Source organism: Zea mays, chromosome 6 (assembly GCF_902167145.1).
Source record: "Zea mays cultivar B73 chromosome 6, Zm-B73-REFERENCE-NAM-5.0, whole genome shotgun sequence".
Classification (NCBI taxonomy): Eukaryota; Viridiplantae; Streptophyta; class Magnoliopsida; order Poales; family Poaceae; genus Zea; species Zea mays.
Window position 1 is genome coordinate 178,051,884 of NC_050101.1, and position 69,421 is coordinate 178,121,304.

At 51.7% G+C, this 69,421-nt stretch overlaps 3 protein-coding genes, 3 long non-coding RNA genes and 1 other non-coding gene across 14 annotated transcripts; 6 read left to right on the top strand and 1 right to left on the bottom strand.

The window, feature by feature from the left end:
- The first annotated feature begins 357 nt into the window (after positions 1-357).
- Positions 358-5,918, top strand: LOC542737 (ADP-glucose pyrophosphorylase). 2 transcript variants are annotated; one of them, XM_020539203.3, is made up of 17 exons: positions 358-655; positions 1,967-2,074; positions 2,181-2,403; positions 2,520-2,639; positions 3,030-3,200; positions 3,345-3,434; positions 3,527-3,613; positions 3,704-3,759; positions 3,849-3,942; positions 4,058-4,170; positions 4,243-4,315; positions 4,456-4,536; positions 4,668-4,754; positions 4,851-4,955; positions 5,044-5,150; positions 5,254-5,314; positions 5,447-5,918. In XM_020539203.3, exons 3-17 carry the CDS (start codon positions 2,194-2,196, stop codon positions 5,546-5,548), a joined length of 1,557 nt encoding a protein of 518 aa, XP_020394792.1. In that variant the 5' UTR covers positions 358-655; positions 1,967-2,074; positions 2,181-2,193; the 3' UTR covers positions 5,549-5,918. The 2 variants fall into 2 exon arrangements, with proteins under 2 accessions (XP_020394792.1, NP_001105717.2); NM_001112247.2 differs by lacking the exon at positions 1,967-2,074 and having other exon boundaries at positions 382-655; positions 5,447-5,915.
- A 2,405-nt stretch (positions 5,919-8,323) lies between these two features.
- LOC732730 (absence of first division 1) lies at positions 8,324-40,040 on the top strand. Of its 7 annotated transcripts, none has more exons than XR_553999.3 (20): positions 8,324-8,564; positions 8,748-8,816; positions 8,924-8,982; positions 9,090-9,134; positions 9,240-9,259; positions 9,366-9,442; positions 15,497-15,587; positions 15,744-15,825; positions 15,904-15,982; positions 16,096-16,259; positions 36,327-36,361; positions 36,451-36,603; positions 36,692-36,854; positions 36,964-37,016; positions 37,115-37,262; positions 37,334-37,430; positions 37,709-37,952; positions 38,071-38,155; positions 38,230-38,342; positions 39,570-40,037. XR_553999.3 is itself a non-coding variant. In XM_008650105.3 (20 exons), exons 1-20 carry the CDS (start codon positions 8,512-8,514, stop codon positions 39,665-39,667), a joined length of 1,815 nt encoding a protein of 604 aa, XP_008648327.1. In that variant the 5' UTR covers positions 8,324-8,511; the 3' UTR covers positions 39,668-40,037. The 7 variants fall into 7 exon arrangements, 4 of the variants coding, with proteins under 4 accessions (XP_008648327.1, XP_008648329.1, XP_008648328.1 ...); XR_004850022.1 differs by having other exon boundaries at positions 37,337-37,430; XR_002262641.2 differs by having other exon boundaries at positions 36,454-36,603; positions 37,337-37,430.
- Positions 40,041-41,258: 1,218 nt separating this feature from the next.
- LOC118472277 (uncharacterized) lies at positions 41,259-41,779 on the top strand. The gene is made up of 3 exons (XR_004850423.1): positions 41,259-41,346; positions 41,453-41,553; positions 41,687-41,779. It is a non-coding gene; the product is annotated as an uncharacterized lncRNA (long non-coding RNA).
- Positions 41,780-41,855: 76 nt separating this feature from the next.
- On the bottom strand, positions 41,856-42,873 carry LOC103630781 (uncharacterized). The gene is made up of 2 exons (XR_555226.3): positions 42,611-42,873; positions 41,856-42,481 (listed from the first exon to the last, which is right to left on the bottom strand). It is a non-coding gene; the product is annotated as an uncharacterized lncRNA (long non-coding RNA).
- A 355-nt stretch (positions 42,874-43,228) lies between these two features.
- Positions 43,229-43,301, top strand: TRNAR-CCU (transfer RNA arginine (anticodon CCU)). Its single transcript has one exon. It is a non-coding gene; the product is annotated as a tRNA-Arg (tRNA).
- Positions 43,302-52,986: 9,685 nt separating this feature from the next.
- On the top strand, positions 52,987-53,452 carry LOC103630783 (uncharacterized). Its single transcript, XR_555228.2, has 2 exons — positions 52,987-53,019; positions 53,115-53,452. It is a non-coding gene; the product is annotated as an uncharacterized lncRNA (long non-coding RNA).
- A 2,050-nt stretch (positions 53,453-55,502) lies between these two features.
- Positions 55,503-56,819, top strand: LOC103630784 (predicted GPI-anchored protein 58). The gene has a single exon (XM_008651847.4). It carries the CDS (start codon positions 55,669-55,671, stop codon positions 56,485-56,487), a length of 819 nt encoding a protein of 272 aa, XP_008650069.2. The 5' UTR covers positions 55,503-55,668; the 3' UTR covers positions 56,488-56,819.
- The last annotated feature ends 12,602 nt before the right edge of the window (positions 56,820-69,421 follow it).

Consider the following 69,421-nt stretch of genomic DNA (forward strand, 5'->3'; position numbering starts at 1 on the left):
CGTCAAAATTGTATTTCAGTGCAGCGCTCCAAGACTTTAAAAAGATGACACGGCATTCTAAGGAGTGGCCACAGCCATTTTTTATTTTCATTTTCCGTTTTGTTGTCAATGAAACCGCCAAAAAATATTTCCTTTTTTCTTTCTCCTTAAGGAGGAGGGCAAAAAAAAATCTCCATCTCAAGTCACGTCACGTCAGATGGAGCCAATAATGCAAGCGACGACGAGGCGTTTTGATCCGGGAAAACACAGAAACGGACGGGACCGACCGGCGAGCGGTGGCGCGGTGGAAGGAGGAGATAGAGTGGCGTCTGTTACTCTTACACTCGTGGTTGTTTACCGTGCGCCGGGCTCCTCCCCCACATGGGCAAGCGCAGGCGCGGCACGGGGAGCAGGGCACACGCGGCGTAGTAGCGCCAAGCGAGGCCGCGGCCACGCCTTCTCCACCGTTCGTCCGTCCATTCCCATTCTCATTTCCATTTGCCTCGCTCGCCTTCCTCCTCCCCACTCCACTCCATTCCAACGCAACGGCCTCGCCCCGCTTTATAGGCCGCCGCCCGCGCCACATCGCCACCGTCTCGCACCGTCGCGGCCACCCATTCTCTCTCGTCCATCGCATCGCTCCGGCTCCCAGCGCAATCGATCCATCCGTCCCTAGGTAATCCAACCCATCCATCTTCGTTACTCTTGTCTCCTTCGTTGGCGTGCCGTCGATTGCTGCCTGCGCGTCGTCTCCGCATTTCTGCGTCCAAGGCGAGAGAGGCCTCTGACTGAGCGGCGCCCGGGTGCGCTCGTCGTTCCTGGAACGCATGGGCGGTCCGATGGACGCGTTCTGCCTGCGACGCTGCCCCTCAGCGAATGCTGCTGCTGCGGGCGCGCGTTCGGTTCCCTGGAACATTTCCTTCGTTCGTTGGGTTTTGCCGCGGGTGTATGCGCGCGATGTTATTAGTTGTGCATGTGACCTGTGTAGGAGTTTGGCGCCGGCGGCAGGAGGGGCGGTGGATCAGGTGGGTGGGTGCCGGGTAGTGTGTGGCCGTGAATAAGGGCTCAGCCCTCGGGCGAGGCGAGGGAGGAGGGGGAGATCCGTTACAAACTCTCCAGAGCACGGAGACGTCGGCTAGGATCGTAATCCTGCTCCTGCATGGATTTCTCTCGATTTTTTTTCTGTTTCCAGTTATATTTTGCCTGAATTGATGGTGCAGCAAATAGTACTTTGAGTTCTTATACAGTCTCCGGCTCTCCGCAAGATTTCGTTCTTGGTTGCCGTTCCCGAGACGGTTGTAGTACGTCTCTTGGTCCTCGCGGGTGGAACGGGAAGTCGACGTGTTCTTCGACCTATCTCTTATTCTCTTTTCGTGTGTTCGTCTCCCAACCCAACAACAAAAATGGGTCCTCCGTTTCGTTCTTGGATCCTGCGCTCTTGGTTTTATTACTTGTATTTGACTTGTGGACATCCCCGTTTCATCATTGTTGTCCTTAAACAACTCCAAAAGTGCTGCCTTTTCCCCCCCTCCTCGCGTCGAGTGGCTCCACGCTTCCACTTGATTCCGAGCACTTTCTGCAATCTCCTCCCATTTCTGGTATGAATCTGTCCTGCATACGTTTTGGTTAGCTGCACTTGATTTTAGGTGGGCCGGGTTGCTAATTTGGGGTTGTGACTATTCGTTATTCAACCTCATGTTCTTCTCCTGGTTGCTTTTCATCCTTGGATCGTGGAGTAATTTTCTATCGCAAAGTTTTCCTAGTACACTTTGCTTCTATATGGGTTCAGAGTGTACAAGGAAGAAAAGATCCAACCCAACTGGGACTGAGCTGTTGTGATTCACATGTCTAACTCCCGAAAAGAAGGCAGAAGGTCCTTTTTATAGCTTTCCTCAGTCTGATGTGTGCTTCCATCCTTCGCTTTCGAAATCTCCCTTGTGTTTGTGTACACCATTGCACCACCACCCTTTAATCCTTTATTATCCAGTCCGTTATTCCGCGAGTACGTTGATGATCCCTCCTTACGGCAGTAAGGATTCCGCAAAAGTATGGCTCCCTTTTCCCTTGATTGATGCGGGGATTTGTCAGGAACTAGGCAAGAAAATCAGTTTTTTTATATAGTCTTGCCCTGCATCTTGATTCAGTACATAGTGAAATAGATTTCCAGGACTGCCTGGTGGTTAATGGTTGTGATCGTGCAGGTGTGCTTCAGCTATGCAGTTCAGCAGCGTGCTTCCCCTAGAGGGAAAAGCGTGTATGAGCCCAGTGAGGAGAGGCAGTGGAGGTTATGGGAGTGAGAGGATGAGGATCAACTGCTGCAGCATCAGGCGCAACAAGGCACTGAGGAGGATGTGTTTCAGTGCAAGGGGTGCTGTGAGCAGCACGCAGTGTGTGCTCACATCAGATGCTGGCCCAGACACTCTTGTAAGTCTCATCCTGTCGATAATAGTGTCGGTGTTTCATCACAGCCCTTTGTATTTTTTTATTTGACTTGATGTTAGCTGCTATAATTATCAATTTCTGGATGCAAAAACTTACAGGTCGTCCGAACATCCTTTCGGAGGAATTATGCTGATCCTAATGAAGTCGCTGCCGTCATTTTGGGTGGTGGTACCGGGACTCAGCTTTTCCCTCTCACAAGCACAAGGGCCACCCCTGCTGTAAGATGGCACACTTTGACTTTATTGGCTTCATGTTGCAAGAAGTACCGATTTAATAATCATCTTCGGTCTTATTAAGTAGACAGGATCTAGAGATCTCTAGCAATCTCCAGCTTTATTTTATTTCAAGTAGATACACCTCTACTGCAGAAGGCACCAAAAGTCTGTGGCTTTGCTAGAAATATTCACATGGTAATTGATTTGTATAAAGGTAGTTAAACCATAATTCCTGCAGTAGCGAGGTTTCCGTATGTTTAAATTATTAATTATTAATTATTAGCAGGGCCCCACCGCACATGATGCCTTCCACTACTTTGTCCATCTCCATCCTTTTGTTGCATTGAATCAGTGGTCTGAATCTTGTTTCTTTCCTTTTGTTGCATTACTTAGGTTCCTATTGGAGGATGTTACAGGCTTATTGATATCCCCATGAGCAACTGTTTCAACAGTGGCATAAACAAGATATTTGTTATGACTCAGTTCAACTCAGCTTCTCTTAACCGTCACATTCATCGTACCTATCTTGGTGGGGGGATCAACTTCACTGATGGATCTGTTGAGGTAAGTCACCTCAAGTTTGATTGCTTTACTCAGAGAGCTTGCAAATATTATTCTCACGATTCCCATCTCGGAGCTTGGTTAAATTTCTTTATCTCATTAAAGCGTAGAACATGCATTTACTGATATAAATTTGGCAACAAATAGGTGCTGGCTGCAACACAAATGCCTGGGGAGGCTGCTGGTTGGTTCCAGGGCACAGCAGACGCCGTTAGAAAATTTATCTGGGTACTTGAGGTAATAATTATGTCTAGTGGCTGATGGTACATGTTGCCTGACTTATTTTGATTCCTGGAACAATGCATCTTATGTTGTGTGTACTTTTTCAGGATTATTACAAGCATAAAGCTATAGAACACATTTTGATTTTGTCAGGAGATCAACTCTATCGTATGGATTACATGGAGCTTGTGCAGGTTGGTGATCCGCTCCTGTATATTGTATTGTATGTGTATATGTTCTTTAGTTTAACTGTCTGATGATGCCCTGACATCTACTATTTTCAGAAACATGTCGATGACAATGCAGACATAACTTTATCATGCGCTCCTGTTGGAGAGAGGTATGTCATTACATCAGGTTTCTGATTTTTTTTCAGCACTTGTCATCAGAAAACCGGTGCACATGCTGATTTTTTCTTTGTTTTGGAAGTCGAGCATCTGACTATGGATTAGTTAAGTTCGATAGTTCAGGCCGTGTAATTCAGTTCTCTGAGAAACCAAAGGGTGCTGCCTTGGAAGAAATGGTTAGCCATCATCTTACCTCAGGGACTCAGATATATATTGGAACCTTCCAAGAATAACTTACTTTACAAAACTAGCACTATCTGAAATGTACGTTGTTGCTTCTGCTTGTTGCAGAAAGTGGATACCAGCTTCCTCAATTTCGCCATTGATTCCCCAGCTGAATATCCCTATATCGCTTCAATGGGAGTTTACGTTTTTAAGAGAGATGTTTTGTTAGACCTTCTAAAGTAAGAGTTTTTTTTTCTTTGTGGTCCATACAGTTCCCCATAGTCTGCATTCTAACTGGAGCATTCTTATAGGTCACGGTATGCTGAACTGCATGACTTTGGTTCTGAAATTCTGCCCAAGGCTTTGCATGAGCACAATGTACAGGTAAAACAGTTTCCTTTGTGATTCACTTCCATTATTCGGTAAATCACGGGCCCAGTCAGCTTTGCACGAGTCCAATCTCTATTAGGGTAGAGCAGTATCGCACCAAATGCACAGGCAGTTCATGTGACTTCGTTTGTCAGGCATATGTTTTCACTGACTACTGGGAGGACATTGGAACAATCAGATCTTTCTTTGATGCAAACATGGCCCTCTGCGAGCAGGTATATTCTGTTTTCTCTTTCCAAGGTCTAATGTGCTCTTAACTGTCCAGTGCATTTAGACTGAAAATATCTTGAAATGATAGATTTCCATCCAGACTAATACAGTTTTCATCTCGTATGCCCCGTCGCAGCCTCCAAAGTTCGAGTTTTACGATCCGAAAACACCATTCTTCACTTCCCCTCGGTACTTGCCACCAACGAAGTCGGATAAGTGCAGGGTACGCGCTTCCTATGCATGGAATGAATGGTGCCTGTGACCTGTAAACTGTAGTATGAGCTTGTGCCTATTTGACCTTTGGATTCAACGTGTGCAGATTAAAGACGCGATCATTTCACACGGCTGCTTCTTGCGTGAGTGTGCCATCGAGCACTCTATTGTTGGTGTTCGCTCACGCCTAAACTCTGGATGCGAGCTCAAGGTTCGCTTGCTTGTTCATCGTCGATGACTGCTCAGTCTTGTATCTGTATTGAGCGCCCGCAGACACTGACGCGAACGGTGCTTTGCAGAATACCATGATGATGGGTGCGGATTTGTATGAGACCGAAGACGAGATCTCAAGGCTACTGGCAGAGGGCAAGGTGCCCATTGGCGTAGGGGAGAACACGAAGATAAGGTGAGCGCTTGGCTTGAACCTTGATGGAAGAAGGAACAAAAAAGAAAAGTATTGTGTGTCATAACACGATGGTTTAATAAGCCCTTCTATTGATGCGTTGCAGCAACTGCATCATCGACATGAATGCCAGGGTTGGAAGGAACGTCTCCATAACAAACAAAGAGGTGAGCAAGTGGGGGAGGAACATATTAAGTTTCTGAGGAGCCGAAATATTTCTATCTCCCAAAAGAAGAAATGACCACCACCAAGAACACCGCTCCTAATTGACTCTACTTGCATCGTGTGTTCTCTGCCAGGGCGTCCAAGAAGCCGACCGGCCGGACGAAGGATACTACATCCGGTCTGGGATCGTGGTAGTCCTGAAGAACGCAACCATCAAGGACGGCACCGTCATATAGAGACTAACTTTGGCCTTACGCATGGCGTGCAAGGTTACAGGTTAGTCATCGTCTTGAGAGTTGAGACTTAGTTTGAGGCGCGCGCCCGACCTTGACTTGAGCCGTCGGAGGGACAAGAACATGAGGAAGAAGGGCTGGTGGTGCCGGATGTTGCCATGGACGACGAGAAATGGTTTGGTGCGGTCGCATCGGTTCCAGTAGCTAGCTCTTCCGATGTTATTAATATATGTATCTAGTGGAGTAGTGCGAACAGTGCAATAAGCTGGGCGAGCAAAGCCGCGGCAACTCTTGGCTTGGGGATTGTTGGTGCATCTTGTAAATAATAAACTCGGACGCAGCAAATGAAACATGCCCCTCATCTTCTTCCATATCTTCGCACCGTATGCCTTGCCCTGTCTTTATATGAGACGATGGTGTAGGCATGATGACACGTCTGGTTGGTTGCCAGCGCTGCCAGGTTGTCCGAGGCCAGCCATGATGAGTAAGTAGCACCGGATTGAGCTCATATAAGACATTTGTTTGGTTGCTTATATAGACTAAGGGGGTGTTTGGTTTCTAGGGTGTTTAGTCCCTAGATTTTATTCCATTTTAGTTCCAAAATTACCAAATATAGAAACTAAAATTTTATTTTAGTTTCTATATTTAGCAATTTATACACAAAAAAGGAATAAAATAAAGGGACTAAACATTAGTCCCTAGAAACTAAACACCCCCTAAATAAATCTTCTAGCAAGTGGTCTAGTTTTTTTAACAAAAACCTTATAAACACGAATATAAAAATGGTTTGATGTTAAATATCTTTTAATTAGAAGATACAATAAAAACACACACCAGAACTAGAAAGGTTTATTGTGTTTTGTGCAGCTGCATTTTCCTAACAAATAGTGTAGTGGCAATTTGATCTTGAAAGTTATTCATATCTCCCTCCTAGTCTTCCAAATGTTCTTCAGCATCGTGATGACCGGGAGGAATCGACAATGTAGTTCTCGTCTTGTGATTTGAACACAGTGATCAAACTCATCATCGATCATTATACTACCTCGAATGAAATTATTTAGAGCCATGCATGCGTGTAACACCCCACCTACTTTCGGTGGTAATTACTTTTGTTAGCACTATAAGACCATAGACCATTCTACAGACCAACACGAGAATTTTGTGCGTACTTTGTCCTCACTCATACGCACCAGAGAATACTTTTCGATCGATCACTCATCCTAAGGTTGCTTTAGGCCAAACACGTTTAACCTAAAGGTTCTTTCGCAGCAGGCTTCCGAAAAAAAGATACACCTTGTTGATATGGATATTCTATTAATTTTATTAAGTCTTAGCGAGGATGTCACAATCCAACCAGGCTAGGATATCACAATCCTCCCTCTTAGAAGACCGACGTCCTCATCGGTCAACCCCAAGCCAAAAACCTCCCTCTTACCCGTGACTGTATGTCTAGTGTCGTCATATTCCATGCCATTTGACCACTCTGAGCCTACATACGTCGTGCAACATATACCCAAAACCCTAGCCTACACACGTCCGTGAAACCACGAGGGTCGTCTCTGATACCATTTGTAACATCTCATCCACTGTCGGACCAGTGATACTTACTCCTGACAACCCTCTAGAACCATAAACCATCCTTACAAACCAACACGAGTCTTTTGTGCGCACTTTATCCTCACTCATACGAACTAGGGAGGATTTGTCGGTCGGGCACACATCCTAAGATTGCTCTAGACCAAGCACACTTAACCTAGATGGTTCTTTTAAGACATACTTCATAATGTAGTTATTTGTTTTGATTTATTTCTATTATTCCAACAAATTATGTAACATTTACATCCTTGCAGTGACCATAACTATAGATGCAATACAATGAACTATGGAGTTCAATGTATCTATAGGTGTTGTTCTGCTAGTGCTAAACTCTAGGGAGGTTGCGCTGTGTCCAATGTCGCTGGCCATGTCGCGTGACGTGCCTCGCGACAGGCTACTGGTAGTTCTGCGCCGAACATTGGTTGATCCACGCCTAAGACCACGCACTAAGCCGGTCTATCCGTGTTCAACATCGTAGTTCTGCACCTCTGGGATACACAACCGCCTTGTCCAACGCCATGCCCCAAGCCACCGCATACGTCGGGGCTATCAGTGTCTCCTTTCTCAGCGTGCTAACATGATACATGTTACAATCGAAGACGAGCTCGCATCGTGGCAACAAATTTTGGTGCTCCAAAGCTTTGGAAAGGTTATCCTCAACATTGTTGGGATCCATGGCGGTCTAGAATCAACCATATGAAACACTAGCGGCTAGGGTTCGGAGGAGATCATTAGGGAGGAGAAGGAGAGGTCAAGTCTAAGTTGGGCTAGGTGAGAACGATCATGGGTAGATGGATGGCAGTACCGGGTAATTTTCATCAACTTACGATTAATAGTGGGTCTTTTATTAAAAATAAGCTGATATAAGCATCTTTTGAGAAGCTTATAGGGTTATCATAATCTCAAGTACTAGATTATATAATTTTATCACATAAGTTGCTTCATACTTAGTTTGTCTATCACTAGCTTATTTACATAGAATTTAGATTATATAATACCAAACCCTAAATGACCTGAACCAAAGATACCCAGATTGCTTCACATCATTTGTGTGGCACTGTGGCTACATGAGGACGTGGGAATGGGCGAATGGCGCGGAACGACCCCCGATAGGTTTCCGATATTGCCCTCCCCACGCGCACGATTTAACCGATCCGCCCCCGTTTCTTTCTTTTTCTCCACGAGAACGAGATTACGAGACAAGAGACAAGTAGACAACCCAGCTCTCCAGCGGTCCAGCGGTCCAGCCTCTCCTAGCCGAGGCCAAAACCCCCATACCAACACACACTTCGCTTCTCGCTGCCTCCGCGGCGGCGCGCCGCTCCGCTCCGAGCCCTCTTCCTCCTCCTCCTCTGCCCGTTCGGTCGAGAATGTTCTACTCGCATCAGCTTCTCGCGCGGAAGGCGCCGCTCGGCCAGATATGGCGCGTCTGCTCCCTTGATCGCACCTCCTATGCCTCTCGTTGCGGGCTCTAATCGCGCTCGTTTCCCTTCCTTGTTCCTTGCAATGCGTTTGGTTCTATGCCTTATCCTGGCATCGACCCACAGTGATGGCCACGCTCGCGCCGATTTGGCGGTCACTAACTGCGTTTGCATTGTGGTTTCAGGATGGCGGCGACGCTCCACTCGAAGATCAACCGCAAACGGCTCGACAAGCTCGACATCATCAAAATCTGGTGGGGAAACTGGTCCCAGGGATTCGAGTTCCGCACGGTTTTGACTGCTATTTTTGTGTTTTTTTTATTTGTTTTTGCTGACTTTTGTTTGTGTGTTTCACTTTTAGTGAGGAAATTTTGAACCCCTCGGTGCCCATGGCTCTGAGGCTCTCTGGAATCCTCATGGGTGAGTTCGATTTTGCTTGCGCCACCCAAAACTGTTCCTCCCATTTTTTGGATAGTTTTTTTTTACGTTCCAATTTCCATGGTCGAAAATTCGAAATGCGTGAGCAGGTGGCGTGGTGATCGTGTACGAGAGGAAGGTGAAGCTTCTCTACAGTAAGTTTCTTCCTCCCTACATCCTACTTGATGTTGATTTTGTTTGAATTCCCAGTGTTTCATCATCCCAATTCTAAAATCGATCATGTGTTCTCTTTCTCGCAGCTGATGTCTCTCGGCTTCTGGTAAGAACTAGTTCAGGATCTGCCCGAGTGTTTTCTGTGTCCTGGTCAGTCGATTTGAATATCCTTGCGAATTCAGTTCGAGTTATACCACTAACTTCTCGTGCAGACTGAGATCAACGAGGCATGGCGGATCAAACCGGTCACAGACCCCACCGTCCTCCCCAAGGGTAAAACTCAAGCCAAGTAAGTGTGCTACCGGTCTCCTCCCTTTCTAAGCGTTTATAGATGTTACATGCTGGGGTTGAGGGGGTTCGGTTTGAGTAAGGTTGCACTGCATTCATGCTGTTGATGTTGTTATTGATGAGACTTGGTGTTTGCTTCTTAGCTTTCTTAAAACAGAGATTGTTGTGTGTGCGTTTAGGCTGTGATGTGTTCATCTGGTTGTTTGGATTGGCGAATGTTGTGATCTGGCTGAGATGTTCATGGAAGTTCTTAGGAGATAGATATGTGTTAGTTTGCTTGAACTGAATTGGTATCTGGTGCAATTTGTGTGCCGTGGGAAACGAAAATGGGATTCACAGCTACATGTTGGCGATTCCCGTGGTAGTTTGTTGTGCCTTACTCACTGGGCCCTTGTGCTTGCTGAAGCACTCACATCCACTGTCTGATACTCTGATATCTGATGTATGAGTCCCAATGATCTTCTGTCAACTGGCCTAATCACTTGCTGTTTTATTTTTTTATTTATATTTATAATTTTGACTTTTGAGATATCAGAATAGGAGGTGGATGGATTTGCATTTAGCATATTTTGGTGCAACAGTTACTTTCTCCTTCCAATATGTGAGCATCTTCGTGTCGTTGGAGTATCTTTTGGCATATTCTTTAGCGTGTCCATTTGCTAGCTATACAATACTGTACTTGAGAAATAATGCTATCTTAAAAGGGTTTTCATTACCTTTGAGAACTGGAAATGAACATCCACGGCCTTGATTAATTCTTTTGGCATTACCATTCCTATGGCTGTAGTATAACCCTTGGAAATTTACTTGAGAAATGTAATCTTTTCTTGATATAGCACATTTCGGGTTAAACTTCTATAGATAAATTTGACCTCATTACTACTAGCTCTTTCATAGCCAAACACCTAAGTCTCTCCCCTTGTGTAAATAGCATGGAGTGGATATGAACCGGTGATATGTTATGTGGGGCGCCACTTACAGGCGCAGGCCTAAGGATAAGAGACCTAGTTGAGTTTATCTAGAGATATTAGTCAAGAATATCTAGGGGTAATAGCAGATTAGAAGTTGTTGAGATTTTTTAGGAGAAGTTTAAGGAGATAGAGTCAAGCAGATAGGAGGTTGCGGCCATGCAACTGGCCTATATATGTAATGGAAAGTTATGAAATAAAGGAGGAATGAATTATCTCCAAACTGTCTTTCTTCCCTCCTAATCCGGTCTCCCTCCTTGCTGCCCAACATAGATCAGCACCCAACCGATCGTCCACGCCACATGCGAAGTCAGGGGCCGGCGCCTGCGCCCTTGCCACTTCCCCCATACCGTCGGCCACATAACATCTTGGTTTCAGGAGACCAGCCACGCACCTACCCACCACCATGTCCTCCATCCCAAGCGATCCAGTGGCTCAGGCCTTGGACGCCATCAACCAAAGGCTGGCAACCCTGGACACCCTGCACACCACTATACAGCGCCTAGAACGGCAGCAACAGGAAAGCTAGGCTGCCATTGATCGCCTTGATTAGCGCCAGCAGGAGATCATCCCTCACGGGAACCAACGTCCACGAGGCGGGCCCAATGCCAACCATGAAGACCGCCCAACCAGATTCCATCATCTGGATTTCCCACAATATGACGAGAAGACGGATCCGCTACTCTTCACCAACAAATGCGAGTCATTCTTCTTCCAGCAGCGAGTCGTTCTAGAGGACAGGTATGGATGGTATCATACCACCTGGAAAACGCTGCACAACAGTGGTACATGCAATTGCACCAGGAAGAAGGGACGCCCCCCTTGGCAACGTTTTGCCGAGCTGCTGAACCTTAGCTTCGGGCCCCCGTCCGAGCCTGCCCCCTCGGCGAACTAGCGAGTTGCCGGCGCACAGGAACGGTGGACGCCTACACCGAGCACTTCCTAGAGCTGCTACCCAGGGCTGGGCCGTTGAGCATGAATCAAAAGATCCAGCTGTTCACCCTGGGATTACAGGAACCACTCTCCATCGACGTCGAACTCCAACACCCGGTCACACTGGAGGTGGCCATGAGCCTCGCCAGAGCCTACAAACGCCGGGAACAGGCAGTTGCAGCAGCACAGGCGTCGACCAACAGGCCACCCCGATCTAGTCGTGGCTTGCTTCCAACGCTGTCGACACCCCAGCTGCCACCACTCGCTGGCTCAGACTCGTCATCACCATTATGCGCCCGGCCTTCCAGCAGCAGCGGACAGGCCATCCGTCGGCTCTCACCGGAGGAGATGGACGAACGCCGACGTTTGGGACTTTGCTTCAACTATGATGAGAAATTTGCCAGAGGCCACAACCGCGTCTGCAAACATCTCTTCCTCAAACTCCACGAAGGCGAGAGCGACGACGGCAACACAGAAGAACCGGCCAGCAACAACCCCGTCATCTCCCTCCATGCCATCGCCGGGGTCACGGCCAACAAGACCATGCAGGTTCCGGTCAGTCTGGGCACAGTCAGCATCGTCGCCCTCATCGACTCTAGATCTACACAACTCCATCTCCAAAGCCACCGCCACACGAACAGGTCTCCCGGTCGCGTAACGGGGGAACATGTGCATCATCGTGGCTAACGGCGAGAAGCTGCCATGCCTGGGAGTCTTCAGATCAGGGCCCTTCGTCATCCACAACACCACCTTCTCGGCTGATCTCATCGTCCTGCCCCTGGCCGGGTTCGACATGGTACTCGGTACCTAGTGGCTCGCCACGCTGGGGCCGATCCTCTGGGACTTCGCCAAGTTGTCCATGGCGTTCTGGCGTGAAGGACGACAGATGGAGTGGCGAGGACTCGCAGAGACACCACGACCGCGCCTGCTCGCAGCAACAGGCCAGGACGTCCTCGACGCTATGCTCACCTCCTTCGACGACCTGTTCCGCGAGCCTCGTGGCCTACCGCCGCAGCGACCCTGCGACCACCGGATCCATCTACTACCGACCACGGCGCCCATCGCCGTCCAGCCGTACCGATACCCAGCACTGCAAAAGGATGAATTGGAGCGCCAGTGCCACGACATGCAGCAGCATGGATTGATCTGCCATAGCACCTCGACTTTCTGTCTCCGGTTCTCTTGGTCAAGAAATCGGACGAGACCTGGCGTTTCTGCGTCGACTACAGAGCCCTCAACGAACGCAACATCAAGGACTCCTTCCCCATTCCAGTCGTCGACGAGCTGCTTGATGAACTTCGCGGCGCCAAGTTCTTCACCAAGCTCGACCTCCGCTCCGGCTATCACCAAGTGCGCATGGCCACCGACGACAGCCACAAGACGGCGTTCCGAACACACGAAGGCCTGTACGAGTTCCTCGTAATGCCGTTTGGCCTCTCCAACGCGTCGGCGACATTCCAGACGCTCATGAACACGGTCCTTCATCCGTTCCTTCGGCGCTTCGTCTTGGTCGACATCCTCATCTACAGCAGCACCTGGTCCGAACATCTGCATCACCTGAGGACCGTCTTCACCGCGCTCAGCGACCACTCCCTGGTGCTCAAAAGATACAAGTGCTCCTTCGGCGCAGCGTCGACCTCCTACCTTGGCCACCTCATCTCGGCGGAAGGCGTGGCCATGGACGTTGCCAAAGTTCAAGCAGTGGTTGATTGGCTGCCACCACGATCGGTCCGAGCACTACGCGAGTTCCTGGGACTTGTGGGCTACTACCGCAAGTTCATAAAGTCATATGGTGAAATAGCAGCACCCCTCACTGCGCTACTCAAGAAGAATGGCTTCTCCTGGACCGATCAGACCACAACAACATTCCTCCACCTGAAGAAGGCACTCAACACAGCTCCTGTGCTCACCCTTCCAGACTTAGGACAAGATTTCACCATAGAGTGCGACGCCTCTGGAGCCGGATTTGGCGTCGTGCTGCACCAGGGAGCAGGGCTGGTTGCCTTCTTCAGCCGAGCACTGGCACCTCGGCACCGCGACCTCACTGCCTATGAGCGGGAGCTCATTGGGTTGGTACATGCGGTACGACACTGACGCCCATACCTTTGGGGTCAGCCATTCTCCATTCGGACAGACCACTACAGTTTGAAGTACCTGCTAGATCAGCGATTGTCACATCCCCCAACACCACTGGGTAAGCAAACTGCTTGGGTTTGATTTCAGGGTGGAATACCGATCAGGGCGCAACAACATTGTTGCAGACGCCCTGTCGCGCCGCGACATGGAAGACGCTGCAATCTTCTCCCTGTCAGGACCAACATTCCAGGTGTTTGATCAACTCCGCCAGGCAGCAGCATCTCAGTCGGCCCTTGTCGCATTGCGCGACGAGATCCTGGTCGACACACGCAAAACACCTTGGGCGTTTGTCGATGGACTCGTGTTGTTCAATGGTCATGCATATCTCCCTCCCGAGTCTAGCATCCTCCAAGACATACTCGTGTCGACTCACGACGTGGGGCATGAAGGCACAGAGAAGACACTGCACCGGTTTCGACGGGATTTTCACACTCCAAGGGCAAGGGCTATCATTAAGGACCTGGTTCGGCACTGCATCACCTGCTAGTGAAACAAGACTGAACATCTTCATCCAGCAGGCCTCCTTGCCCCTCTACCAATACCAACGTCAGTCTGGTCAGATATATCAATGGACTTCATCGAAGGCCTTCCCAAGGTTGGGGGCAAGTCTGTCATCCTGTCAATTTATTCAGCAGAAACAATAGCATCAATCTTCTTCTCGGAGGTAGTCAGACTCCATGGCCTCCCATCAACCATAGTGTCAGATCGTGATCCAGTGTTCACATCCACATTTTGGACAACACTCTTCAAGTTGATGGGCACCAAGCTACACATGAGTTCCGCATTCCACCCCCAGTCGGATGGTCAAACAGAAACAATCAACAAGACCATTGGCATGTACCTCTGGTGTTTGACAGGTGACCGTCCCCGACAATGGCTGCGATGGCTCCCTTGGGCAGAATATGTCTATAACACCTCCTTCCGCACTGCCCTCAAGGAGACTCCCTTCCGCATCATATATGGTAGGGATCCACCAGCATTACGAGAGTATGACCTGGGAGAGTGCCGAGTACCAGCAGTTACCCAGTCCATGACAGAAAGAGAAGAATTCTTGAGTGATGTACGCGCCCGACTGGAGCAGGCACAGGCCGTAGCCAAACGTGCCTACGACCGTGGTCACAGGGCAGTGAGCTTCTCTCCAGGTGATTGGGTATGGTTGCGAGTTCGTCATCGCTCTCCAGCAACGCTCTCAGCGGTGATGCGCGGCAAGCTGAGGCCGCGCTACTTTGGGCCATACAAGGTGGCGGCCATGATCAATGAGGTGGCTTATCGCCTCGAACTGCCATCCACGGCTCGGATTCACAACGTGTTCCACATTGGGTTACTAAAGAAATTTCTGGGCACTCCAGATTCTCCACCACCACTCCCGCCGATTCATGACGGTGCTGCACAGCTGCAACCAGCACAGGCTGAAGATTCGTCAAGCCAGAGGACTTTGCTAGATCCTTATTCAGTGGGATTCATTGCCTAGCTCAGCAGCAACTTGGGAAGACCTGGACGACTTCAGGAGGCAATATCCTCATTTTCAGCTCGAGGACGAGCTGATACTCGATGGGGGAAGAGATGTTATGTGGGGCGCCACTTACAGGCGCAGGGCTAAGGATAAGAGGCCTAGTTGAGTTTATCTAGAGATATTAGTTGAGAATATCTAGGGGTAATAGCAGATTAGAAGCTGTTGAGATTTTTTAGGAGAAGTTTAAGGAGATAGAGTCAAGCAGATAGGAGGCTGCGGCCAGGCAGCTGGCCTATATATGTAATTGAAAGTTATGAAATAAAGGAGGAATGAGTTATCTCCAAACTGTCTTTCTTCCCTGCTAATCCGGTCTCCCTCCTTGCTGCCCAACATAGATCGGCACCCAGCCGATCGTCCACGCCACCTGCGAAGTCAGGGGCCGGCGCCTGCGCCCTTGCCACTTCCCCCCTACCGCCGGCCACATAACATGATATAGGAAAGATTTTCTTTTCGAAGAGTAAGAAAGTGATGTGGCATGCTTATCTGACAGCCGAACTTCATGCAGGTATGAAGCAGTAACACTGCCAGAGATCAATATGGTGGTGGAACAGCCCATGTTTTTCTCAGAGCCTGATGGTGCCAAGTTCCGACGAATGGTAATCCTTGTCACCTGTGTATTTCAGAAAAAAAAACTTTATATGCATACAGTATGGTGCTTATTTAGAATAACCATCGCATGAACACCTCACTTTTTTCTGACTTTGGCCTGATTGTATCCACTCTTCTGACTGAAATGTATCATGCATGCTTAGGGATTGGAAGATCTGGATGAACAGTATGTTCAAGTCAATCTTGATGATGATGACTTCTCTCATGCTGATGATCGTCATCAAGGTTGGTCTTTCTCATCTTGCGGATTACTCTGTGTTTGTATAGGGGTGAATATTTTCAAACTCTACAATATTTTCTCAGCTAAAGCAGTGAATATAACCCTGGTCGATAATTTTGAGTCTGGGCTTGCAGAAACTGATTTATTCAATCACTTTGAGAGGTAAAGAAAAGCTGCATATTTATTTAAATTTACCACTCTTTTATCATCGCTGCTGCATGTTTCTTTTTCTTATTTTGCTTATAGTACAAATATAAATAGTGCCTTGTATACAGATTTGACATAGCAGATGATGAGACCACAGTCAATATCACTCCTGATGAGTACCCACAAGTTCCAAGTACGCTGATTCCGTCACCACCTAGGCAGGAAGACATTCCTCAACAAGAAGAACCGTACTACGCTGCCCCCTCCCCTGTTCATGGAGAACCTCAACAAGGTGAAACCAAACACATGATTTACTCTCTGCCATATGGAAACAAGGCCGTAACTTAAAAAAATATAGAATTTCCTTTTCCCCCCAAAGGACAATGATTTTTATGTCAATTGTGCATTGACATGTAATTTCGCAAGAGGAACTTGCATCCAAAAGTTCTCCAGATGATGGTTCTTACTGGCAGCTAATGGTCATTTGCAGACTCTATTGGAGTATTCCAAAAACAATTCACACTTTATCTCTCATTGCCTTTGTACATACTCAAATGGCTACAGTAGGACTTTTTTAGGATTAAAGGCTAGGGAGAGCATCTTTCTTTTGACGAGTTGGGGAGGCGGGGGGTATAGTTTCTGTCGGAGGGGAGAATCCTTCGGCCGAGTGGTGGATTGCACCTGCCCTGATCCTCAGATGAGGAGTAGGCTTAGGTGATTGCCTGGCCTTCTAGATGAACACAAGGGTTTAGAGTGGTTCAGGTCGTCGGAGCGTATTACCCTACATCCACTGTGAGTTGTATTGCTTGAGAACTGGGGAGTCGAAGGTCTGAGTGTGAATTGGCCTCCCCTGCTACGGAACAAGTACTCTCCCTTTTATAGTCTAAGGCAGACACATTACAAGGGAGTTCAGGCCTTGACAGGTGGACCTAGGAGAGTTTACAATATGGAGCGGTAAACAACTGGATAGCGCTGACAACGCTAGATCTTCTTGAGCTCGTATCCCTTCTTGGGTACTACTCCAGCTTCTGGCGTCCTTATCTTGCCACCTTGTCATGTCTAATCGGAACATAGGCCTTGATGTAGGTTGCGACGTAGTCTGATACGTTGTTGTGCGTAGGGTGTGATGAATGGTGTCGTCCAGTCTTCTCCGTCCGTCCCTTCATGCCTCGGTAACACACGAGGCACAATGGAAGTCATAATGAAGGACGCCTAAACGACGCATTAGGTCAATGCCCTTGCCTCGGTAACATGCGGGTAACAGTAAAATCCACACGTTACAGGCCTGAGATGTAGCGTGCATTAAATGCCAGGGACACGTGTTGGGGCGAAGGCTCAACGCCCCCTCGCTCGGGAAACCACAATAACGAAGGGTCAAGGACTGGAGGGTGCGAAGGCCTGAAGAGCGACCACGCTTCGAAGAACACGAAGAGTCCGAAGACTCGGGCACCCCTTTCACCAGGACGGGCCAGAGCGAAGACCATCGAGAATTCCGTCGGCGGAGGATATGGACTGCGAAGACCATGCGCTGTGATCTACCGCCAATTGTAATAGGGGGGCCCATGTGTAGTCGGCCCACGCTGTGAGATCTAGCTCGCAGGCCGCTACGCAAGTAGGACTGTTAGCGGATCAGCCCGTGTTTGTAATTAATTACGCTGTAATGACCCACTGTAACCCCCCAAGGGGGAATATTCCGGGGATATCGTAGGTAACCGAGGGTACATTTGTATTTGACGGGGCAGTGCCGACCCTCGGTTACCTATAAATACCCTCGTACTGCACCATTGTGGGGGACGGAGAAAAACAATATTGCCCTAATAATTTGTGTTAAACGACATCAAATTGTTTCCTATTCTTCCACTGTTCGAGCTTGGCTGACCGCGAGTTAGCGAGTTCCAACAACACGCTACCTGCTATTGATGCAGGCAAGTATACGTCTCATCTGTACTCAATGCTGGCGGGCCCTATGTCAGAGGCTTTCGCCAGACATCGCCCGATGGCTTACACTAGGGGCGTCTGGCCACGTGTTAACACCGGACCCTTGCCTAGGTGAGGGGCAGACCTGGGGATAAGTGGTGACACTGCTTCCCATGTCTTTCCTAACCATGGGCTCGAGTCGTACCTGAGGTGATTCGGGCTACTGTTGCCCTTGCCTGGACACGTGGTGACTCCAGTCCTCACCTGGCCTGAGGTACGAATGGTATCTTTCATACCCGGAATCGTTCTAAAGACTTGGTGTTGTAACCAGAGAGCGCCTTCTCCTATGTCTCCTCCAGATCCCTTTGGTTGGGGATCCGTTGGGACACAAGGAGATCTGTGTCCTATTTGCAGGGTCCCAAACCTATAGCTGAGGTTGTTGATTCCTCCCTTTATGGGGCTTGATGCAGACGACGACCCAGCCCTGGAGGCAAGCCTGGCCTGGTCATGACTCCATACGGTGGGCCTTAGCCCCGTGCTGGGCCGACTGCCCGTGAAATCCTTAACAGTGGCCCCCAATGACTCACCTTGACATAGCAGGAGTGGGTACCCCGTTTTCAGGGTAGCGACAGTGGCCCCTGGGCTCACCTCGGGTGAGGCGGCAAACCCGCAGGTGGGGCCATACCGTCTTGTTCCAGAAATGTCAACCTTGTGCAGCAGCTTCGTGCATGTAGCCTTCACGTTGAGTGGGTTGCTTGCCGGCACACTGTTATTGCTGCATGAAGACAAAGAAAGTGGTACTGCCCTCGTGTTTATCCAGTTATGGGAAGGCAAGGATTATTTTCTTTTCCGCCCCAGCCGCTAAGGCTCCCTGAAGTTTTTCCCAGTTGTGGGGGATTGCTTTTAGTCCAGGGAGCTACTCCGGAGTTCGACTTAGGAATAGTGCTTAGGAGCATATGGTATTCCGTGAATGGTTTAGGAGTAGTGCTTAGCGGTGTACCCTCGAGATCCTAGCTTTGTTGTACTCATTCTATTGAATTATGTAGCCGGGTTGTTGCTAGGCAGAGTTTATAAGATCCAACCTTAATTTTGAATGAGGCGTAGGCCCGTTAGGTACCTAGTCCAAAAAGTACTAAGCCAGCTATTCTGGGACGGTGGAAGGTGTAGGCGTACGACACAGGACCAGGCTAAGCGGCTACCTAGCTCCGGACCACCTGCTAGAATGTGGACTTTTCCTTTAGACCAGGTGCCAGTCAACCTGTGCCTTCGTTCGGTAATAAGTGGGGATATAAACTGAGCAGCAAAGCTGGTTACATAATCCAGATTTCATGACAACAGCGAAGCTAAGGATCTCAAGAGGGAGGCGGAAAAAAAGAAAACATACCTTTGCCAAGGATATGATAATGTTTGTGCACCTCGAGCTGGATTGAGAGCAAAAACCCTTCCTCTTTTTTCGGATGCTTGAGACCTTGCATAGAGATCCTGAGGAGGTTCGGGTTTATAAGATCAACTCTTACCGGGCTGGACCACAGAGGGCGCAGAGACCGGGTTTATACGAGCGGCCTCACCGTATTATGAACCGTTTGTGGTAAGTCCGGGTTTACGGGGACGAACCCCTACCAGGCTGTTCTTGATGTGTACACCTCCAACTGTGTTTATTGGATTCCTTTTCCCCTTTTCCTAGAGCTTTGGTAGCTTTGGAGGTTCGAGGCCTTCACAAGGCCAAGGACCATCCAGGACGTGGTCTGGGACCAGCGACGTTCCCTTAAGGCCTTTGCTTGTATTGTGCATTCAATCCTCTGAACCATGTAACTTAAACTTGTTGAACCTAGTTTGAAGCCAGCCCCTTGAATCTGACTGTAGCCCAGACCCCCAAGTACTAAGTCAGCTATTCTCGTGCGGTGGAAGGTGTAGGCTTACGGTACGGGACCTGGCTAAGCGGCTACCTAGCTCCGGACCATCCGGGAGAATGTGGACCTTTCCCTTAGACTTAAGTCCTTAGTCGTTCATTCCACATTCATCGTCAAGCGGGACTTCAAACTAAGTGCAAGAGAAACTACATAATTCAGTTCTCATGACTTACAACAAAAGCATGGTGCCTTAGGGTGGTAAGGCTTTGTAAAAAGGAAAAGAAACTGATGTATGAGAACACTTTCTTCTTTCATAGCTGGTCACCAAAAATCTGCATACCAGAGGCCAGGTTTACAAAGGGGGAAACTCTTACCGGTCTTGATCACGGATGGCGCTAGAGGCCGGGTTTACTTGAGCGGATCTTTACTGGTCCGGATCACAGACAGATGGTAACCTATTATAAAGGAATAGTTTGTTCTCATGCTACCTTACAGATGGAAGGTGCGAGGCTGACCAAGACCGCCTGAGCTCCGTTGTGCATCTGACTCGAAGGGTGAGCAACGTCCCTTCTGCTACCATGAACGCCATGGAGCTTGTGGCAGGCGAGTTGGGTCTTGGCGCCGGTATTGAACCCCTTCGGAGCGCGTGAATGTCCCTGTAAGGGTCTCCCACTGCCGACAGGCTGCCTTTTGTCGTGGCGAGGTTGATGTTGTTGTAGCCGTCGTTGGCCTGACACCCTTTTTGCCTTATTGGGGTACTGCTATCCTTCAGACTGGAAGGGTAAGCAGCAGCCTACGTCAGGTCGGTGATGGCCGTAGGCGGAGCATTTTGGGTGTCGTCGACGGCTACCCTGGACGCCATGGGTCCCGGAATGCTGGTCTGCACAGCATACCCCAAACGTCATAAGCTTGTGCCACCGCCGATGATCCGGGCCTTAGCGTTGGTCGAGGGCGAGGTTAGGCGACGGTCAGGCGACAGACGCTTGGCTGTCGAGGATGGAGAGGTGGTTGACGCTCTCTTCTGTCTTGCTGGCGGTGCTACCTTCCTCCAACACGAAGGGCAAGCAACAACCTTTTGCTCCTCGGCGATGCCCAAAGGCGGTGCTTAGGGGAGAGAGTCGGCAACTACTCTGAATGCCATGCGCCCGAGCCTACCAGGTTGACACACGGCCTACCTCGAGCGCCATAGGCTTGAGGCCGACAGGTTAGGTCTCGGTGCCCGCCTTGACCCCTACTTTAGCACATGGTTAGCCTTCACGAGGATGATTTAGTCCTCTTTTTTCAAGTCTGTCTGCAGTCCAGCACCTATTATGGGCCACCAGCCAAAGGAAGAACCTACACTTAGGAGGTGCCCAAGATTTCCAGACCATTTTGTAATGCTCAAAACCAACAGAGCCAGAGAAGAAACCCTTATAAGCCGAGCATGCAGAATACTGCCCTGCAGCTGAGGGTATCTATAAGGACGTACCGCCACTGGTGTTGTGCCTGGCATCAGGTGGATGCGGTGATCACATGGTCGTGCTGGAGGGAGACCCGTTGGGGATGAGAAAACATCATCAAATTGCTGGACTAGGGAGTCCATCATTGGTGTCGGGTTTGATGTTGAAACACATGCTGAAAGTGGCTTGTGCATCATGCTGCGAGTAGAATTCAACCCTTTCCACAAAACTTGGTAACCATTCTTCCAGAACGCCATGCTCATGAGTCATGTTGGCTAAGTCCCAAAGGATGGGACCAAGAGTGTGCAGGAACTGAACCCCTAAGATGATGTCAAAGGAATCCAGTGGAATAGCATAAGCATTCATGGTGAAAATATCTGGACCCACACATAGTCTGAGACTGTTGGCAAGGCCATGACAGTCGATCTTGTCGCCATTTGCTACAGCTACCCGACCTCGGCTTGAGCGGACTTCCAATTGCAATGACAAGGCTGTGTTGAGGTTGACAAAATTGTGTGTGGAGCCTGTATCCAGTAATGCAGTGTGCAATTTATCATTCATTTTTACTTGAATCTGCATGGTGTCCTCTGATCTGATGCCTGTCAGAGCATGTAGAGAGATAACTGGTTTTGGCTCCTCATCAACTTCCTCTGTGACAGTATCCTCTTCGAAGTCAGCTACTTCCAAATAGAATAACCAGGGGCACCGATGGCCGCAAACATATTGTTCATCACAGTTGTAACAAAGCCCTAGCTTTCGGCGTTCTGCCATCTCTCCAGATGTGAGCTTCTTGAATGGTGGCTGCTGCGCTGCATTGCCTGTGGCTGGCACTGTTGGCTGTGTTGCTGGGATTGGAACTGATGGTCGTTGGGGCGGTCTCACTGGCTTGGTGGGTGCTGCTATGACGTTGCCATCAAGCACTTGAGAACGTCGTTCATATGCGCGCGCCAAGCTTAATGCGTGATTAAGGTTCCGTGGTGCCATCAACTCGACATCAATTTTGATGCGTTCTGGGAGGCCTGCGGTGAATAGCTGGACTTTTTGTTCCTGGGTGAGGGGCGCCGTGTGGGCAAGAAGGTCCCAAAACCTTTCCTGGTAGTCGTCTACGGTTGTCCGGAAGGGAAGCCAGGCCAATTCACCGAGAGGGTTGCTGCGCAGCGGAGGACCAAACCGTTGCTGGCAGGACTGCTTGAAAGAATTCCATGACAATGGTGGCTCGTCGCGCTGGAGTTGACAGTACCAAGTCCGAGCGACTCCTGTCATGTGATATGAGGCAAGCCACACCTTCTCTTCTTCCAGCGTACGTTGTCCTTCAAAGAATTGCTCGCATCTGTTGATCCATCCAATGGGGTCTTCTTTACCATCAAACAATGAAAACTCCAATCGATGAAAGCGAGGAACACTCATCGCTGGTTGAGAGAATGGTGCTCCTGAATATTCCGGTGGGGGGGATGATGGTAGTGGTGATGGGGAATGAGGAAGGGGTAGACGATGGATTGGAAGGGGGCTGTGGGGGTAGGATGTGTCGTGACTGGCAAAGGTTGATGTTCACCGGTACCTTGGGGATGCCGCCGTATCCCGGCAGGCCATAGGGAATGTCCTGCTGCGGGGTGGCTGGCGTGGATGCAGATGGACATGCCTCGACGGCCGCAACACGGGAGGAGATGGAAGACATCTGCTGGGCAAAGTCGCAGAGCTGGCGTTGGACTTCACCTAGTGTCGCGGCGATGGACGCCAGGGACGGCTGGAGGGCAGTGGCTGTCGTGCTATCTTCCTCATCGTGACCTGACATATCTGATACCAGATTGTAATGATCTCGACTTCTGAGGTTGTATGAGTGGGTAGTAGGGCGAGGCCTTGACGATTGAGGGCGAGAGGGAGCCGTGCTGGCGCACGGCTGAAACAGAATGTGGCAAGGAGCAATACTCTTCTTAGATTGATCTTTGCTAATCCTCCTAGGTACAAACTAAGGACTTTATATAGTCCAGTATAGGCGCACATAAACTGTTGCCACCCCTATTTATTCTCTAACAAACTCCTACTATTTCTCCTTTTGATATCTAATCTAAACAAACTTATCATTATCCCTCTAATCTTGATCTCCTGGCGTGGCCTGGCCTATGGGCTGCTTGGGCCGCCTTTCATATGTTTTACCCACCATAACACATCCATTGTGAGTTGTATTGTTTAAGAACTGGGGAGTCGAAGGTCTGTGTGTGAATTGCCCTCCCCTACTACAGAGCAAGTGCTCTCCCTTTTGTAGTCCAAGGGAGGCACGTTACAAGGGAGTTTAGGCTTTGACAGGTAGGCCTAGAAGAGTTTACAATATGGAGCAGTAAACAACTGGATATCGTTGATAACGCTAGGTCTTCTTGAGCTCGTATCCCTTCTTGGGTACTGCACGATCTTCTGGCGTCCTTATCCTGCCACCTTATCCCGTCTAATCGGAACACAGACCTTGATGTAGGTTACGACATAGTCTGATACACTGCCGTGTGTAGGGTGTAACGGGTGGTGTCGTCCAGTCTTCTTTGTCCGTCCCTTCATGCCTCGGTAACGCATGAGGCACAGTGGAAGTCATAATGAAGGGTGCCCAAACGGCGCATTGGGTCAATGCCCTTGCCTCGGTAACGTGCGACAGTAAAATCCGCACGTTACAGGCCTGAGGCGCCGCGTGCATTTAATGCTAGGGACACGCTACCTGCTACTGATGCGGGCAAGTATGTGTCCCATCTGTACTCAATGCTAACGGGACCTATATCAGAGGCTTTCATCGTGCATCGTCCGGTGGCTTACACTAAGGGCGTCTGGCCACGTGTTAGCACCGGACCCCTGCCTGGGTGAGGGGCAGGCCTGGGGATAAGTAGTGACACTGTTTACCAAGTATTTCCTGACCACGGGCTCAAGCCGTACCTGAGGGGATCCGGGCTACCGCCACCCTTGCCTGGACACGTGGTGACTCCGGACCTCACCTCGCCTGAGGTCCAGATTGTATCTTTCATACCCGAAGCCGTTCTGAAACATGGAGCCATACCTGAGGGGATCCCTTTGGCTGGGGATCCGTTGGGACACAAGGAGGTCCAGGTCCTATTTGCAGGGTCCCTAACCTATAACTGAGGTTGCTGATTCCTCTCTTTATGGGGCTTGATGGAGACGGTCACCCAGCCCAGGAGGCAAGCATGGGCTCGTCATGACTCCATATGGTGGGTCTTAACCCCGTGCTGGGCCGACTACCTGTGAAATCCTTAACGGTGGCCCCCGAGGACACATCTTGACATAGTAGGAGCGGGTACCCTGTTTTCAGGGTATCGACATTTTCCCACCTGAATAAGGGGGGAGTGCATCCTTGGTTGCAATTGTCGATTCTTCTAGCTGCTATGTGGCATGTCTCACTCTTTTGTCAATGTGATCCATTGTCTTACCAATAATCACTAAGCACAACTATATTTCTGATCCTCAATTTATGTCGTATTTCAACCTCTTGTACTTGACAAAAAGAATGAAGGAAGATGAACTGTTGTATTGATAATAGATGGGGTTACAATATATAGAGACACAGGAAACCCTAACCCTAATGGGCCGGCAGCCCAACAGTGGTGCCGACCCACACACACTCACACACACATAGTCTAACATCCCCCCGCAGTCGCAACGGGGGCACCACACACGATGAGACTGGAGTAGAGGCCGAAGGTAGAAGCCGACGGGTTGAAATCCCCCCGCAGTCGCAACGTCATGATGGTGCGAATGTTGCGGCTGGAGTAGAGACCGGTGTGTGCTCCAAGAAGACGATAGCCCCTAGATGCCGAGGTAGCCGAAGTCGAGGTGGTCGCGGTCGGAAGACGCGCAGCAAAAGCCTGATCTTCGGGAGGGGTCGACGTTCGAGCGTCAACGATCGGCAGGGCGACACAGCAAAAGGGCACAGGCAGGCCGACCTTCCTGCTTCTTCGATCGACCAGACGTCAAGGAGCCCCGCCAGGGAGGCCGACAACAGCGCACGCGGCTGCGCTGGTCATGGTGTCCGCGCCCGCGGCAGAATAGAAGGGGGGAAACGGCAGATCCGGCCGGGAAGGCCACGGCAGCGACGGATCCAGCCGGGAAGACGCGATCCAGCCAAAGGGACGGCGGATCGAGCCGGAAAGGTCGCAGCAACGTGGATCCGGCCGGGAAGGCCGCGGCAGCGACGGATCCAACGAAGGCGATGAAGGGGTGGGCAGCGGGGCGGGTCCAGCCGGGCAGGGGCCTGCGCCGGACCTGGCAAGGGGTGTTGGCGGCACCGGCGACGGGAGAAGCTCGAAGTGGGAGGCGCTGCTGGGGCGACAACGCGAGCAATTAGGAGGTGGCTAGCGCGATGACAAGGGGATGCACGGGCAAAGATGCCGACACAGGGGAGAGGAGCGCAGGGTATCCATGCCGGGGAAGAGGTGGCTGGCACTGGTGAGGACGGTGGCGCGCACAGGCCGCACAGGAAGGCCGGGGGGCGCTGCGCATGGGAGCGGCGGTGCGCAGGGCGCGCAGGAAGGCCGCGGGGCGCGGCGTGTGGGGCGCGAACGTCGGGAAGGGCGCTGGATGGGGGCGCGTACACCGAGGAGGGGCGCGAACGCCGGGGAGGGCGCTGCACGCAGGGGCGGCAGCGCGCAGGAAGGCGGAAGGGAGCACCAGCAGGGCACGTCTATGCCCAGGGAATGGGCGTTGGCATGCTGGTGGAGGCAGGAAGAGAAGCCTGGCGGCTGGAAGGAAAGGGGAGGGCTCCGACAGCGGCAGGGAAGGGTGCGCTGGCGCCCATGGGCGTGGCGAGGCACGCAGCCAAGGCAGCGGGCGCGGGGGCAGAGAAGACGCGGCCGCCCGCAGCCGCCAGCGCCTTGACGGAGCCGTCGCTCCTTCTCCTAGATCTCCGTGACAGGGCGAAGTCGACGGTGGGCGGCGCAGGGAGGGGCAGCAGACCGACGGCGGCGGGAGCGAGTGTCGACGACTTGGGGGCGCCGCGCCAGGGAGGGTCGCCGGCAGGGGCCGCGCAGCAGGGGGCGCCGAGCCAGGGAGGGTGTGGGCGGCTCCGGCGACCGACGGTGGAGAGGGAGAGGCGCCGAAGCGCCGGGAGGCGGGGAAGGCCCGCGAGCGAGAAGAGGCGCGCCCCGCGACGGAGAGCTCCTCGAGGGAGGCAGCGAAGCGCTCGAGGAGCGCGGCGGAGGGGAGGCCGCCCGTGGAGGACTTGACGACGCCATCGAGGGTGAGGGTCTTGGGCGCCGAGGTGGACTTGATGGCGGCGGAGATGGCGCGCTCCCACGCCGCGTCGTCCTCGCCGGTGGCGCAGGGGCGGTGGTGGCAGGGAGAAGAGGCTCGGGCCGGCCAGGGCAGAGGAGTGGGCGGCGGCTGGGGTGTGGCCGCCCCCGGGAGGAAGGATGAGCCTCCCGGGGGAGGCGGCGGCGGCTGGCTGGTGTCGAAGGTGGAAGGAGACTTGGCCGAGGCCCGGCGGCGCGAGGGGCTCTGCTGCAGCGGCTGCTGGGTGGGAGTCAGGAAAGAAACCCTAATCTGATACCATGAGGGAAGATGAACTGTGTTGTATTGATAATAGATGGGGTTACAATATATAGAGACACAGGAAACCCTAACCCTAATGGGCCGGCAGCCCAACAGTGGTGCCGACCCACACACACTCACACACACTGCACGCAGGGGCGGCAGCGCGCAGGAAGGCGGAAGGGAGCACCAGCAGGGCACGTCTATGCCCAGGGAATGGGCGTTGGCATGCTGGTGGAGGCAGGAAGAGAAGCCTGGCGGCTGGAAGGAAAGGGGAGGGCTCCGACAGCGGCAGGGAAGGGTGCGCTGGCGCCCATGGGCGTGGCGAGGCACGCAGCCAAGGCAGCGGGCGCGGGGGCAAAGAAGACGCGGCCGCCCGCAGCCGCTGATGGAATAAGTCTTGAGCATCTAGAGGACAGCCTGCTTTTGACTGTCCTCTGTAGTCCTTTAGCATCTAGAGGACAGCAGTCGCTTTTTGACTGTCCTTTGTAGTCTCTTTAGCATCTAGAGGACAACAGTCGCTTTTTGACTGTCCTCTGTAGTCGCTTTAGCATCTAGAGGACAGCAGTCGCTTTTTGACTGTCCTCTGTAGTCTCTTTAGCATCTAGAGGACAATCCTGTTGTGTAGTGTGTGTGAGAAGGTGTGGTAGTGCAGCCCCTAGGGCTATAAATATGTGTCCCCAACCCCTCTAAGGGTATGGCATTGTGTAGTGTTTGAAGAAATAAACAGAAAATTGCCCCAACTCATAGTGTCATCCTCTTGATGAGAGTTAGAGTCCCTCTACTTACAATTGGTATCAGAGGCAAACTATCCTGTAGCCTAAACATCTCTTGCTCATCTCCTTCCCGCGCCTCTCCCCACACTCAGTCGGCAGCAAGAGCTCCAACTGTTCCTTCCTCTCCTGCTCAGACGAGCAACCTTTCGTCTGAGACAGCCTCTTCCACACGCAGCGACCCCTCACTAGCCCACCATGTCCCTACGCTCGGTCACTTCGAGTGCGCGGCGCCAGCAGGAAGCCGAGGTCGCCGCGGCACAAGAACGAGAGCGAGCAGCAGCAGCGGCTGCAGCGACAGCGGCAAGGGCAGCACGGTTGGCGGCGGCGGAACTGGCAGCAGCGAGAGCGGAAGTAGAAGCAGCGGAGGCGGCGGATGCTGCACGTGCGGCGGCAACAGAGCTCGAGGTTCTGCGCGGCAGTAGAGCTGGCAGCTCTGCTTCTGTCGACGACAACACCGACGAAGAGCTCAGGCTGGCGAGGGAAGCAGCGCGAGAGCAGGCGGCACAGTGGGCAGCCGCGCATCCCCATGGGGGCGCGCGTGGCGGCAGCCCGGATAGGCGCCGACGCGCTGACGGCGCTCCTGGCGGGGGCGCACGCGGCGGCAGCCCAGACGGGCGTAGACGCGCCGGCGGTGCTCCCGGCGGCGGCGACCGAGTCGACGGAGATCGCGGCCTCTATAGGCGGCGCGGTTCTCCCTCCCCGGATCGGTACCATGGTCGCCGCATGGCCCAGGCCATTGTCAGGGACATCGGTCCCGGCGGTGGGTGGCCTACCCTCACCAAGACCAACTACGTCGAGTGGGTCGCGGTGATGAGGGTACGGCTCCAGGTTCGCCACATGTGGGAAGCAGTTCGTTACGACGACGTCGACTACCACGAGGATCGGCGGGCGCTGGATGCCCTCATTGCTGCAGTCCCGCCCGAGATGCAGTTTTCGCTTTCCCAGAAGCGGACTGCCAAGGAGGCCTGGGACGCCATCGCTGCGACCCGCATCGGCAGCGATCGTGCCCGCAAGACCACACTGCAGGCACTTCGCAAGGAGTGGGAGAACCTGGCCTTCAAGCCAGGTGAGGATGTTGATGACTTTGCTCTCCGCCTCAACACTCTGTTGCAGAAGATGGTGCAGTTCGGCGACGACACCTACGATGAGGAGAGAGCTGTTGAGAAGCTCTTCCGTTGCATCCCCGAGAAGTACAAGCAGATTGCTCGCTCGATCGAGTCTCTGCTAGACCTCTCCACGATGACGATCGAAGAGGCGATTGGTCGCCTCAAGGTGGTCGACGGCGACGAACCACAGGCTCTCTCTGGGCCTATCACTATCGGCGGGAAGCTACATCTCACTCGGGAGCAGTGGGAGGCCTGCCAGGGTGACAAGAAGAAGGGGGAGTCCTCCTCGACACGAGGCCGCAAACGCGGCAAGCCGCGCAAGGCGCGTGGAGGCGCCCAGGCCGGGGCGCGAGGACATGCTGAGGGTGGTGCACGTGGAGGTGCCCAAGGCGGCGCCGTCGGCAACAAGAAGCCGGCACGAGACGACGGCTGCCACAACTGCGGCAAGCTTGGCCACTGGGCCAGGGATTGTCGGCAGCCACGACGTGGCCAGGCCAACGTCGCACAGGCGGAGGCGGAGGAGGAGGCCCTGCTCCTGGCACATGCAAGCATCGAGCCATCTCCAGCGGCACCGGCCGCAGCGGCACTCCTCCACCTTGATGAGTCGAAAGCACGCGCTTTCCTCGGCGACGGCTCCAACAAGGACATGATCGAAGGATGGTGCCTCGACACCGGTGCCACTCATCACATGACCGGCCGACGGGAGTTCTTCACCGAGCTTGACTCTAGCGTCCGAGGCTCCGTCAAGTTTGGGGACGCCTCCGGCGTAGAGATCAAGGGCGCCGGCTCAGTCGTCTTCACCGCCGCGTCTGGTGAGCACAGGCTGCTCACCGGAGTCTACTACATCCCCGCGTTGAGGAACTCTATCATCAGCTTGGGACAGCTGGATGAGAACGGTTCGCGCGTGGAGGTCGAGCACGGAGTCATGAGGATCTGGGATCCCTCTCGTCGCCTTCTTGCCAAGGTACGCAGGAGTGCAAATCGGCTTTACATCCTCAATGTGAAGGTGGCACAACCTTGCTGCCTTGCTGCTCGTCGAGACGACGGGGCATGGCAGTGGCACGAGCGCTTCGGGCACCTTAACTTCGAAGCCCTGAAGCGGCTCAGCGCCAAGGAGATGGTACGAGGCCTGCCGTGCCTTGACCATGTGGAGCAATTCTGCGATGTCTGCGTGTTGACAAAGCAGAGACGACTCCCCTTTCCCCAGCAGTCGAGCTTCCGAGCCAAGGAGAGGCTCGAGCTCGTGCATGGGGACTTGTGTGGCCCGGTGACACCAGCCACACCAGGAGGACGACGCTACTTCTTGCTGCTCGTCGACGATCTCTCCCGCTACATGTGGGTGATGATCCTTGGCAGCAAGGGAGAGGCTGCGAACGCCATCAGGCGTGTGCAGGTCGCTGCGGAGGCGGAGTGCGGCCGCAAGCTGCGCGTGCTGCGCACCGACAACGGCGGCGAATTCACGGCGGCTGAGTTCGCGTCGTACTGCGCGGATGAGGGCGTTCAGCGCCACTACTCCGCGCCGTACAGCCCGCAACAGAACGGCGTCGTCGAGCGGCGCAACCAGACGGTTGTGGGGATGGCTCGGGCTCTCCTCAAGCAGAGAGGAATGCCAGCTGTCTTCTGGGGAGAGGCGGTGGTGACAGCGGTTTACATCCTCAACCGCTCGCCCACCAAGGCTCTCAACGGGATGACACCGTACGAGGCTTGGCATGGGCGCAAGCCGGCGGTCTCTCACCTACGGGTCTTCGGCTGCCTCGCGTTCACCAAGGAGCTTGGCCACATCAGCAAGCTCGACGATAGGAGCACCCCAGGGGTGTTCATTGGCTACGCGGAAGGCTCGAAGGCCTACCGCATCCTTGACCCAAGAACACAGCGTGTGCGCACGGCGCGCGACGTAGTGTTCGACGAAGGGCGAGGATGGGCGTGGGACAAGGCGGTGGACGACGACACGACTCCGACGTACGACTTCACCATCGAGTACGTCCACTTTGAGGGAGCTGGGGGAGTAGGCACCTCTTCTCCGAGCACGTCTACCCCAGCCCCCAAGTCTCCACCGACTCTAGCGCCACACTCTCCAGCTCCTGCTACAACGAGCTCTTCACCACCGCGCACTCCAGCCATGACTCCGGCTACAACGAGCTCTTCGCCACCACGTACTCCAGCACCGACGGTACCCTCTCCGGGAACGTCTTCTCCGACACCAGCTCGTGTCGAGCACGACCCAGTGGAGCTCGTGACCCCTCTGTCCCGCGACGAGGAGCACGTCGACGCGTGCTACGACGGCGAGCCGTTGCGGTATCGAAGGGTGGAGGGCCTTCTCCTCGACCCGTCGGTGCCAGGCCCTGCATCTCGCATTCTGGCGGGAGAGTTGCATCTTGCATGCGACGATGGTGAGCCTCGGTCTTTCGCGGAGGCCGAGAAACATGCGGCTTGGCGTGTTGCGATGCAGTCGGAGATGGACGCGGTTGAGACGAACCGCACTTGGGAGCTCGCTGATCTCCCTCATGGTCATCGCGCGATCACCCTTAAGTGGGTGTTCAAACTAAAGAGGGATGAAGCCGGTGCCATCGTCAAGCATAAGGCTCGCTTGGTGGCACGCGGTTTCTTGCAGCAGGAGGGGATCGACTTCGACGATGCCTTCGCCCCTGTAGCACGGATGGAATCCGTGCGACTCCTCCTCGCGCTGGCAGCCCTGGAGGGCTGGCATGTTCATCACATGGATGTCAAGTCGGCGTTTCTTAACGGCGACTTAAAGGAGGAGGTCTACGTACACCAGCCGCCAGGTTTTGCGATCCCTGGCAAGGAGGGCAAGGTGTTGCGCCTGCGCAAGGCTCTCTACGGCTTGCGACAGGCACCAAGGGCGTGGAATGCCAAGCTGGATTCCACGCTCAAGAGGATGGGCTTCATGCCAAGCCCGCACGAGGCGGCCATCTATCGGCGGGGCAATGGAGAAAATGCCCTGCTGGTGGGTGTCTACGTCGACGACTTGGTGATCACCGGCGCCAAGGATGCAGAGGTGGCAGCGTTCAAGGAAGAGATGAAGGCCACCTTCCAAATGAGTGACCTAGGGCATCTCTCCTTCTACCTGGGGATTGAGGTGCACCAGGGAGACTCCGGGATCACACTTCGCCAGACCGCCTATGCCAGGCGCATTGTTGAGCTGGCTGGGCTCACCGACTGCAACCCAGCTCTCACTCCGATGGAGGAGAGGCTGAAGCTGAGTCGCGACAGCACGACGGAGGAGGTGGATGCTACTCAGTACCGGCGTCTTGTGGGGAGCCTTCGCTACCTCGTCCACACACGACCTGACTTGGCATACTCCGTCGGCTACGTTAGTCGGTTCTTGCAGCGACCGACGACGGAGCATGAGCAGGCTGTGAAGAGGATCATCCGCTATGTTGCGGGGACTCTCGACCACGGTCTCTACTACCCGAGGTGCCCTGGGGAGGCACACCTTGTCGGGTACAGCGACAGCGACCACGCCGGCGACATCGACACTAGCAAGAGCACAAGCGGGATCCTCTTCTTCCTCGGCAAGTGCCTCATTAGCTGGCAGTCGGTCAAGCAGCAGGTGGTGGCCATGTCCAGCTGCGAGGCCGAGTACATAGCGGCGTCCACTGCTTCGACTCAGGCGCTCTGGCTGGCTCGACTGCTCGGTGATCTCCTCGGGAGAGACACTGGAGCGGTGGAACTCAGGGTGGACAGCCAGTCCGCTCTGGCATTGGCCAAGAACCCCGTGTTCCATGAACGGAGCAAGCACATCCGGCTGAGATACCACTTCATCCGAGACTGCTTGGCAGAAGGGAGCATCAAGGCGCGCTACATCAACATCAAGGATCAGCTTGCAGACCTGCTCACCAAGCCCCTTGGGAAGATCAAGTTTGTTGAGCTTTGCTCCAGGTCCGGGATGGCCCAACTTTCTCACAAGACGACGCCCAAGACTTAGGGGGAGAATGATGGAATAAGTCTTGAGCATCTAGAGGACAGCCTGCTTTTGACTGTCCTCTGTAGTCCTTTAGCATCTAGAGGACAGCAGTCGCTTTTTGACTGTCCTTTGTAGTCTCTTTAGCATCTAGAGGACAACAGTCGCTTTTTGACTGTCCTCTGTAGTCGCTTTAGCATCTAGAGGACAGCAGTCGCTTTTTGACTGTCCTCTGTAGTCTCTTTAGCATCTAGAGGACAATCCTGTTGTGTAGTGTGTGTGAGAAGGTGTGGTAGTGCAGCCCCTAGGGCTATAAATATGTGTCCCCAACCCCTCTAAGGGTATGGCATTGTGTAGTGTTTGAAGAAATAAACAGAAAATTGCCCCAACTCATAGTGTCATCCTCTTGATGAGAGTTAGAGTCCCTCTACTTACAGCCGCCAGCGCCTTGACGGAGCCGTCGCTCCTTCTCCTAGATCTCCGTGACAGGGCGGAGTCGACGGTGGGCGGCGCAGGGAGGGGCAGCAGACCGACGGCGGCGGGAGCGAGTGTCGACGACTTGGGGGCGCCGCGCCAGGGAGGGTCGCCGGCAGGGGCCGCGCAGCAGGGGGCGCCGAGCCAGGGAGGGTGTGGGCGGCTCCGGCGACCGACGGTGGAGAGGGAGAGGCGCCGGAGCGCCGGGAGGCGGGGAAGGCCCGCGAGCGAGAAGAGGCGCGCCCCGCGACGGAGAGCTCGAGGGAGAGGCGCCGGAGCGCCGGGAGGCGGGGAAGGCCCGCGAGCGAGAAGAGGCGCGCCCCGCGACGGAGAGCTCCTCGAGGGAGGCAGCGAAGCGCTCGAGGAGCGCGGCGGAGGGGAGGCCGCCCGTGGAGGACTTGACGACGCCATCGAGGGTGAGGGTCTTGGGCGCCGAGGTGGACTTGATGGCGGCGGAGATGGCGCGCTCCCACGCCGCGTCGTCCTCGCCGGTGGCGCAGGGGCGGTGGTGGCAGGGAGAAGAGGCTCGGGCCGGCCAGGGCAGAGGAGTGGGCGGCGGCTGGGGTGTGGCCGCCCCCGGGAGGAAGGATGAGCCTCCCCGGGGAGGCGGCGGCGGCTGGCTGGTGTTGAAGGTGGAAGGAGACTTGGCCGAGGCCCGGCGGCGCGAGGGGCTCTGCTGCAGCGGCTGCTGGGTGGGAGTCAGGAAAGAAACCCTAATCTGATACCATGAAGGAAGATGAACTGTTGTATTGATAATAGATGGGGTTACAATATATAGAGACACAGGAAACCCTAACCCTAATGGGCCGGCAGCCCAACAGTGGTGCCGACCCACACACACTCACACACACATAGTCCCTATAAATATGTGTACCCATCTCTTGGAGCACACACCGGTCTCTACTCCAGCCGCAACATTCGCACCATCATGACGTTGCGACTGCGGGGGGATTTCAACCCGTCGGCTCCTACCTTCGGCCTCTACTCCAGTCTCATCGTGTGTGTGGTGCCCCCGTTGCGACCGCGGGGGGATGTTAGACAGTGTGTGTGTGAGTGTGTGTGGGCCGGCACCACTGTTGGGCTGCCGGCCCATTAGGGTTAGGGTTTCCTGTGTCTCTATATATTGTAACCCCATCTATTATCAATACAACAGTTCATCTTCCTTCATGTATCAGATTAGGGTTTCTTTCCTGACTCCCACCCAGCAGCCGCTGCAGCAGAGCCCCTCGCGCTGCCGGGCCTCGGCCAAGTCTCCTTCCACCTTCGACACCAGCCAGCCGCCGCCGCCTCCCCCGGGAGGCTCATCCTTCCTCCCGGGGGCGGCCACACCCCAGCCGCCGCCCACTCCTCTGCCCTGGCCGGCCCGAGCCTCTTCTCCCTGCCACCACCGCCCCTGCGCCACCGGCGAGGACGACGCGGCGTGGGAGCGCGCCATCTCCGCCGCCATCAAGTCCACCTCGGCGCCCAAGACCCTCACCCTCGATGGCGTCGTCAAGTCCTCCACGGGCGGCCTCCCCTCCGCCGCGCTCCTCGAGCGCTTCGCTGCCTCCCTCGAGGAGCTCTCCGTCGCGGGGCGCGCCTCTTCTCGCTCGCGGGCCTTCCCCGCCTCCCGGCGCTCCGGCGCCTCTCCCTCTCCACCGTCGGTCGCCGGAGCCGCCCACACCCTCCCTGGCTCGGCGCCCCCTGCTGCGCGGCCCCTGCCGGCGACCCTCCCTGGCGCGGCGCCCCCAAGTCGTCGACACTCGCTCCCGCCGCCGTCGGTCTGCTGCCCCTACCTGCGCCGCCCACCGTCGACTCCGCCCTGTCACGGAGATCTAGGAGAAGGAGCGACGGCTCCGTCAAGGCGCTGGCGGCTGCGGGCGGCCGCGTCTTCTCTGCCCCCGCGCCCGCTGCCTTGGCTGCGTGCCTCGCCACGCCCATGGGCGCCAGCGCACCCTTCCCTGCCGCTGTCGGAGCCCTCCCCTTTCCTTCCAGCCGCCAGGCTTCTCTTCCTGCCTCCACCAGCATGCCAACGCCCATTCCCTGGGCATAGACGTGCCCTGCTGGTGCTCCCTTCCGCCTTCCTGCGCGCTGCCGCCCCTGCGTGCAGCGCCCTCCCCGGCGTTCGCGCCCCTCCTCGGTGTACGCGCCCCCATCCAGCGCCCTTCCCGACGTTCGCGCCCCACACGCCGCGCCCCGCGGCCTTCCTGCGCGCCCTGCGCACCGCCGCTCCCATGCGCAGCGCCCCCCGGCCTTCCTGCGCGGCCTGTGCGCGGCCTGTGCGCGCCATCGTCCTCACCAGTGCCAGCCACCTCTTCCCCGGCATGGATACCCTGCGCTCCTCTCCCCTGTGTCGGCATCTTTGCCCGTGCATCCCCTTGTCATCGCGCTAGCCACCTCCTAATTGCTCGCGCTGTCGCCCCAGCAGCGCCTCCCACTTCGAGCTTCTCCCGTCGCCGGTGCCGCCAACACCCCTTGCCAGGTCCGGCGCAGGCCCCTGCCCGGCTGGACCCGCCCCGCTGCCCACCCCTTCATCGCCTTCGTTGGATCCGTCGCTGCCGCGGCCTTCCCGGCCGGATCCACGTTGCTACGACCTTTCCGGCTCGATCCGCCGTCCCTTTGGCTGGATCGCGTCTTCCCGGCTGGATCCGTCGCTGCCGTGGCCTTCCCGGCCGGATCTGCCGTTTCCCCCCTTCTATTCTGCCGCGGGCGCGGACACCATGACCAGCGCAGCCGCATGCGCTGCTGTCGGCCTCCCTGGCGGGGCTCCTTGACGTCTGGTCGATCGAAGAAGCAGGAAGGTCGGCCTGCCTGTGCCCTTTTGCTGTGTCGCCCTGCCGATCGTTGACGCTCGAACGTCGACCCCTCCCGAAGATCAGGCTTTTGCTGCGCGTCTTCCGACCGCGACCACCTCGACTTCGGCTACCTCGGCATCTAGGGGCTATCGTCTTCTTGGAGCACACACCGGTCTCTACTCCAGCCGCAACATTCGCACCATCATGACGTTGCGACTGCGGGGGGATTTCAACCCGTCGGCTTCTACCTTCGGCCTCTACTCCAGTCTCATCGTGTGTGGTGCCCCCGTTGCGACTGCGGGGGGATGTTAGACTATGTGTGTGTGAGTGTGTGTGGGTCGGCACCACTGTTGGGCTGCCGGCCCATTAGGGTTAGGGTTTCCTGTGTCTCTATATATTGTAACCTCATCTATTATCAATACAACAGTTCATCTTCCCTCATTTCCAACTTTGTTTTTTTTGTTGGTTGACTAGTTACCTGATATATTACAAACTGGCTGCTCGACATAATTTAAGTACATGTGTTGTTGCATTTATGCCATATTTGAAGCATCTTGCTGCAATTACTGAAAGTTCTCTTGCAGGGGGACCAGAGGACCAAGAGGAACAGAAGATGAAGGTAAACATGATTTATCAAGCCTTATTACATCTAGAAAATAGTATGAAAAGGGATTACTTGTTTACTTGAGCTAGCACTTTTACACACAGCAGCAACCACCGAAAGCATCAAAGCGGAAAGCACGTTGGGAAGTCCCACGAGTAATTATGGACAATAACCAGATGATGATCCCAGGAAACATATATCAGACATGGCTGAAGGATGCATCAAGCCTTGTCTCAAAAAGGCGTAAACTTAACAGCGTATGTTTGGCTCGACTAACCTATTTTCCTGGAGATTTCTGTACCGATGCATTCTAATAAACAACATTTATCTGATTTATGCTTGCAGAATTTTAATTTTATTCGATCAACCAAGATAAGTGATCTCATGCACATCCCCCCGGTTGCTCTAATATCTCATGACAACTTGTTCTCAGAATTATGTTATCCTAAGCCACTTATGCAGCTCTGGAAGGACTGCACTGAGGTCAAGTCCACAAAAGCTTCTTCAGGTCACTTCATAATTTGTAATATCATGTCACTCTTGACTAAAGAAACCATATTATTTTAACATGCTAAAGGCCAATTGAAAAACCTTAACTGTTTCTTACTTTCTTAAAGGAGGGCAGCGATCATCATCACAAGAACCACAACCGAAAAACTCACCACCTCAGGTTATTCTAGATTCTTTTCAGAAAAGAAAAACACCCTTCCCTAGTGACTCATCATAATTATCATTAAATTTGTCCCTGGTGAGTGGTTGAATTTTCAGGCTGGGGGAGAGTATGAGATGGAAACAGGTGGTCTGCCGATGGATTTAACAGATGGCATTGAAAAACTCAGGGCAAACATGAGTGCAAAATATGACAGAGCTTACAATATTCTTCACAGTGACCATAGTGTTACTCCTGGAAGTCCTGGTAAGTTGAAAAGTGAATAAGTTTAATTTCTGTCTGTGCTTATATAGACAGTTGATGACGTAAATCTCTAGCAGGGTTAAGTCGCAGGTCTGCTTCAAGCTCTGGTGGCTCTGGATCGGCGTTTATACAATTGGATCCAGAAGTACAATTGCCATCAGGAAGTGGAAGGTGACTGTTGACTTATAGTAACAGCAGCATGTCACCTATATACTGAACTATGACTATGTGATATTTTGGTACTGAAAGAACTTGTCCATCTAAAGTTGTTTTCGTCATCACAACAGAACCTCTTATTGTATATGCTCGTAACTAGTGAGTGCAGAAACTAAAGTGTGTAATCTCCTTGATGAAGTGGCAGGCAAATAAAAAAAATGTCTAGCTCCCCACTGTCCTTCAGTGTCTTTGTTAGTTTCTTAAAGTGACCATGTCATGGTTATTGAACACAGGTCCAAAAGGGGGCAGCATTCATCTGCAAGAAGCTTGGGGAATCTTGATACTGTTGAGGAAGATTTTCCACTGGAGCAGGAAGTGAGGGACTTCAAGATGAGAAGGCTTTCAGATTATGTGCCAACTCCTGGTTGGTTGCATTCTGTCCTTTGCTATATATAAACATGTGAAACTGTCTCTGGACGACTGGAACATAAACTGTTTCAACCAACATAGAAGTTAACAATTTTACTCCAACTCCTGGTTGGTTCCATTTCTGTCATTTATTTACTCTGTTATATATAAACATGTGAAACTGTTTTCTGGAGCATTTGAAACTGTTTCAACCAACATAGAATTTAATTGTTGGCATTCGTTTCAGACCTACTGGAAGAAACTGAACCGACTCAAACCCCATATGAGAGGCGCTCCAATCCAATGGACAAGATCACAGAAACAATCCAGTCGTAAATATCCTTAATTTGTTTGCTCATAGTGCCTGGGTCATAAATTATCTGATGCTAGAGTTATCTTCATGCAGGCATCTCAAACTTCATTTCGATACCCCAGGTGTCCCACAATCTGAATCCTTAAGTCATTTAGCTCATGGAATGACCAAAGCCAGGGCAGCCCGACTATTCTATCAAATAGCTGGTATGTATTCCCTCCGTCCCAAATTATAGGTCATTTTTTGTTTTTCTAGGTACATAACTTTTGTTGACCTATAATTTGAAAGCTAGGTAGTATTTCTCTATGGTGCTTTGACTGGAAAATGAAGAGTACTGTTGTTAAAGTAAATAAAAAACTAGTAGTGGTCACTGAGATGATGTTAAACAGTTATGATAGCTTTACTGGCTTAGTGATGGTTTCTGTAATTAGGTTGGGTTACAATTAAACACCATTCAAGCCTGCTTTCCTTTTACTGCTAGGAAATTTGGCACAATTTCCTCAAATTTGTTATTTTAGTGACCGTGTAACGTTTTCTCAGTTACTCAGTATGGTGCAAATAACTATTTTTTTATTTTTTTATAAGATGGTTGTTGCTCTACCTTTGCATTGTAGAAGTTTAAAAAACGCGAAAAAAACTCTACCTGAGTTAGTTACTTGGTCTGAGTAGCACTCCTTAAGTTGGTTATATGGTCTGAGCGAACACTCCTCAGGTTTTAAGTTCGACTCACATGGGGTATGGTGTCGTTGTGTACGGGTGTGACAGGGGTTTGAAGGTTTTTTCGACCTGTGCAAGGTCTTCTTATTAATATAATGTCTGGAGGTTGTGTTTCCCTCCGCAGGTCAAGTTTTTATGTGAAGTTTAAGAAAAAAACAGTTTGGAAACTCAAATCCCCTAGGAATCTCTACATTTTTCCCAAGGTGAACAATCTCATGGATACCATTGGTTTTCTTTTCCCGGGTTCGTCTCCCCTTAGCTCCAAACTAGCCCTTATCGAGGAGGGTGACGCATTAGTTTTCAGGTCTTGGTTGTGTCCAGGTTTGTTGTTGATGTTTAGCTGGATGAAGTTGTTAGTTATTAGAGCCATTGTCAAAACATTGCCAGCAACGCATAACTGGTTTCTCTCAATTGTGGTTAAAAAGAGAAGTTTCACACAACCCAATACTAGGCCGCATAAGGGTCCGTTCGTTTTCTCTCCAATCCGGGGATTGTGGATGAGTTTCAATCCATAGCAAGTCAAAATCTCTACTATTTTTTTTTAATCTTATTCAATATATGTGATATAGAAATAACCGAACAAGGCCTAACTGGGAACACGGAGTTTGCTTAAAATATTTGACATAAGAGGAATAACGGTGAATCTGAAGTTTATGGTATTTCATTGTAATTGCTAGAATGGAGCTTATTATTTAATGGGAATGCTTGTTCTGCAGTTTTGGCAACTTGTGATTACATCAAGGTTACTCAGCTGGAACGGAAAGGAGATGAACTGTACGGAGACATCTTGATCTCCAGAGGATTAAAGATGTGACTTGGTGATGTTGGAAACAATTTTGCTGCGGTGGTTCCCGGTGCACATCTCGTGTTTATATTACAGAATGCTTACATATTGCATAGGATGTCTTGTAGTTAACACATAATCTATACATGGTGATCTGGTGAAAGAAAGGGAGCGAGATATGAGGCAGTAGTTTTGTGTTATGTGGCAAGCAAAATTCTAAGCTGTTATTTTAGAGGTTTCATAATTTAAGTACGAACATGTGTTATACTATTATGAAACTAAGTTGTCCTGAAAGCACTTACTGAAAGGGAGAAATTTACATGGTACCTTGTCAACGATGAAACATACATCGGAGGACAACATAAAGATGCACACTGTATCCTGCTCTTCGGCTGCTTCATGTTACGATACCTGTCCATTTGCCCTATCTTTCATTTTTTATGGGTGGCTTTGTCCTATTCTAAATGCACCTTACTTAGCAATCTGATATTTTTTCGCCTGGAAATAAATCACATGTATGACTGATGTATCTCTGTCTCTAATCTCTAATATATTAAGCCACCAGTTTCAACGGTTGTGACTTCTTTTTACAAAGAATCCCTTGTAGTTCGTCAAAATAAACCTGCGGTCCTAGATCATTTCACATCCCTATCCTATTTGTTCGTAGAGTAGCGTTCTCGCAACTGTCACTCTAGCAACAAACCCCGTCCATTTCGCAACAACCTCTGCCCGCTTCTTCCGTCGTTGCACCGCCATCGGTGAGGAGGATTAGGGCGCCCGCCTTCGGATATGGATGCTCACTAATTGCCTGTTTGGTTGGGTTCTCCCCGTAGCCCGGCTGCATGAGACAGGCCGGCGGGAGCTTGGCTCCAGAGATGCGACCAATTTGCTCGCGCCTGCAGAGCCTAGTCCAGGGTGCTTTAAGTATTGTGCGAGTCTGGCTCCACATCTGCACGCAGGTAACCAAACACATACTTCGCATGCGTAGAGCCTGATTGACAACAACCAAACACCAGCTCATTATATCCCGCGATGCAAGCACCAGCAAATACAGGCAACCAAACATATGGTAAGTGATATAGGTGGTGTCGAGTCCAGCCAACTCTGAACCTCCTCGTTGCCCCTAGGGACCGGGAGTCCGCCTCCTAGCTCACTCGTCTTCTACTCTGGCGCGAGCTTTTACAAAGAACCCCTTATATTTCTTCAAAATCAATCCACGGTCCCAGATCATATTCCATCTCTATCCTATTTGTTCGCACAGTAGCGTTTTCGCATATGTCGCTCTAGCAACAAACCTCGTCCATTTCGCAACAAACTTCGCCCGCTTTTTCCGTCGTTGCACCACCGCTGGTGAGAAGGATTAGGGCGCTCGCCTCCGGATAAGGATGCTCACTGGATGATAAAAGTTGTGTCGAATCCAGCCAACTCTAAACCTCTTCGTCACTCCTAGGGACCAGGAGCCTGTCTCCTAGCTCACCCGTCTTCTGCTCCGCTCCTCCCACCCCATGGCGACGTGGCATCAACGGTAGATCTACCTAGCGTGTGCTTCATCTGGTCACAGTTGTTCTCGTCGGATCTATTATTGGTAGAGATTGCTCTAATTGTCGTGTTTTTCGCAGGGGACGTCCACTCACCAGGATACAAGCTTCTCAAATAAGCAAGCCAAGCTGCTCAAGACGTAGAAGTTCGCGTCCGAGTTTGACCATCTGGTCAGTTCATTCTTTCACTCATACCCTTTGTTTGTCGATACTTTTAGAGATATATAGCTATTGAATGCAGAGGCTTCCTCTGATTCGGCGATTTTGTGCTTGGTAGGTGGATACGTCAAAGGTCAAGTTGGACGTGATGAAGCTCTGGATTGCCAAGCGGGTCATTGAGCTACTTGGGTTCGACGTATGTTTCTGATCCATGCAGAGGTAGTTGCATTTTTCACTGAAAATTAGCCCAGGTGCTACGGTCATCTTGTTGTTTGTGACCATGTTCCCTTTTTCTTCTTTTTTGTTGGGTCTTTACTTAACGAGAACCCTAACTCATTTACCATTGTGATAGGACCAAAATTGAAGTCCAAACTTTGCACTACATCTACAGAACGTTTGCTTTGGTGTCCCGTTCCAATATGTTGCATGCTTAGAGTTTAAGACACGATGCTCAAGCAATGTACTGGCACACAGAGTTGCAATTGCAGGCAGCTGCGCTTGCACTACACATGTGCAAACAATTCCAACAGAATAATATATAGTAGTACCCCCTATGCAGCACCCGCTGTAATACATGGATCACACTATTTCATCAGTTATAAATACCATGAGATGAATCCAGAAGAAAAAAAAGTTGTATGTTTGAGATTTGTATTGCAGAAGCCCATTCTTCAGCCTACCGAACTGACGTAACCCTGGTGCGTTGCTGAGGCTGAGTCGGAGCAAAGCAGAATGGTGACTATCTGCCTGCCTGACGATCCTTTTTTTTTTTACAGCGAAAGCATGCCGGAGCGTCTGAGTCGTAGTCATTGTTTTCCGCAAAGGGAGGCTGGCCACCAACCAGCATATGGAAAAGGAAATTCACTCTTGGCGACCACAGCATTAGCACATTCCATCTCTTTACATCTGTGCGCTTGTAGTAAATTGTTTGTTGGCTGACCTGATGATTACTTGAGTTAGAAAGAAACAAAGCAAAATCACCGGTGATAGGTAGATAGATGGATGGATACACCTGCTAGCGGAGTGGTAGCAATGATGCTGCATAGATGGTTACTCGTCTCTCCATCCACACAGCCCAGCCAGAAATCATAAGGGCACACAGGTTAGCAGTAGTATCATGACGCTGTCACTAGTCTAATAATTATACCTGCAAATGCAAATGCAAATGATGGATGATCAACCTCCCCTCCAAACCGCACTACTGGTAGCAGCAGCAGTAAAGTAAAGTAAAGTAAAGGGAGGAGGAGAAAAAAGGGAGAACGAACAGATCACTCACTACTCAATGATCACCAAGGCCAAGGGGGGGCTGAAAGGCAAAGCTAAGCAAGCTGCCGGTTTAGCGCCTACTCGTACTAGTACGTGCTTAGGAGCAGCGATTAGTACTAGTGTAGTGGTAATAATTACTACTACCACTATAGAGTCAGTAGTGAGTGCTACAGATCACAGGAGGCCAGGCTACGGGGGAGTAACAGAGGTGGCGCTTTGGAAATGGTCGCAAAGTGGCGACGCAAGTAGGCGGCGAGAGCAGAATGGAAATGGGCATCGGGTTCGGATGCGATGCTCGTTTCGTTCGTTCGCGGAAAGGTATATATCCGTTGCTTAGCGGGGGTGTGTGTCGTTGAATTTGGCTCGTTTTTTGGTGTGCCACGGCAGCTTGCCGTTGCCGGTGTTCTCAAAGCGGGGGGGAAAAAAAACGGAATCGTATCCATGCTTATCGCGTATCGGAGTCCTGTATTATTGTCCTCCTCTTTTGGAAACAGAAAAATAAAAAGAGTAAGAATAGCTTCGGGAATGCTTGAGCCACGGCAGCTGAGGTGTACAGCTCTTCACCCAAGGTGAGTAACAGGAAGAGAAATCAATTTATTCAAACGAAATGAATTGATAGCATCACCAAGCGCCTGTAGCTCAGTGGATAGAGCGTCTGTTTCCTAAGCAGAAGGTCGTAGGTTCGACCCCTACCTGGCGCGTTCTGTTTTAATTTTTTTTTTCTCCTTAATTTTACAGAATCAAACTCCCGTTTGTAATAAAAAAAATTATTTACTTTTTCACATTCAACTTGTCAATTTGTAATTGTTTCTTTCCATCTTTCACATTCAAACCCTCAATTGGACACAGTATATACTGATCTGGACCTATCATAGGCCGCCCACACAGCACTCCTCCTGCAAGAAAGAGCTCAAGAGCCTTTTGCCGCCCATGTATCTATAAAAAAAATGATAAATGCAAGTGCCAAACAAGCAGCCTGCGGCTAGAGAGCTAGCTAGGTGGTAACCCCAAGTCTATTCGTTCCTAGTATATGCGTGGGCGTGCAATGGCGCGCGTAGCCATATATATCACCTGGTCGCCCGACATGATTACAGTAATCCAGCACCATCAGCAATAATAGTCAATCATCGCGCCTCGCACTATTCCAACGAAGCCCATCTACTGCCCCAATCACAAGGCGACTGCCGACGGAGCGGCGGGTCACGCTCACGCCGCCGGGTCTGTCCGCCACCACGTCCCCATGCACCTTTTATATATGAATCTACATCGATAAGTCTATGTCTTTGTAAGAATGTAAAAACTCTTAAAAAGAATAAATTTATTTGGATTTCTCTGGCCCACGTTTACCTTCTTTTAGCACCTCGTGAGCAGCTTATGAGATAACATGTGTTAAATTTTATCATACTATCATTAGCTCTCTTGTTTAAATAACTAAATAGCTAAAAGTAGCTAAAAAGCTGCTAAAGTTTATCTCGTGAGACTGAAACCTAGCCTAAAACTATTGAAGTTTGATTTTTTTTTTACGACAGGCGGCAGGTCACATGCGCATGAATAGTTGAATACGACCTCCGGCCGCTCTCTGCAGCGCACAGGGATGAATAATCAATCAGCAGGACGGCCTACTCATGTCTATCAGTCTATTGTGAACTAGCTAGCTAGTCGTCCTCTTCTTTACCCCTGCCTGCTGCTTTTATGCGCGCGAAATCAAAGAAAAAAAATGTTCGGTGATGATCGATCGCGCTTTCTTTCTTTTTCTTTTTTTTTTTGGTGTGGGTGTGTTGTGCCGGGAGAAACGGCGGGGAAAGATGGGCCTTCTTTTTTCCTGCGAAATCATGCGGGCCTTTTATACTCGCGCACTCGTTTAATTCCATTTTTTATTTTGTGCGCAAACGGCGCTAATGATGCGCATGTGCTGGGGGGTTGGACGGGCGGCGGTTAGTAGGGGTGGTAATGGATCTCGATCCAAATGGCTCTTCACAATTTAGTAGGGTCCTAACTTATTTATAGTTTAAAAATGAATAGAAACAAAGTCCGATCCTAATCCGATTCGATCCTTAAGTTTTATAGTGTAAAATTTGAGGCCCATTGTCAGCCCTAGCGGTTAGTGGTTCTTGGTGGTGTTGGACGACGAATTTTCCCACGCTAGTTTATTTCGCATCGTGGCAGCCTACTACCCCTACGACCTCTTCTCGTAGCCGGCTATGGAGAGAAATTAAAGGAACGAAACGAAGAGAAGACAAGAAGAAGAAAAAGGAAAGGAAAGAGGCTTGTTGGTTGGTTGACAGCGAGCGCTCTCTCGCTTGCTTGCACGTAAACGCAGCGGGCAACGGCGGGGGGGGGGGGGGGGGGGGGGGGGGGGGAGGAGTGAGTTGTTACGACGCGTCCCGTCGAAAGGCGCGCGCCAAAACCAAAAGGCACCGCACGTGTGCACAGCAGCTCCTGCTCCGTCGTCGTGTCCCGTACTAGTACTACTACTACTCCCGTCCCGTCCTCGGACAGGGGGACGTCTCCGCACGGCCGAAAGCGGCCCAGCAGTAGCAAATGCTGCTGCAGCTAGGCTGCTGCACTGCACGCACACGGTACTACTAGTACGTAGTCCTCCTGCACAGCAAGCAATTCGCAGATCGGCCGGCCCTCCCTCCCTGGTGGTGGCGGGGAAAGGAAAGGAAAGGAAAGGACGGCTCACGCTCGCGGCCGTGCACGCACACGCACGTGTCAGCTGCTGCACCTGCACTGCGCTGCGCTGCGCTGCGCACGGTTGGTTTGATTTGATTGGGAGACCAGACCAGACCGGACCACCAGGGACAGGGAGGAAGTGAACGACACTGACCGGACCTGCCAATCTGGTTTGCATGCATGCATGGAAAAAAAAGGAGGAGGAGGAACGAACAGTGGTGGTTGCACTTTTTCCCGCCTCGAAACATAGCGGCCGGGTTCGAGACTTGGGGGGTCCGGGTTCCAAACTCTGCTCCGTCGCCGTCGCCGGGGTCACGGGAATTTTTTTTAATTTTTTTTACTTTTATTACGACGAGTTGCCGTCGAATAAATTCGGAGTAATCCACTCGCAAGAAGAACCGGGGAGAAAAAAATTGAACGGAAGATTTTGCAGACGCTACCGTACGCGACCGATGTTCTCAACACCCAACACGTGCACGTCCACGGGCGATTTTTCGGAGTATGAACAGTACACGACTGTACGAAGATTAAAAAAAAGGAATCGTTCAGGACCGTGTCCGGAATTCCTGCCGCGCTCAGGCCGTGTTTTGGATTACGGGGATATTACAAAATCTAGTTTTTTTAAAAAAAAACACGTTGTACATCCAAACGCAGCTCATGCATGCTCTCACTACAGTAAACTAATAAACATCCGACGGCCGCCTTATCTCCGACGGCGGCCTACGAGGCCGTCGGAGATAAGTTTATGTCCGACGGCCACAACGGGCGCTCGGAAATAGTACTTATCTCCGACGGCCTCGAAGGCAGCCGTCGGAGATAAGGTTATGTCTGACGGCTGACAGCGTAGCCGTCGGAGGTAAGATTTTTTAATCCCGCAGGAAACCAGCGCGCGGTTCATTTCCACGCGCGCGCTCTTCTCTTCTCTGTCTCTGCCCACGCGCCGCCGCCGTCCGCTGCCCGGCGCCGTCGCCCACTGCGCCGCCGCGCCGCCTCCCCGCCCAGCCGCCGTCGACGCAGCCCCGCCCACACGCCTCCCCGCCCAGCCGCCGTCGCCGCCGGCCGCCGGTCGCCGCCACGCTAGCCCCGTCGCTCACGTCAACAGGGGTGCCCCGTCGCTGCCGGCTACATCTCCGCCCGCCATATTATCAAAGTAAGTATTTTTAAATTTATTTTGTATATATTAATATTGTTTTGTAGTTTCTAATGTTGTTATTAAATAATTAGTATGTTAAATAATGTTTATCTTATTATATCCGATGGCCTAAATTTGATTATTTGGCGAAAGTTGATTATATGGCCTAAATTTGATTACGTAATTAAATTACCTTGTTTTAGTTTATTTAGTGGTGCTTTAGATAATTTAAATTTTAAATTTCCGAGGGTAATTATTATGCCCTCGGAAATAAGGTCATTTTATATGATTTGTCATTCATAACAATGTTATTTCGTATGTAATATTGTATTGTGGTTTATTAGTTTAATTATTTAATAATACACGATGATTCTAGTTAATCATAGTGTATCGTAGTGTGAACAAACGAAACCTAGGCGTCACCCGTTTCGGCCCAACACACCTTACAAGCGACGCATGTGAGGTATGTTGGGCCGGAATTGTCCCTTTATTGGACAGCCTCGGGGTGACCGACAGAGTTCGTGTTTATGACAAAAGCATGTGCTCCTGCTTAGTTTCGGCAGCATAACCCCTCTGTTCTCCAATTGCACCATTTTTAGGCGTGCGATTGGAGAACAGCGGGGTTATGCTGCCGAAATTTCGCACGACCACATGTCTTGTCATAAACACGGCCTCGTCGGTCACTCCTGGGTGGGTTTAGGACCTATCCTTTCCTACAGATGTAGGGGCGTGATTTCTTCATAAAAACGGATGGTCCGTGCATTACTTATCTAATTAAGTTAACGTCTCGTATCTAGTATGGAGGAGAATCGTCGATGGATGTATGAAGGTTGGAAGAAAAGAGGTGCTCTATCAAGTGAGTGGGTGGCCAAGACTGACGCTTTTCTCGACCATGCTTTTGCTCGGTCAGAGACTGGAACCGATGTTAGGTGCCCTTGTAGCAAGTGTCGGAACATTAATTTCCTTGACAGGAGGACTATGTCGATACATATTTGCAAGAACGGTTATATGCCAGACTATGAGGTGTGGGTGCACCACGGTGAGGACCCACCTCCTCGTATTGTATCGGAAGTTCAGTCACATGAAGAGGAGGACTACGATAGGATGGAAGAGATGCTTGACGATGTACGCCATGAGTTTCTAACTGTCGATTCGGAGAACCCCGGTCAACCCACCGAGTTTGAGGATCCAGCTACACCTGAGGTTCAGAAGTTCTTCGAGCTCCTTAAAGCTGCCGAAGAGCCGTTGCATGAGCACACAAAAGTGACCGTCCTTGTATTTGTGACTCGACTTATGGCTATTAAGTCTAAGTTTGCATTCTCAAACAACTGTTACAAGGAACTTTTGAACTTGATCAGTGATGTACTTCCGGAGAATCACAAGATGCCAAAGGACATGTATCAGTCTAAAAAGCTGTTATCTGGCCTGGGTATGGACTACGAAAAAATCGATGTCTGTGAAAATAATTGTATGCTTTTCTGGAAGGAGACCGCAGGTGAGAAGAAGTGTAATGTATGTGGTGAGCGTAGATTCGTTGAGGTTGAAAACGACGATGGTTTGACCGTGACTACGAAGATTGCACGTAAGCAGCTTCGTTACATGCCTCTCATACCTCGGTTGAAACGTTTGTTCATCTCCAAGAATACAGCCAGACACATGAGGTGGCACAAAGAAGGGGTACGTGAGAATCCAAATGTCATGGTGCACCCAGCTGATACAGATGCATGGAAGGCACTAGATGCTTTTGATTCCAGCTTTGCTGATGAAGTGCGGAATGTCCGCTTCGGTTTGGCAACAGATGGTTTCTCGCCATTCAATCTAACTGCAACGTCGTACTCATGTTGGCCCGTCTTTGCTGTTCCATACAACCTTCCACCAGCTCTTTGCATGAAATATGAATTTATTTTCTTGTGTCTTATAATACCTGGTCCGGATCATCCTGGAACAAAGATCGATGTGATGATGAGACCCCTGATTGAAGAATTGAAAATTTTGTGGGAAGGAGTCGAGGCGTACGATTGTTACAAGAAACAGAAGTTCAACCTGAGAGCCGCGTTTTTATGGTCTATTCATGATTTTATGGCTTATGGTATCTTTGCTGGATGGAGTTGTCATGGGATTTTGACATGTCCTATATGCGTTGAAGACACTTTATGCTTTCGACTAAAGTTTGGTGGAAAGATATGTTACTTCGATTGCCATAGATGTTTTTTGCCAGAGGATCACCCGTTCAGGTTCGATAGGAACGCTTTTAAAAAGGACACGATTGTGACGAGGGGACCACCCAAGCGTCTAAGTGGTCCAGAGATTCTCGCGAGACTTAATGATTTGAAACTAAACGAACATGGAAATCGTTTTGAAGGTTATGGAACCGAGCATAATTGGACTCACAAATGTGGTCTATGGGAACTCCCTTATATGAAAGCCTTGATTCTAATGCATAACATTGATGTCATGCACCAGGAACGAAATATGGGTGAAAGCATTATCAGCACTTGCATGAATATCACCGACAAAACAAAAGACAACCCTAAGGCAAGGAAAGACTTGGCCTTAATCTGTAGAAGACCAACTATGGAGATAGGAGAGAATCAGAAGAAGCCACGTGCTCCTTTCAGTATTAAACCTAAAAGGAAGAAACAATTGATGAAATGGTTGAAAAACTTAAAGTTCCCAGATGGTTACGCCGCGGGCTTTAGAAGGTCTGTGAATTTGAAGACGGGCAAGTTTTCTGGGTTGAAGAGTCATGACTACCACATAATAATGGAAAGACTCCTTCCTGTTATGTTTCGTGGTTTTGTAAAAAATAATGTCTGGAAAGCATTAGCGGAGCTAAGCTACTTTTATAGACATCTTTGTGCCAAAGAAATAAAGAAAGAGATGATGGAGAAGCTTGAGCAAGAAATACCGATTTTGGTATGCAAACTTGAAAAAATATTTCCACCAGGTTTCTTCAATCTGATGCAACATCTACTTGTTCACCTACCATTCGAAGCTAAGGTAGGAGGTCCTGTGCAATATAGATGGATGTATCACATCGAAAGGACACTAAAGAAGCTACGTGCAATGGTTGGTAATAAGAGACGAGTTGAAGGGTGCATCGCTGAAGAATTCAAATACAAAGAGATAGCATCGTTCACGGGCCTGTACTTTGCAGAGGAACACAATGTCAATGCCCATACGTTGCGGTATCATGTCGACGAGCCCCCTATTAGTGATATTGAAATTTTTCAATGGAGGGGCAAAACTGTAGGACCCAGCACAACATACTTTTTCACCAACGACGAATGGAAGACTGCTTTACTCTACATGTATAACAACATGGAAGAGATGAGTCAGTTTCTCCTGTAAGTGTAAACTTTATTTTAGTCATTGCCGCTAGAATTTTTGTTGTGATACTAAAAGGTTTGTTTCCTTGTACTAACAGGGAATTTGATTCTCAAAATTGCATCTCTGGCTGTGAACGTGACCAGATTCGTCGAGAGGGAAAAGATGGGGGACTTAATTTCTTGTGTTGGTTTCGAGATTATGTAGATAAAAATGACAATATACACCCGGACCTTCGACAATTATCCCTAGGAGCAGTAACTGGCAGACGTTATGGTCGGTATGATGTCAATGGTTTTAGATTCCGTTCCACAAGGTTCGAAGATGATCATCCTCTAGCAGCCACGACAAACTCCGGAGTTGTAACTAGAGCTGTCGACGATGAAGGGAAGGTGACTAATTATTATGGAGTCATTAATGATATAATCGAGTACAAGTTTTTTGGAGATAAACAACTCAAAGTGGTGTTCTTCGATTGTGATTGGTTTTCTCCAAATACAACGCGAGAAAATCAATATGGCATGGTGGAAGTCAAACACAACGATAGATTAAAAGGCCACGACATTATAATCCTTGCCCACCAATGCGAGCAGGTGTATTATATGACATATCCATCTAAGAAAAACGGTTTGGTTGATTGGAGGGTAGTGTACAAAGTTAATCCTCGTGAACGACTATATGCTCCTGGTGATGCTGGTTATGTTGAAAGTCAAATCGAGCAGGAAGTGGGGGCTGCTCAGATTTTCCAAGACGAAGAACTTACAAGCACGTTTAATGTACAAACTGAAATGTTGGAAGAATCTTTATTAGGCGATCAAAATGATGTAGAGGTTCCTCCAAAAAGAAAACGAGTGACGAGAAAGAAGAAAGCTACTTGGCGTCCATTAAATCGACGAAAGCAACTAGATCCTGATTTTGATTACGATTACGATTGACGAGTATGGATCATGATTTTATTGCATATTTTATGATTTTATTGCATATTTTATTATTTTATTGTCGATTTATGTACTAACTTGTTTTTGTTAAAATAGGATGTCAAAGAAAATGAAGTCTTTAGCTCGTAGTTTGCTTGGGTCGAGGAGTAGCTCGAGGAGCAGCTCGAGGGGTGAGGATTCAATTTTTCAGGGCACAGGTTCTACCATGAGCAGACGGAGAGCGCTGGCAGAACATTTGCCTCCACAAGATGTAAGTTAGTTGTTAAATTACATTATTTGAGTTACTTAATATTGTATGATGTAAGTTATTTGTTTCATAGGATGCTGAAATTGAGGAACTAGTGGTAGAGGATCATGCAAGAGATGATGTTGAAGATGATGGTGGAGATAATGTGGGAGATGATGCTGGAGACGACGCTGGTGGAGATTCTGGGGCTGGGGATTCTAGGGCTGGTGGAGATTCTGCAGCTGGGTCTGGAACTTCTCGAGTTAAGAGAACGAGGAAGCTGCATTTTGTTGGACCACCTCCAGAGCTTCCACCCGAATCTCGGGTTGTGATAAAGCCTAGTGGAAAGTGAGTGACATATCTTTGCTTAAATGTTATTGAAAGTTATGTTTTAATTTCTACATTGATTTCTGTTTGCAGGACTTGGATCGACGACTCGTTCACAGGCACAGGACACTACAGGCAGGTGAACATGGTTCTTGGTAATCTTGTTCGTCTGCACTGGCCTGGTCTTGTGACTTTGCCTACTGGCGAGTCTGTCCCCGCCACCACTTGGGAGCATTATCGCTATGGTGTCTGTAGAACGTTTGGCAACACACAGGCACTAGTTTGGGATGCATTCTGGGTATGACTTGTTTATACTATTTTAGTTATTCCATATATGTTTGCTTTTATGATAACACTATGGTTTTTGCAGAAACGGTACAAGTTGCCGAACGATGGATCATATGATATGAACGCTCGTTACGTGTTTGAGTATAACGCGAACGATGTCGTTGCAGATGCAATGTACTATGCACGAATTCAGGCTATAAAGGCATGGTACAGAGCAAATGCTGATGATCGACCGATGCCAAATACAAAGGCCGAGTGGTCATCAATTTACTTGACGGAGGAGCAATACCTAGAGGTAAACAGGTTGTTGCCTCTCATATCGCACGAAGCCATGTATCTGCTTGCTTTATTTAAAAAATTTCATGTAGGTGTCGGTGCCGTGGATGGCCACCCGATCAGACGGTTATCGGGCATTGTGCAGATGGTGGGGTTCCCCTGAGTTTCGTGCCATTTCCGAAAGGAACATGGGGAACCGTGGAACTGAGTCGTTCCACAACTACGGCGGTGATGGTCATGTGCGCTTGGCTAAGCGAATGGTAAGTCTCAGTTTGTCGTAACTTTGAATTACATAGAAATGTGTCAATATAACTTTTATGTACAGAAAGTCAAATCCGGCCGTACGCCCACGGATGTGGAGGTGTATATGCAAGGCCATAGGGGTTCTGATCCTCAGAATCCTGATGTGTTATGCACTCAGACGGCCACCGACCGTCTAGTGAGTTTTGATTCTCTATTATGTGTTTGATATTGTTTGCAATGGCATAGGGGTTATGCACTTATATTTGATATTGTTTGCCTCCAGGCTTCGTATGGGCAGGAGATGGTTCAACGCCATGGGGAGGAGTACGATTGGAGGAGCCAGCCAATCGACCCTCAGGCAGCATATGCTAGTGCAGGAGGACAAGCCCATGGACGGTGAGATTATTTGATTTGGTTTTCAAAATTGTCATCATATGCTTGCGATTCAACTGAGGCATGAGTTACTATACTAAGTGCATGGTTCACTCTTGTAGGTTGGGTATTTTTGATTCTACGATTGATTCCAGAGAGCTGAGACGCCGTGGACGACAATCCACATCGTCGTCTTCACAGTCGTCTCGTTCACGATCAGCAGCCCATGAGATAGAGCTTGCGGTGTTGCGTCAACAGGCAGAGTACCATCAATCAGTCTTGAGGGATCAATTGGAGTACCAGAGGCAACAATCTGAATACCAGAGACAACAAGCCGAGTACCAGAAGAAGAGGGACGAGTATTATGCAAGCCTCCAGGCCCAAAATCAAGCTCTTCTCTCGGTAAGTTGAAGTAACATTTTGTAGCTTATTTTGCAAAACACTTGATGTGTATCTTGTTTGCTCAACAATGACTTGTATATAATTTGTAGCAACTAGCCCAACAAACGGGCGTCCCGATGCCGACATATAGGATGCCGCCTCCGGACTTTGCACTGCCAATGCCAATGTTGGCGCCTCCACCACCGCCTCCGCCTCCGTCACAATTCCCTATGGTATGTACACATATGCGTGTGTGACATGTTCATAGATGTCTTATGTGTTTAAATGAACAACTGAGTGGTTACTATTTCATGTGCTTGTGTTATAGGGATTTCAGACACCCCCCGCTTCAGTTGCCGCACCTGGAGATGGGTCTGGTCAGGACGACACAACACATTCGTGGGTGAACAATCTTTTCAGCACGCATAGTCCAGCCGGAGGAGGCGGCGATGGATATGAGTGATACTGATGTAAAACACTTGTTGAAACCTTTCATGTGAAAGCCTACCCGTCGAATAATGTTCATTTTAGAGTTTGGACAACTATGTTTATGTAAACACTTATTGCAACCATTTGGAACTATGTTGTTATGTTAAATTTTGTGAATGTGAATGCTTATGTGATTATATTTGTGAATGTGTATACTTATGTGAGTATATTTGTTAATGTGAATGTGTATATGTGTATGAATTCTGTTTTGTATTTGCAAATGTCAGATTTTTTAAATTTCAGATTTTTGTGCAATTTCTGAAAAACGTTATGTCCGACGGCCTAGTGTAGGCCGTCGGACATATGCTATATGTTATGTCCGACGGCTTAAAACCGTCGGATATAACAACTGTGGGCCCAGGCAGCGGTTAAAACGGTTACGACGTCTTATCTCCGACGGTTCGATGGGGCCGTCGGACATAGCGTATGTCCGACGGCTGCCGTCGGACATAATGCTATTTCCGACGCATTATCCACGACGGCTTAAAACCGTCGGAGATAAGTTATTGCCGTCGGAGATAGCTTATCTCCGACGGTTTAGTTCTTATGTCCGACGGTTTGAGCCGTCGGAAATTTCCTCGTTTACTGTAGTGTCTGTTTTGGATTCTTGATATCAATAAACAAAATCCCAAAAATCAAGAGGCTACCGTGTGTTTATCGGGTAACACACCAGCTGCGCATTATGTGGATTATGGGATCTGTTTTAAGAGGATCTTTAAGGGGGGTAATTCAAAGAAAATGCAAGATATGGGCTCTTTAAAAATAGTTTATCCATCTACAGTTTTTCACATATACTATGGGTTAGCTGCATTTACATCCAACGGCTCCGGGTTATATCATAAAATTCTTAGCGGTCTCTTGTACTTGGAAACGGATTGTACATGACCTCCTAGGTGAGATGTTTCCCCTCCCTCCCTCTTTTTTGATTCCGTGTGTGTGCTTCGTTTTCCAAACTTGGAGATTTCGTCCGTCCAAATTAACTCCAAAAGTTGCATGGGCTCGCGACAAGCGGATGGGGTGGGATGGGATGGGCGGTCCGATTCGATCGATCGATCGATCGGTCTCCGCAGCCTCGCTCGCACGCCCAGACCAGACCACCCCTGCGCCCTGGACCTGGGACTGGGAGACCGCGACCTACAGCGAGGCAGGGAAGACTACGACGTCAGGTGAGGTCGCGTGGGTCTGGGTTGGCCGAGGCCGACACGCACCGATGGCCCCGCGCAGGCGCGAGCACGAATCTCCGAGCAAGTCCCATGGCGGCCACACGGACGGAACCACGCTTCGTGTTCGATCGTGAGACGTGGCTACAGCCTACATAGGGCCTGTTTGATACAAAACGAAGAAGAAGAACATGTTTTTTTTACGAAACACAATGCAAAAAACAAGTCGCACGTGTATCCATTTTCTACTAGCAAGGTGCTTGCACATTGTTATGGTTTTCATTTTATATTTAAGTACAGAATATATAAAACACACACAAACATATTCGTTATATTGGTTATTAGGTAGATGTGAATGTGCCGTTTAAAGCCAACAACTATGTTTCAAATCCATATTTGTGCATAAATCTAGCATTTTTTTACTATTTAAACGTGGAGGAGCACAACGACAACGAAATCAAAGCTATTTTTATAAAAAGAGTCATACAAAAGAGTGCCTAAAAACACACGTCGTTTATCAGATAAATGTACGACGCTGAAAAATTCTTTATAATAAGTTTAGAAAAATACAAGCCCACGTGATTTTATATGCTTGTATTGTACACGCACCAACGATTGTTGTCATGTGATCATCACACGTCGCCAGATTTTGCGAGAAAGAATAAAGCTGTATATGTACATACAGGATACATAGAAATAGTTTACCTCCACCTAATAGTGTAAGGGTGTGTTTGGTTGCGGGACAACTAAGACAGGGACGTCCTCTATCATTCTCTCTTGTCCCTCCAATTTTGAGGGACAACTGGAGACAACACTGAGATAGTCATATCCTAATCTTTAATCTTGAATAAAACAACCTTATTTGAGGGATCGTCTCATCCCGTCTCGTCCTATTATTGCAACCAAACACATCCTAAAACACTGTACGCCCATACAAAACATAAAAGCTCGCACACAAGGAAAAAATCTAGAACGAAATAAAGAGACAGATGAATGTATTGGACAGAATGTCCAGAAAAAAAAAAAGAAGCTCCAAAATTGGCCTATATATACCCCTCCTCCAGCTCACCCCATCCAGAGAATTTCCAGCAGCAGCGCAGCAGCAGCTCACTCACTCCCCTCCCCCTGCTCCCTCCACTCTCGCAGTCGCAGCGCAAGTCTCTTCAGTTCAGCTTCTCTTCCAAAACCCAAGCACCAGCACGTGGTACCATCCCAAACCACAAGGCTCCAGCCATGGCGGCCGCCGGAGCAGCGATGCGTCTGCGGCTCCTGTACCGGATGCTGCGCGTGGGGGAGCTCCTCGCGCTGGTGGCGTTCCTGTCCTGGTCGTCGTCCCGCGTGCCTTCCGCCGCCGCCGCCGCGCTGCGTCTCGCGGGGTCGCTCCTCCTCAACGCCCGCTTCGTCTTCGTCCTCGGGAACGCCATCGTGCTCCTCCTCCTCGCGCTGTCGCGGCGCGAGCGCGACCTCTCCTCGTCGTCGTCGTCGTTCTCCTCCGCCTCCGGCGGGCAGCAGACGAGCACGACCGCCGGCACACCGCCACCGCAGGACGCCGCCAGCGCCGTATTCCCTTCCTCGTTTTCCGATGCTCCTACAGCTCCACCGGCTCCCTCCACATCGCTGGAAGCCTTCAGCGCGCCCCCACCGGCCCCGGCGTCCGACGACAGGCCCGGGAGCCCCGCGGCGGCGCGGGCGAGCAAGCTGGCGCGCGCCGCGCCGCGGCGGAGCAGGTCGGAGAAGATGGCGGCGGGCCCGCGGCTGCTGCAGGTTCGGCGCGCGGCGTCCCCGCCGGCGGCCCCCGAGCTGCGGCGGACGGAGTCGGAGAACGGGCGGCGGCGGCGGTCGTCCGTGTCGGCGCGCGCGTGCCGCTGGGGCGCGGACGACGCCGACGAGTTCCGGCGCACGGTGGAGGCGTTCATCGACAAGCACAAGCGGTTCCACCGCCAGGAGTCGATGACGCTGGCCGTCGTCGCGGGGACCGGGTCCGGGTCCGGGTCCGGCGGGCACTGCGAGGCCGCCCCGGCCTTCACTGGCGCCCTGGCCGTCGTGGAGTAGTTTAGCCGAACTTGTCGTCCTGTGCAGCAGATCGAGTACATAGCGGAGTCGGGCGACGCTTCCGTCGCCGAACTTGTCGTCCCGTCAGTGTCCATAGCTTGTCAAGGCTCCTTCCTTCCTGTTGTTCCTTGAGAAGGGCGAGCTTTTCAAGTGTTTTCTCTTTTTTTTTCCTTCGTCTTGCGCCATAGGAGAGAGAGAGAGAGAGAACCCTGTGACTACGAAACGGGGGTTTAGCGTTGGATGCGCGGCGTGGATCCGGATCCAACGGAGCGGCCGATGAACTTTACTCTCGTCCGTTTGGCAGCCATGGAAATGGACGGAAATTGCATGCATGCTGGATGATGCTCGCTGGCTGGTCGAATCGAATGGCGAGGCGTCCGGCCGGTCCGTCCGTGTGACTGGCAGTGGCAGATGACGCGACGCGTCAGACAAATCCAGAATCAGATGCGAGTAGACAAATGCAGAGGGCATCGCCTTTTTCGATGTCTCACACTGTGCTGTGCAGGGCACAGGAGGACTTCTTCCACTTCCAGTCGTGCCGAATCAATCCATCGAGACACACACACACACTTTAAAAAAACCCGTGACGTTATTACTACTACTATTGCTGCAAGAGAGCGTTAGGTTATTATGCAAGTGTCGCGTGCAGTGCATGGCAGTCCGGAATGTCTCGGCGAAACCCCAGCTATTCCCGGCGGGTTCGATTCGATCGGATCGGTGCTGTAAAATTTGGGTTGCGGGTGCGAGGGCGGCGCGGTGCCTTTACACGTTGGGTGTCGTTTTCGCCTCGCCCTGTATTTTGTTCTCGTTTGATTTGATTTATGATTCGATGCGCCGCACAATCCCCCCGCCTGCTTGCATGCCTTCTTCTTGCCCCGCCCAAGGAAGCTGCCCCGGTTGCTGTTGGGATTTCAGAGAACTGGCCTGAACCATGTAGAAGCATCCAGCTATGCCAACAACACTTCCTACAGCAACCCATACGCACACAGAGACAGAGGCTTAACAAGTATATTGTGTTCAATGCAAGGAGCATTTTGTAATTTTAACCCCGTCTTTCTTACTTCTAGGACCCATGATGTAAAGTTATGTAATATATATATATATATGGCAGGTATAACGGGAGCCATGGACTTCTAATAGTTAAAGAAAGCCCAGGCCGATCGTCCCTGCAGCCTGGTTCAACCCAGCGCACCGACTGGACCAGGCTCACGGTTGCACCACTCGCGCCCACGTCTGTGCGCGCAAAAAGGAATGCATGCATGAGTCAAACACGTTCCCTTGCATGCGCGTAAATTTAGAAAAGATATGTGTGGTGGTTTCTATCTTTAAATGCTTCAATTTCTCCATAAATTTAGGATCGATGTAACAGCCATGCAGCTAGACTCGTAAGGACCATTTTATGATATATACTGCTACTAAATATGCTACTCTGTGTAGATAATTATGCAATTCGGTATACTGCATAAAAATCTGTTACCAGCTGCATGCACACGAATTTATGATGAAAATAATGTACAATGAAAGAAAATGAATTGCACGCATAGAAACAAAAAATCGTATTTAATGTTTTATTTCCTTCATAAATACAGGATCCCTCCAACAGCCATGCAGCTAAATACATCAGATCTAGTTTATAATATATATTGATACAAATTATACTACATGGTGTAGCTATTTATGCAATTCGTTACACTAAACACATTAGATCTAGTTTATGATATATATTGATACAAATTATACTACATGGTGTAGCTATTTATGCAATTCGTTACACTGTGTAAAAAATCTGGCATGTTGTTCACTGGTGGACGCATCTCCGGGTTGGAGCATAATAATTTTAAGTTTTGAGCATAAAATCCTCCAATTATAAGCGTAAATATCAAGCTAATGTGAGAGGTTCATAGCTCTAGTATGTTGTTATTACGATCCTATTTTTATGACAGATCCAAAAACATGGCAGCCGCATGCATGCGGTTATACAGATCCAAAAATTATGGCAAAATACATGCATGAGTCAAACACGTTCCCTTGCATGCGCGTAAATTTAGGAAAGATGTGTGGCGGTTTTTATTTTAAATACTTTATTTTCTCCATAAATTTAGGGTCGCTGCAACAGCCATGCAGCTAGACTCGTAATGATTATTTTATGATATATACTCATACTAAATATGCCACACTGTGTAGGTATTTATGCAATTCGTCATACTGCGTAAAAAATCTGGCATGTTATTCACTGGTGGACGCATCCCTGGGTGGAGCGTAAAAACCTTAAGTTTTAGCATAAAATCCCTCAATTATAAGCGTAAATACCGAGTCAATGTGAGAGGTTGATAGCTCTAGTAGGTTGTTATTACTATCCTATTTTTATGACAGATCCGAAAATATGGCAGCCGCATGCATGTGGTTTCTATTTTTATACAGATCCAAAAATTATGGCAAAAATCATGGGAGTTTCCATTGCATGCGCGCAAATTACGAACAACATAAATCAAGGAATTGTCTTTCCAATATGCACGCAGTAAACTGATATACGAACTCCGTGTTTAAGCATAAAATCGTACAGTTTTTGGCGTAAATAATACATATGGTAGGCATAAAACACAATAAATCGAAAAGAAAACTGCGCCGGATCGGAGATGTCACGCGCGATCATCGCTGCGCGCATCTCGGGCCTTCCGTGACGCCGCTCGCTCGAAGATCGCGCATCATGCGTCGCCGTCGCTACTCGCACGTCGACGGGTGTCGCTTGCTCGCCGGCCTTGGAAGTGCCGCCTGCTCGGGACCTCGGGGACGCCGCCGCTTGCCCGCACAAGGGCCTCGTTGTCGCTCACCCTCTGGATCGGGGAGCCGCCGCCACCGACCTGGGAACCGCCGCCACTACTCCGGATCGAGCAACCTCCGCCACCGCGCGTCGAGGTCATGGAGTTGCGGCCACCGGCTGGGGGTCCACCGTCGCGCACGCTCTAGGGCAATCGCCGTCGTCGCACGCGGCGTCGCTAATAAATCGGGGTGGAGCGTAAAAAAACTGAACCCTAGCACTCCGGGTCCTGTTTTATAGACGTCCGGATGTGGTCCGACTCGACCGGATTGCACCGTCCGACCTGGGCTTCCTCTAGTTATTGGAAGCCCATGGCTCTTAATATATAAACTATATATATATATATATGAATAATAAGCCCACCGTCATGCATGCAGAGGTTAGGGGCACATAATTGAGGGTGTGTTTGGTTTGACTTTTGGCTTTGGCTTTTGCCCTCTTCAAAGCCAAAAGTCAATCAAAGGGCTGGATCCACGAAGCAATTTTTTCTAAAAGCCGACTTTCTCGTAGTGCAAATCTGAAAGCACCCTTGGACCTTCTTTAGTAGCTTTTCGGATGGAACCGTGAAAATATATATTGAAGAATTTTTAATGACTTTTAATGGTTTCCACTTGTCGGGGACCATAATTAGGGGTACCCTCAAGACGCCTAATTCTCAGCTGGTAACCCCCATCAGCATAAAGCTGCAAAGGCCTGATGGGTACGATTAAGTCAGGGATCAGTCCACACGAGTGACTCGATCACGCTTCACCCGAGCCTAGCCTCGGCCAAGGGCAGCCGACCTCGAGAGACTTCCGTCTCGCCCGAGGCCCCCTTTTTTATGGCGGACACATCACCGGCTCGCCCGAGGCCTTGGCTTCGCTCAGAAGCAACCTTGACTAAATCGCCACACCGACTGACCGAATTGCAGGGGCATTTAACGCAAAGGTGGCCTGACACCTTTATCCTGACACGCGCCCCCGGCAGAGCCGAAGTGACCGCCGTCACTCCACCGCTCCACTAGCCAGTCTGACAGAAGGACAGCGCCGCCTGCGCCACTCCGACTGCAGTGCCACTCGACAGAGTGAGTCTGACAGGCAGTCAGGCCTTGCCAAAGGCGCCACAGCGAACTCCGCTCCGCCCGACCCCAGGGCTCGGACTCGGGCTAAGACCCGGAAGACGGCGAACTCCGCTCCGCCCGACCCCAGGGCTCGGACTCGGGCTAAGACCCGGAAGACAGCGAACTCCGCTCCGCCCGACCCCAGGGCTCGGACTCGGGCTAAGACCCGGAAGACGGCGAACTCCGCTCCGCCCGACCCCAGGGCTCGGACTCGGGCTAAGACCCGGAAGACGGCGAACTCCGCTCCGCCCGACCCTAGGGCTCGGACTCGGGCTAAGACCCGGAAGACGGCGAACTCCGCTCCGCCCGACCCCAGGGCTCGGACTCGGGCTAAGACCCGGAAGACGACGAAACTCCGCTTCGCCCGACCCCAGGGCTCGGACTCCGCCATGGCCTCGGCCGAACGACTTCCGCCTCGCCCGACCCCTTGGCTCGGGCTCGGCCACGGCAACGGGAGGCAGACTCAACCTCGGCTTCGGAGGAACCCCCACGTCGCCCTGCCTAGGGCACAGACCGCCACGTCAACAGGAGGCGCCATCATCATCCTACCCCGAATCGACTCGGGTCACGGAGAACAAGACCGGCGTCTCATCCGGCCAGCTCCGCCGAGAGGGGCAATGATGGCGCTCCACGAGCTCTATGACGACGGCGGCCCCCAGCTCTCTTACGGAAGCAGGACGACGTCAGCAGGGACTCGACCGCTCCAACAGCTGTCCCTCCGCCAGGCTCCGCTGCACCTCCGACAGCCACGACATCACGCCAGCAGGGTGCCCAGATCTCTCCGGCTGCCACATTGGCATGTACCTAGGGCGCTAGCTCTCCCTCCGCTAGACACGTAGCACTCTGCTACACCCCCCATTGTACACCTGGATCCTCTTCTTACGACTATAAAAGGGAGGACCAGGGCCTTCTCAGAGAAGGTTGGCCGCGCGGGACCGAGGACGGGACATGCGCTCTCTTGGGGCCGCTCGCTTCCCTCACCCGCGTGGACGCTTGTAACCCCCCTACTGCAAGCGCACCTGACCTGGGCGCGGGACGAACACGAAGGCCGCGGGACTTCCACCTCTCTCACGCTCGACTCCGGCCACCTCGCCTCTACCCCCTTCGCGCTCGCCCACGCGCTCGACCCATCTGGGCTGGGGCACGCAGCACACTCACTCGTCGGCTTAGGGACCCCCCTGTCTCGAAACGCCGACAGTTGGCGCGCCAGGTAGGGCCTGCTGCGTGCTGACGAACAGCTCCCCGTCAAGTTCCAGATGGGCAGTCTCCAGCAACCTCTCCGGCCCGGGACGGTGCTTCGTTTCGGGACTCTTGAGTTCATGTCCTTCGACGGCAGCTACGACATGATACTTCTTCCACCGCCGCGCGACTACGACAATGGCGGCCGACAACCCGCCCGCCGGCGGCGGAATCGACGACGTCTTCCCCGCGTGGTGGAGGAGCAACATTCTGGCTCGCTCCGTTCTCTCCCCCGCCAACGGAGGAGGAGGCGAGGCCGTCAAGGCCAGGCGGGAGGCCGCGCTTCGTCGGCCGTCGAGCGAATCGACGCCCCCGACGCCCCGACGGAAGGCACGCCGGATGTCGACCTCGCGTTCAAGACGGAGGCAAGCGCCGTCCCCCCGCGGCACGCTGACCCCGAGCAAGAAGACGACGCCGGCGCGCTCGCGGAAAGCCTGCAGGACGTCGCCCTCGAACCAGAGATGACGGTGCAACCAGTCCCCGATGTGACTACGTCGCTCCTCGTCGACAAAAAGGTACCGACTAACTCCCATCTTGCGTCATTTCGACTCGGCCTCAACCCGCCAAACGACCTCGTTTTGGCGGGCACTCTCCTTGAGGCGAGTGCAACCCCGCCGAGGTTGCGTATGCGGTCGCCTTGGGACCGGCTGACGGACGTCTCGACCTACGGGCCCTCTGGGTCCGAGGAAGATGACGATCCCAGCATCGGATGGGATTTCTCCGGACTTGGCAACCCCAGTGCCGTGCGGGACTTCATGACCGCATGTGACTACTGCCTATCCGACTGTTCCGATGGAAGCCGCAGCCTTGGCGACGAGAGCTGCGGCCCAAGTCGCGAATGTTTCCACATCGAGCTAGGGAATCCCTCCGAAGGTAACCATCTTGGCATGCCGGAGGATGATGATCTCCCTAGGCCAGCGCCTCGCGCCGACATCCCACGGGAGCTAGCTGTGGTCCCCGCTCCGGCAGGGGGTTACGACCCACAACTCGAGCAAGTCCGCGAGGCGCAGGCCAGGCTCAACGAGGGAACAGGAGCGCTTGAGCCGATCCGTCGGGACGTCGGACAGGCATGGGTGGGCCAACCCCTGGCCGGAGAAATACGTCACCTGCCCCAAGGTCTCCAGCACCGCGTCGCCAACGATGTCAGGATCAGGCCGCCGCCCGCATCCAGCGGGGTTGGTCAGAACCTGGCAACCGCAGCATTGCTCATCCGCGCGATGCCGGAGCCGTCAACCACCGAGGGTCGGCGAATCCAGGGAGAACTCAAGAATCTCCTGGAAGGCGCTGCGGCCCGGCGGGCCGAGAGCACCGCATCCCGAAGGCAAGGATATCCCTCGGAACCTCATGCCGCGACTTCCCGATTCATGCGGGAAGCCTCGGTCTACACCGGGCGCACGCGCAACACCGCGCCTGCGGCCCCGGGCCACCTCGGCAACGAGCACCATCGACGCGACCGTCGGGCTCACCTCAACGAAAGGGTGCGCCGAGGCTACCACCCCAGGCGTGGGGGGCGCTACGACAGCGGGGAGGATCGGAGTCCCTCGCCCGAACCACCCGGTCCGCAGGCCTTCAGTCGGGCCATCCGACGGGCGCCATTCCCGACCCGGTTCCGACCCCCGACTACTATCACGAAGTACTCGGGGGAAACGAGACCGGAACTGTGGCTCGCGGACTACCGCCTTGCCTGCCAACTGGGTGGAACGGACGACGACAACCTCATCATCCGCAACCTCCCCCTGTTCCTCTCCGACACTGCTCGCGCCTGGTTGGAGCACCTGCCTCCGGGGCAGATCTCCAACTGGGACGACTTGGTCCAAGCCTTCGCTGGCAATTTCCAGGGCACATACGTGCGCCCCGGGAATTCCTGGGACCTTCGAAGCTGCCGGCAACAGCCAGGGGAGTCGCTCCGGGACTATATCCGGCGATTCTCGAAGCAGCGCACCGAGCTGCCCAACATCACCGACTCGGATGTCATCGGCGCGTTCCTCGCCGGCACCACTTGCCGCGACCTGGTGAGCAAGCTGGGTCGCAAAACCCCCTCCAGGGCGAGCGAGCTGATGGACATCGCCACCAAGTTCGCCTCTGGCCAGGAGGCGGTCGAGGCTATCTTCCGAAAGGATAAGCAGCCCCAGGGCCGCCCATCGGAAGAAGCTCCCGAGGCGTCTGCTCCGCGCGGCGCCAAGAAGAAAGGCAAGAAGAAGTCGCAATCGAAACGCGACGCCGCTGACGCGGACCTTGTCGCCGCCGCCGAGTATAAGAACCCTCGGAAGCCCCCCGGAGGTGTAAACCTCTTCGACAAGATGCTCAAGGAGCCGTGCCCCTACCATCAGGGGCCCGTCAAGCACACCCTCGAGGAGTGTGTTATGCTTCGGCGTCATTTCCACAGGGCCGGGCCACCCGCCGAGGGTGGCAGGGCCCGCGACGACGACAAGAACGAAGATCACCCAGCAGGAGAGTTCCCCGAGGTCCGCGACTGCTTCATGATCTATGGAGGGCATGCGGCGAATACCTCGGCTCGGCACCGCAAGCAAGAGCGCCGGGAGGTCTGCTCGGTGAAGGTGGCGGCGCCAGTCTACCTAGACTGGTCCGACAAGCCCATCACTTTCGACCGGGCCGACCACCCCGACCATGTGCCGAGCCCGGGGAAATACCCGCTCGTCGTTGACCTCGTTGTCGGCGATGTCAGGCTCACCAAGGTCCTGATGGATGGGGGCAGCTGCCTCAACATCATTTACGCCGAGACCCTCAAGCTCCTGCGCGTCGATCTGTCCTCCGTCCGAGCAGGCGCTGCGCCCTTCCACGGGATCATCCCTGGGAAGCGCGTCCAGTCCCTCGGGCGACTCGACCTCCCCGTCTGCTTCGGGACACCCTCCAACTTCCGAAGGGAGACCCTGACGTTCGAGGTGGTCGGGTTCCGAGGAACCTACCACGCCGTGCTAGGGAGGCCTTGCTACGCGAAGTTCATGGCCGTCCCCAACTACACCTATCTGAAGCTCAAGATGCCGGGCCCCAACGGGGTCATCACCGTCGGCCCCACGTACAAACACGCGTTCGAATGCGACGTGGAGTGCGTGGAGTACGCCGAGGCCCTCGCCGAGTCCGAGGCCCTCATCGCCGACCTGGAAAACCTCTCCAGGGAGGTGCCGGACGTGAAGCGCCATGCCGGCAACTTCGAGCCAGCGGAGACGGTCAAGGCCGTCCCCCTCGACCCCAGTGGCGACACCACCAAGCAGATCCAGATCGGTTCCGGGCTCGACTCCAAATAGGAAGCAGTGCTCGTCGACTTTCTCCGCGCAAACGCCGACGTCTTTGCGTGGAGTCCCTCGGACATGCCCGGCATACCGAGGGATGTCGCCGAGCACTCGCTGGATATTCGGGCCGGAGCCCGACCCGTCAGGCAGCCTCTGCGCCGATTCGACGAGGAGAAGCGCAGAGTGATTGGCGAAGAGATCCACAAGCTAATGGCAGCAGGGTTCATCAAAGAGGTATTCCATCCCGAATGGCTTTCCAACCCTGTGCTTGTGAGGAAGAAAGGGGGGAAATGGCGGATGTGTGTAGACTACACTGGTCTCAACAAAGCATGTCCGAAGGTTCCCTACCCTCTGCCTCGCATCGACCAAATCGTGGATTCCACCGCTGGGTGCGAAACCCTGTCCTTCCTCGATGCCTACTCAGGGTATCACCAGATCCGGATGAAAGAGTCCGACCAGCTCGCGACTTCTTTCATCACGCCGTTCGGCATGTACTGCTATGTCACCATGCCGTTCGGTTTGAGGAACGCGGGCGCGACGTACCAGCGTGTCACACCCGGTTTTAGAAGGCAAACCGAATGCGAACCATGTACGTGCCAGGATCAGTTATTCACGTACACAGCAGTTACATAATATGGACATCATCACACAGTGCTCAAAATAGTATTAAAAGGGGAAATAATAGTCGATTACATCATACGTCTGAGACGTCCATATAGTTCTTACAATAAATCAAAGTGCGGAAAAGAAACGTAGATAACGCGGCCTTCACAGGCAGCCGACTGGGGGTTGCCGCTAACCCACACCTAGAACTCGTCGTAATCTTGGAACTCCTGGAAGTCTCCTTCCACAGCTTCATCTTCGCCTGAGCAGTGGTTGCAATGCTGACAACCTGGGGGGGGGTTTGGTGTGTAGAGCAAGGGTGAGTACACATCAACATACTCAGCAAGTATCCTGTTTGGCTGTAGTGGACTAGCTTTATGTGGGGATAAGTCAAGCAGTTGCTTTTAGTTGGTCAGGTTATTACTTACTAGTAGAAAGCCAGGTTTTAACATTAACCCAAGTTATTAACCCAATGTATCCTTTCCAAACGGAAAGAATACCACTTACCAATACCATAATCATAACCGGAACCATCAATCTCATAACCACCTGTACCACAATATCTCTGATCAAGTACCACTAATCACTGGAGCTCCCTTGGCCGCTCATAACCGCGAGCACGGCTGATATATCAGTTTTCAAACACTCTGCAGAGGTTGTGCACTTTACCCACAAGCCGTGATTCCCATTCTGCCCGGAGATCATGACTCTCCATTGATCACTACCAAGGTGATCCAGCAGGGCATCACTACGAAGCCTTTACAAAGATTCCCCGGGGCTGTAGCCACCCGTTAGGTTTCCTAAATGCACCGCACTCCTCCCCAAGGGGCGAACCCAAACTTGGCAGAGCGAGCCGCATACACCGAGCCCCATTGACGGCACGACGGCTAAGTGAACTACACCCCGGATCCTCTAATTATTCAGCTAAGGGCACCCCATTCCACCCTCATGGTTGCACTGTTTTCCCGGGCGGTCATCCATAGAACAGGTCCTTACGGAGAGGCACTCGAGAAACCGCTCGAGTCCCCTTGAAAACCACAAGTATAATCATAAAGAAGAACGGGAAAACAGCGTATCATAGATAGTCACATCATGTTCATTGATTAGAGTTGAGCAATAGCATCAGACTAAGTAGTAATAATCCGACCCAAATAGGTAAACAAGGACATGGATAACAAAAGCTAGTCAATCCTTAGGTATAAATGTGTAAAGCGGGAGGTGAATTAAAGAATGAATAGGACATAGATAGGTCAAAGGACACTTGCCTCCACCAAACGACTGCTGCTCAGGGGCTTCTCCTGCGAATTCCTCGGGCTCTTCGACCGGATCGTTCTCTATGCGAGCGCAAACATACATACATACATCCACATATTTAATACAAAAGAACAGTACACCATACAAGATAACAAATAAAGCGAATATGCATCAAGTATGACATTCGATAACGCATTTGTTGTGGTTAGAAAGAAACGGGAAAGGTCTCGCAGGGGGGGTTAAATCTTATGCACTAATGACACAATTGGTTTTTAACAAAAGAATTCTGTTACATATACACTAATGGAAACCTAATCACTTTTAGTTGATCAACATTGCACAGGGTAAACAATTAACTACGTGCATCAATAGCATAACGGAATTTTAAATTACACTTCCTATTTTCCCATAGCATGAACAGTGATTAGCCTACTTAAAATACAGTAATTATGATTACAGAAAGTAAATAAAATAAAATAAAAAAATAAAAAAACAGAAGGGGGGGGGGGGGCGGTTGAACCGGCCCTAGGGCGGTTGAACCGGCCCTAGGCGGGGCGCGGGCGCGGGCGGCTGAACCGGCGGGGCAGGGGGCGGCGCAGGGGGCGGCCGAGCCGGGGGGGGGGGGGGGGCGGCCGAACCGGCGGGCAGGGAGGCGGCGCAGGGGGCGGCCGAGCCGGGGGCGGGGCGGCCGAACCGGCGGGCAGGGAGGCGGCCGAACCGGCCATGGGGAGAGGGGAGAGGGGACGGGGGAGGGAGGAGAGGGGGAGGGGGAGCTCACCGGGGAGGGGCGCGACGGCGAGGGGCGGCCGGCGGCAGGGGCGGCCGAGGGCGGCGGTTGGGCAGGGGGCGGCGGCGGCTTAGGGCAGGGGTAGGGGCGGCGGCTTAGGGAGAGGGAGAGAAAATGAGAGAAAATGAGAGGGAGAGGGAGAGGGTTTGGGGAAAAAGGGGAGGTGGGGGGGGGGCGGTTGGGCCTATTGGGCCCAGGGGGGGGCGCGCAGGGGCGGCTGGGCCGGCCGGGGTCGGCCCACGGCGCGGGAGAGAGAAAAAAAAGGAGGAGAGAGAAAGAGAGAGAGAGAAAAGAGAAAGAAAAGAGAAAGAAAACATTTTCGAAATCCGATCCTTCTACATGAATGCATTTGCACTTTCAAAGCAATCAAAGGAAATGCAAGGTTCGGCATGGTGCATCGAGCAACATAAAGCATTTAGGGTTTTTCTTACACGGGAAATCCAAACCGAATCCCGCTAGAACTTTGGAAAAGGTCAAGGTTTAGCGAGGGAAAAAGAAAAGGAAAGGTAACGCCCGAATTTTGGCGAGTAAAGAAAAGAAAAAATTCAACTGCAAAAATTCGGGGCGTTACAAACCTATCCCCCTTAAAAGAATCTCGCCCTCGAGATTCAGGGCTGGCTAGCAAAGAGCTCCGGGTACTTGGCCATCAGATCATCTTCACGCTCCCAGGTTGCTTCTTCCTCAGAGTGGTGACTCCATCTGACTTTGCACATTCTGACGGTCTTTCTTCGGGTGACTCTATCTGCAACCTCAAGGATCTGAGCTGGCTTCTCAACGTAGGTCAAGTCCTCCTGGACTTCAAGACCTTCCACTGGCAACTGCTCTTCTGGCACACGCAAGCACTTCTTCAACTGAGACACATGAAAGACATCATGCACAGCAGACAAATTCTCTGGCAAACTGAGCTGATAAGCCACTTCTCCACGTCTTGCAAGAATCTGATACGGACCAATGTAGCGGGGTGCTAGCTTGCCTTTCACTCCGAATCTTCTGACTCCTCTGATCGGTGACACTTTCAGATAGACAAAGTCTCCGACTTCGAAACTCAGCTCTCTTCTTCTTGTGTCTGCATAGCTTCGCTGCCTTGATTGCGCTATCTTCAGATTCTCTCGGACCATCTTGATGTTCTCTTCGGCTTCAAGCAAAATGTCTGGCCCAAACACTTGCTTCTCTCCAGGCTGATCCCATTGCAACGGAGTTCTACAACTCCTTCCATAGAGCGCCTGAAATGGTGACATCTTCAAACTGGCCTGATAACTGTTGTTATAGGAAAACTCTGCATAAGGCAATCTCTTATCCCATCCGGACTGATCTTGCAATGCACAGGCTCTCAACATATCTTCAAGAATTTGATTGGTTCTTTCAGTCTGACCATCTGTCTGCGGGTGATAAGCTGAACTGAAATTCAGATGCGTGCCCAAGGCTTCATGCAACTGCTGCCAGAAATGAGAGGTGAACTGCGTTCCTCTGTCTGACACTATCTTCTTTGGCACACCATGAAGACAAACGATCCGAGACATATACAATTCTGCCAATACTGCACTGTTGTAGTTGGTCTTGACAGGTATGAAGTGGGCTGACTTGGTCAAGCGGTCCACTACTACCCAAATGGAATCGTAGCCGGCTCGAGTGCGAGGCAATCCGACTATGAAATCCATACCAATTTCATCCCATTTCCACTGAGGGATCTGCAACGGTTGCAACAATCCAGCTGGTCTCTGGTGTTCTGCCTTAATTCTTCGACAACTATCGCACATAGCCACATGCTCTGCGATTTCCCTTTTCATTCCGTACCACCAGAATTTCTTCTTCAGATCCTGATACATCTTCTCACTGCCAGGGTGAATCGAATAGGCTGTCTCATGAGCTTCCTTAAGAATCAA

What these genes read in the sequence shown, in the direction of transcription:
- LOC542737 (XM_020539203.3), top strand. Translation starts at nt 2,194, where the DNA reads ATGCAGTTCAGCAGCGTGCTTCCCCTAGAGGGAAAAGCGTGTATGAGC. An exon ending in AATTTATCTGGGTACTTGAG is followed by an intron (nt 3,435 to 3,526) that starts GTAATAATTATG and finishes GTACTTTTTCAG; the next exon opens with GATTATTACAAGCATAAAGC. An exon ending in TCTCCATAACAAACAAAGAG is followed by an intron (nt 5,315 to 5,446) that starts GTGAGCAAGTGG and finishes GTTCTCTGCCAG; the next exon opens with GGCGTCCAAGAAGCCGACCG.
- LOC732730 (XM_008650105.3), top strand. Translation starts at nt 8,512, where the DNA reads ATGTTCTACTCGCATCAGCTTCTCGCGCGGAAGGCGCCGCTCGGCCAG. An exon ending in GCGCCGCTCGGCCAGATATG is followed by an intron (nt 8,565 to 8,747) that starts GCGCGTCTGCTC and finishes TTGTGGTTTCAG; the next exon opens with GATGGCGGCGACGCTCCACT. An exon ending in GTCCACAAAAGCTTCTTCAG is followed by an intron (nt 36,855 to 36,963) that starts GTCACTTCATAA and finishes ACTTTCTTAAAG; the next exon opens with GAGGGCAGCGATCATCATCA.
- LOC103630784 (XM_008651847.4), top strand. Translation starts at nt 55,669, where the DNA reads ATGGCGGCCGCCGGAGCAGCGATGCGTCTGCGGCTCCTGTACCGGATG.